This window comes from Cannabis sativa, chromosome 1 (genome assembly GCF_029168945.1).
Source record: "Cannabis sativa cultivar Pink pepper isolate KNU-18-1 chromosome 1, ASM2916894v1, whole genome shotgun sequence".
Classification (NCBI taxonomy): Eukaryota; Viridiplantae; Streptophyta; class Magnoliopsida; order Rosales; family Cannabaceae; genus Cannabis; species Cannabis sativa.
The window spans coordinates 58,427,428-58,499,516 of record NC_083601.1 but is presented as its reverse complement, the minus strand read 5'-3'; the positions used below and the strand labels follow the sequence as shown (position 1 = coordinate 58,499,516).

Sequence of the window (72,089 nt, the reverse complement as noted above, 5' to 3'; positions counted from 1 at the left end):
AGTATAACAGTATGCATATATATTACATGTTTAGCGTGCATGTAAGAAGCCTGTTAGATAACATTAGATATGTATGTTGGCTTCGAACCATCCGACTGTGTCACACCGGTACAGGTTAGAGTATGACTAGCAGCTGGAGTATGACCAATGTACCGAGTATAGGCTGACACTGTATCACATCGGTACCTGCTAGAGTAGGACTAGCAACTGGAGTATGACCAGTGTACCGAGTATAGGCTAATACTAGGGTTGGTGGTTTTGTACTATTTGACGTATCACATCGGCACAGGCTAGAGTATGACTAGCAGCTGGAGTATGACCAGTGTGCCGAGTATAGGCTGATACTGTAACACATCGGTACAGGCTAGAGTAAGACTAGCAGCTAGAGTATGACCAGTGTACCGAGTATAGGCTGTTACTTGTCAATAGTACCGTCTTATGAACGTTCAGGACTCAGTATCGTGTGGGACACGACAGTTAGGGTTATGGTCAGGGGTATGGGCGTCTGATCATAACTCGGAATTTATATATGATATTTGATTATGCTTTTCTTACTGAGTCTGTCGACTCACAGTGCTATGTTTATGTGTAGGTAAGGGCAAGGCTAAGGCTGAAGGACCGTGAGAGCGAGCCGGTGAAGATTGTACATGTCGGGGCGGTTAGGCCTGGAGCGTACGATCCTCGGGACAGCAGTGCTATTTTGTAATTAGTCGCTAGGCGACAAGTATTTTGATTAGTCAGTAAACTTTTGTAAAGTGTTTTGTAATCGGGATCCCGAGTATTTTTGTATAAATATTTTATAAGTTTAATTAAAAAGTAAAAAATTTAATTAGTCACGATTTCTATAAACCTCGTTGATTAGCAACGAGCTGCACAGCATGTTTAAAAATCACGTAATATGCCTATGCTAGTTAGGTTGTTACATTAGGAGGTTGCCAAAGTGAAAATTTTATCAGATTTATTTTGGATTTCATAAATTTGGTTCTGATTTAGTAATGGTTCTAATAATCTTCACATTTTTTCTCTTCATTTTGAGATTTGTTTATCTCTGATTATATAGCAATATTGTAACTTTTTCTAGTGTTAATGTATATGATGATGTATATGTTACTAAACTAATAATTTATCTCGAATTTGATTATAGTGTTTGTATGGTGTTATGGAAGAATTTGTCTATCTCTATTGCACTTAACTTGTAAATTAATTTAGGTTTTTATTTTAATAAAATACATTTTTGTCTATCTTTATGGTGTAATTTCTATATTTTACATTATTCAATTAAAATTATTATTGTTATATTTAATTATATTTGTATATAATTAATATAAATTATTATTTATAATATATAAAATTTGAATTAAATCAAAATAAATATTATTTTTTTTAGAAAAATATTTAATATAGTGACACTTTTTGTGTGTCACTATATCTTTAACAATATTAATAAAAAATAAAAAAAAGATATAGTGACACTTTATGTGTGTGGTTGTTACCTTTTTAATCTGACAAAATTTGACTCTATACGCCTATAGTGACACGTAGAAAATGAATGCAAAAGGTTGCAGTGACACGTGCGAGGTGTCACTAAAAATTGTCTTCCCAGTCACCCTCATTAGTGACGGGCGTTGAAATGTCACTATACACTTTTAGAGTTACTCAATGTGTCTCACTGAAACCCAATTTTCTAGTAGTGAATAAAAGCTATAGAAAAATAAAATATGAACACCAGGTATGTTACGTGGTTTTGCAGTTAAAATTCTTCATAGTCCACGAGTCAATCTTATTCAGATTACTGAGTATTTTTCAAGGCCTCTTGCGTAAGAGTTTTTTCGTCCCATTTTTTAGATTGTTTAGCACTATTTATAATTGCATAATTGTAGTTAATTACAACGCTGACCAAAATATAATTACAGTCATTATCCCTTAAATCGTGGGATCTGATTACATATTATGAAATGTAAATGTTGTGTATGATTTTGAAAATCATTTAGCTGTGATTTTACCGCTTTTACTGGGTCAAAAATATCGTTTATTAAACACGTCTTTAATTGTTGAATCTAGAGATGTCTCGACAGAAACTTGATTGTAGTGATCTCAATGGTGAGCTGGAACCATCCTTCTTTTCGAGGTCGACTTGATATGTTTTACGTCGATTGTAGGTATATGGAAATCTTCTGACTTGCCAGGATTATGAGCCTCACTCCTGTTAGTTGGATGGAACACACTGAAGTAGGGGCATCGAGTACCCTCTTCTATATAGTTTTCCTTCAATTATTGTGTAGCGAGGCACCAAATATAATAATTTTTGTGCCTCGTTTTTGTCATTTGGAAGTTATCCATCGAGTAAGTAATTGATAATAGGAGACATCCATGTAGGAGAGCCGCCTATCATCTCGACGTCTTCCATTTCACATATACTTGGCTCGCTCATCATCTCCACCGGAACTAAGTTCAATTCATCCAAGTCATTCTGCGAGGCCAGTTTTTCTAAGGCATCGACATTGGAGTTTTGTTCTCTCGAAATTTGTTCGATTTTAAAGCAATCGAACCTTTCCGTGTTCTTCCGAACTTTCTCTAAATACTTCGCCATTATTAAGCCTCTGGCCTGGTATTCCCTGACGTCCTGGTTCACAATCACTATGGCAGATGACGTTTTTGACTTTCAATGCCTCAACTATCTTTAAGTCGGCGATCAAGGCTTCATACTCAGCCTCATTTTTTGATGCGTCAAATTGGAACCTCAGAGCATAGTGAAACTTAAAGCCTTCTGGCGATATTAATATTACCCCTGCACTCGAACCCTATTCGCTGGATGCACCATCCACGTATAACTTCCAGGTTTGCGCGTCTCGCTGAACATGTGGAATTTTTTCTAGAGTTATACATTCTATCAAGAAGTCAGCTGAAGCTTGGCCCTTGATGGATGTTCGAGGATTTTATGCTATGTCAAACGGCCCGAGTTCAATCGACCCTTTTATCAATCTTCCAGAAGCATCTGTTTTTTATCAAACTTGTTTAAAGGGCTTACCGGTTAACACTTTCATGGGGTGGGCCTGAAAGTATGGTCGTACTTTACGAGACGCATTGATTAGGCACAACGTGACTTTTTCTAGAGGGGATATCTAGATTCTGCCCCTAGTAACCTTTTACTTACATAGTAAATAGGTTGTTGGTGCTTGCCCTCTTCTCACACTATAGCTGCACTAAACGCATCTTTTGAGATGGCTAAATAGAGAAACAGCGTTTCTCCAGTTATTGGTTTCGCCAAAACTGGAGGCATTGCCAGATGCCATTTATGTTCTGAAAGGCCTCTTCGCACTCTTTTATCCACTCGAACTTTTTGGTGCTTAGTAATACATTGAAGAACGGCACACACTTATCAGTTGACTTTGAAATTAATCAGTTAAGTGAAGCCATTCTTCCTGTCAAGGTTTGTACTTCCTTAGGCTTTGTCGGTGATGGCATGTCTATTAATGCCTTAATTTCTTGGGATTTGCTTTAATACCCCTCACTTTAACTATGAATCCCAAAAATTTTCTAGAGGAAACTCTGAAGGAACTTTTTTTTGGTTTAGCTTCATGTTATACTTTTTTAATATTAAAGCATTCCGCGAGGTCTAAGGTATGATCCCTGACGTAAACTTCCATGTTCTGCCCTATTTGGTTTGTGAACATTTTGTTTACCAATCGCTGATACGTTGCTCGAGCGTTCTTCAATCCAATCGGCATGGCTTATAATAATAGAGTGCCATGTTGGTTACAAAGCTTGTATGTTTTTGATCTGGGACATACATTTTTATCTGTTTATATCCAGAATATGCATTCATAAATGACATAAGTTCGTGCCCAGCAGTTACATTCACTAATTGGTCAATCCTAGGTAGTGGAAAGCAATCTTTTGGGCACGCCTTATTTAGATCAGAGAAATCAATTAAAGTTCTCCAAGTTCTATTAGGCTTCCGGACGAGAACAGGATTAGCTATCCACGAGGGATAAAACAGCTCGCGTATGAAGTCGTTAACCAACAACTTATCCACTTCTTGTTTTAGTGGCCCTTGTCTCTTGGAATCCAAAGGTCTCCTTTTCTGTCTCTTCCCTGGGTAGCTTGGATCAACATTTAAATGATGGCAAGTAATATTGGGGTCGATGCCTATCATATCTCCATGGCTCTTGGCGAATTGATCCTGGTTCGCCTTCAAAAAACTTATAAGCTACTATTTGAGTTTCTCATCCAGGTTCTTCCCAATGTATACACACTTTGTGGGATTTCCTGGTTCGAGAATAACCTCTTTCGATTCCTCAATTGGTTTCAATAGGTTTCTCTCATCTTGAACTCGGGGGTCAAGATCTTCGTCCTTCTTTACATTTTCTTCTGCCAAGATCGTCATCAACTGATGACCAACTTTCCTATGTTGTAGCTCAATGGATAGAAATTGCGAGCCAGCATCTCGTCGCCACGCACCATTCCCACGCCTTTTGGTGTTTGGAATTTCAAGGATAGGTGGTTGATCAAACTGACTGCCCCTAGTCCGATCAATGCTGGTCGACCCAACAATATGTTATAAGCTGATGGTAGGTCGACAACTAAAAAGTCTTTCATAACAGTGGCCGATAGAGGCGCCTCGCCTAAGGTTAATGAGAGCTCGATTATGCCAAGAGTGGCAATGGTGTCTCCAGTGAATCCACAATGATTCGCCATACAAGGCCTTAATTTGGCTTTTTTAAGCCCCATCTTCCATAGAGTCTCCTTATATATGATATTTATCGAACTCCCTAAGTCTATTAACACTCTCTTGATCCTTTTATTGGCGAGTTGAATGGTAATCACCAATGGATTGACGTGAGGATACCACACATTTTTGTCGTCTTCCTCCGTGAATATAATGGGAGGTTCCTCAGTTTTCACCTTCTTGGAAGATTCTGAGGCAAATGCCGACTGCTCATTCTTTATCTCTTTCACATATCTTTTCATGGCATTATTGCTTTCCCCTGAGATATGTAGCCCTCCTGAAATAACAAGGATGTCCTCTCCTTCAACAGGAAATGGTTGTAAGCCCTGGTTGTTTGGGTTATTGGGCAGACTGGGCTGGTTTTTGTTGGGTTTTATGCCCTAAATAAAACTCTTTACAATCTGATTAGTTATCAATATAAGAAATTTGAAGTGATTGATGTTTGCATGAATTTTACATGCTAATGGTCTAATATGTTTGATATGTTTATTACATTCATACACACAAAATCAGTTAAATCCAGATCATATGTTTATCCACAATTACAGTATCGTCAACACAGTGGAATGTGATTGTGATCATATGAATCAAAAGACTTGGTCCCTGTTTCATCAGTGTTATTGGATTTACACTAATGTGATAATCAGCGATGATGTATACTTACACTTGGAGTAAGTGTTATGTTCTTTCCAGGACATTAGTAAAGTATACTAGTTTCGAATGTATGGAGTATACATTAGACTGGACCGATATTGCAACTGAGTTAAGATATTACAAACTTACCGTTATACATATCTTTCCAAGTCAATATCAGTAGTTGATCTTAAGATTAAAAGAATCAAAATCCTGATATGCTTAGGCTCAACTCAGGAGTGCTATTCATGTTGTTTGATTTATTAGTTAAGCCTACTTTTGGGTCAGGGTGATACGTATATTTTGGGAACATGATAGTATGATTGAGTGGGAGTGCTGAACATAAATATGGAATCTATAGCTTCTACTGGTGTATAGAAGTCAAGTGATGATTCCCTTCGAGCTTAGCAAATAGAAGTAAATGGATGAGCTCTTGTTTAACTGACTAATTATTAGATCACTAAACACCATTTACAGGTAGCTAAGTGTTTTAAGGGGCAAAATACATTGAGGGGTGAGAACGGTAAAGAAATCCCATCTCGATGTAGATCATCTATATAGAGGATCTTTAAATCACAATAAGATTATAACAATGGTTAAATGAGATAGCATATTGATATCGTGGAACATACAATATGCTCTATATAAGTCTGAGAGTGCAATTCTAAGTTCTAAGAGTGGATTCAACGAAGAATTAATAAGTAGGAATTTACTTGGTAAATTTGGTTCACTTATTGGAAGCTCAGCATATAGATCCATGGTCCCCATTCTAGTTGAGAACATTCTGCTTGTAAGACTCATTAATTGATTCGTGATTGATCAATTATAATTCTAAAGTTAGACTATGTCTAATTTTATGAATTTTCACTAAGCAGGGGTGAAATTGTAAAGAAAAGAGTTTCTAGGTTTATTTATTTATTAATGGACTTTATATGTCTAATTAATAATTAAATTAAATGACAATATTATTTAATAATGTATTTTAGTTATTAAATAATTAGTTTTGGCATTTAAAAGGTTAGAATTGAAAAATTGGCGTTTTTGAGAAAATAGAGATAAAATTTGATAAAACTGCAAAATCAAGTGAGGCCCAATATAACACCATGGCCGGCCACTTATTGTGGGATTTTAAATTAATATTTTCATTATTTTAATGCCAAATAATTCCTAACCTAAACCTAGTAGTTACCTATAAATAGAAAGTGATGGCTCAGTCACAATACATGCTTTCATTAGTAATCTGACAGAAATTTCTCTCTTCAAAAAAACTGAGCCTTCCCCACTTTCTATACCTGGTCGAAACCCTCTCTCTTCTTTTCTCCTTGATCAATTTCAACCCTAGTGAAAGAGTAAGTGCCCACACACTGCAAGCAGTAACTCAATCATAGATTGGAAGACTGTGAAGGATCAAACTTGAAGAAGAAGGACATTCGGGCTCAGATCTTGACTATACTCTGCTACAGAAAGGATAAAAGGGTTAGAGATCTGAGTGGAAGGAGACATTAATTCCGCTGCATCAATGTAAGGTTTTCTTAACTTTATATGTGTTTAATTTATCGTTTTAGAAAGTTCATATTTAGGGTATTTAAACAACATACTTGTGAGTAGATCTAAGATCCTGGTAAAATAATATTCCAACAACTGGTATCAGAGTCATGGTAATTGATTTACTTACAAGAAATTTGGACTTTAAAACGATTGTTTGTTTGTTTTTGGATGGTGGCATGTTGTATTGAGTGTTATTTGATGATTGATTGATGTTTGTAAATTTTCGTGAAAAATAATTGCGATTCTGCTTCTGGAATTATTTTTATTGGATAGTATGGAAAAAATTAAGCAAGTTACTGTTGGGTTTTATGCCCTAAATAAAATTCATTTCAATATAATCAGATTTACTTATTAATATAGATCACAAATAACATTTAATGTTGCATGGTTCACATGATTTATTTCATGATTATATGTACACAATGTATGAATTCATCTGAAACCCTTTTCACATACTTGATCCTGTTTATTGTGCCGTCAACACATTGGAAAGTAAACATGACTATGTGAATAAAGTTTCCTAGATTTATCAGACATAGGGTTTTACTGATATGATAATCTACAACAAAGTTTACTTGCATTTGGAGAAGTGCTATGTTCTTTCCAGAGCATTGGTTAAAGTAATGCTCAGGTTGGATGCATGGAGTATGCATCGGAAGGGACCGATATTGAACTTTGACTTAGATTAATTAAACTTACCGTAATATCTATTCAAGTCAATATCGCCTAGTTGATCCTAGATCAAATGTTCTTAATCCTGTTATGATTAGGCTCAATCTCGAGAGGCTATTCGTGTTCTTTGATTTGTTAGTTAAGCCTACTTTTAGGTCAAGGTGATACGTACATTTTGGGAACACGGTAGTGCAATTGAGTGGGAGCGCTAGCATAAACATGGAATCTATAGCTTCTATTTGGCGAATAGTAAGCAAAGGATGATCTCTTTCGAGCTTGACCAAATGAACATAAATGGTGGAGTACTCATTTCACATAAGCTGAAATATCATTTATACGGGGTCAAGTGTTTTAAGGAATAAATACATTGTAGGGTGTAACGGTAATTTAATCCCTTTATAGTGTAGATCATTCATATAGAGGATCATTGATCACATTAGGATTATAACAATGGATAACTAATGATGTGTCTATATGGTGGAACATATAGAGCATTCTATATACTGAGAGTGCAATTCTAAGTTCTATGCGTGGATTCAACGAAGAATTAATAAGTTAGTGATTTTTAGTGCTAAATTCTTGATCTACTTATTGGAAGCTCGGTTATATAGACCCATGGTCCCCCCCACTAGTTGAGATAATATTGCTTGTAAGACTCATATAATTGGTTTTGATTAATCAATTATAATTCTCAATTTAGACTATGTCTATTTGTGAATTTCTCACTAAGTAAGGGCGAAATTGTGAAGAAAGAGTTTTAAGGGCATATTTGTTAATTATGATACTTTGTATGGTTCAATTAATAAATATGATAAATGACAATATTATTTAATAATTATTTATAGTTATTAAATAGTTAGAATTGGCATTTAAATGGTTGAATTTGAAAATTGCCGTTTTTTAGAAAATCAGATGCAGAAAAGATAAAACTGCAAAATTGCAAAAAGTAAGGCCCAAATCTACTTGTATAGGGCTGGCCACTTTTGTAGGAAATTTAAACTGATATTTTCATTATTTTAATGCCAAATAATTCAAACCTTACCCTAGTGGAATGCTATAAATAGATAGTGAAGGCTTCAGAAAATTTACACTTAAATTTCTACACTTCTGATTCAGAAAAAACTGAGTCTTCTCTCTCCCTATCTTTGGCTGACCCTTCTCTTTCTCCTTCCCTCTTCAATTTTGAAAATCTTAGTGTGAGAGTAGTGCCCACACACAGCAAGTGATACCTCAATCATAGTGAGGAAGATCGTGAAGAAAGACTTTCAACAAGAAGGAGTTTCAGCATAAAAGATTCAGAGAAAGAGATCCAGGTTCAAATATTGATAATGCTCTGCTAAAGAAAGGAATCAAGGGCTAGATATCTGAATCGAAGGAGTCATTTAGTTCCGCTGCAGCCAATGTAAGGTTTCCTAAACTTTATATGTGTTTATTTCATCGTTTTAGAAAGTTCATATTTAGGGTGTTAATAAACATACCTGTGGGTAGATCTAAGATCCTGGTAAAATAATTTCCAACAACTGGCCTCAGAGCCATGGTAATTGATTTACTTGCATGAAATTTGGACTTTAAAACGATTGTTTGTATGTTTTTTGGATGGTATCATGTTGTATTGAGTGTTATTTGATGATTGATTGATGTTTGTAAATTTTCGTGAAAAATAATTGCGATTCTGTTTCTGGTATTATTTTTATTGGATAGTATGGAAAAAATTAAGCAAGTTAGCCTTTTACAGAACTCAATTTCGATTTTATTTGAATTAGTTATGAATTTTTGAAGATTTGAAAAAATCGGAGCTGTGCTGAAATTTTCCTACGATCGCGAAAACTGTCCGTACAGCTCACAATTTTTTCATTTTTCTTCGATTTTTCATGCTTTTTCATGGAATTAACTTCCGATTTTTTGTGTAGTTCTATATATATACTATTACTATTCCTAATTCAATTCTAATTATACTTTTGAATTAATTTAATATTTTTTAATTTAATTCAAGATATTAGTGGAATTTGAATTTGAATAGAATTAGTATCTATCTTCTTGCTTAAAAATCTATGTTATTTTAAAATTTGATTATATCTTATCTTATTTTAAATTTAAAATAAGATAATTATAATCATGTAATTTTTAAATGATATAAGATATTTTGCTAATTTTTTAAATTTTTTTATTTTATTTATTGAAATTACATTTAAAATTTGAAAAAGATATTCATTTATCTTTTCTAATTTTTATTTATAAAATAACATTTAAAAATTTAAAAGTAGTTAGCAAATTTTGAAATGATATTTAGGTTGGTTGAAACCTAATTTTTCAAAATTGTAGGTTTAATTTTAAATTTAATTTTTTTTTTAATTTTCGAATTTTTTTTTTAAAAAATTTTGAAAAATAAATATTTTATTTATTTAATTAATTATTTCAAAATTAATAATTTAATTTAAAATTAAATAAATCCTACATCCAACTATCCAGCTAACCTTGTTGCAGGAGTATGTGTTTTAGCTTGTTTGTAAGTTTTCAAAACCTATTATTACTTGATTGCAAATAGCCATGGTTACTTTTTGCCAGATCTAATGATCTGATGGCTCCCTTGGTCAAGTTAATAATTTGTAACAGGTATATTTACAATCTTCTTTCATCTGTGTATGACCTAGCAACATGATAGGACCCATCCAAAGTGTGCCTGTGTGAGCCTATGTGTTTAATTTCATTATAGATGCATATAGGTTCTTGTTGCTAAAATAAATTATCATAATTCATGATAGAATTTATTTAGGCCCATTTATTTTTTGGGCCTATTCAATTAATAATAGTTGTTCTTATTAAGGTTAAATTCCTCTCTTTTGGGCCTTGTGTGAGAGTTGGGAGCCATAGTAGTGGGTACGACATACTGAACCCAGCACCCCCTCACATGAACCACCCCAATTGTGAAGGCCCATTTGCCTGATTTGAATAACTGTACTAGGTTAATTAAACTAGTTTAACCTAATAAAATTGATTAGCAACATAATTAATTTCATTTATTTTGAAATTAATTTAAGAAAATTATAGTTTAAAGAATTTTTTATTCTAAGCTAAACTATATGTATTTTCTTGTATTTAATTAAATATAGAATTATAACCATCTAGATTCTTTTTGGAGCTTAATTTAAATTTTTCATTAAATATTCCTATTTAAGTTGATATTTAGTTATCTACAACTAACCAACTTAAATCTGAATATCTTTTGAATTTCAAATTTTAAAATTAAGTTGAGGAATTTTAGGCATTGGTTATTAAGATTCTTTAGATATTTTTTAACTTAATATCTTTTCGAATATTAACTTAAAACGGAATATTTTTAAATTAAGTGGTTACAACTTAATTTTTGATATTTAATTAAATTTAAATTTGAAAATATTTAAGTTTTAGATTTTTTCTAATACAACTTAAATTAGATATTTTTTCAAATTTTGTGGAAAAGATACTTAGTCAAATAAGATATTTTCTAGATATTTATTTCTAGACTACTTATTATTTCTAATATTAAATAGGAAAATATTATACATTGTGAAATTAATTATTTATATAATTAATTTTGGTACAATTATTTTAAGTATATTTTTCCTAGTATTAAACTAGAGACTAATAATTAAGCCTTCTCTACACTTAATTATTTATTTCTTGAATTTAATACATTTAATTAATTTGAAAATTAAATATCTAAGTTGATTTTCATCATCATACTTATATATTTCTTTTTCATGACACTTAATTAAATAGAAAATTATTTTTTAGTTGAAATTTATTTTTTCAACTAAATTTAAATAATTTTCAAAATATATTTTTTCTTTATTTTATTAATCAATTTTCGAAATTGCATTTCTTAAATGCTAGAATTTCGAATTTTATCTTGAAAAATAGATTAAGTTGTAAATTAATTATTTATTTTAATTAATTCTTGGATCAACTTAAATCAATGATTTTTTCATTTATAGATTAATTTAAAAATAAATTGAATTAAAATATATTATTAGAAATTGAATTAATTAATCAAAGGAAAATCTAGATAGGTGATATTTTTGCTTGAAGTATTTTTCTAGTGTATTTAATTAAATGGAAAATTAATATTTAAGTTGATTTTCATCATCATACTTAAATATTTGAAATTTTTCTTATATATTTAATTAAATAGGAAAATTATATTTTATGTTGTAAATTAATTTTATTAATTAATTTTGGGTCAACACTAAATTAGAATAATTTTTCCAAGATTAATTTTTTATTTTAACATGCATTTTCGAAAATTGTATCCTTGAATACTTTAATTTTTCGAAATGCAATATATATATATTTATAGAAAATTAAATTTGAGTTGTAAATTAATTTAAATTAATTTTGTAACAACTTAAATTGAATATTTTTCTAAATATTTATTGGAAATCATTACTAAGATGGAAATAATTCATTTTATTTTCATATCCATCTAAGTAAAATTTATATTTAGAATTTTTCATTCTAAATTTGAAATTTTAATGAATAAATATATATATTTAAAATAAATAGATTAAATAAAGAGAATCAAAGAAAATACAACTCTTTTTAAATAATGAGCTTTATTATTAAGATATTCGATCTCCATTGTGGGTTTTACACCGCGTTTGTTTTAGTGAGTAATCCTCCCTAATGGAGGAACGTTCATTAGCAATTTCGCACCGTTTAACCTCGCATGATAAGTAGTTTGTAAGTGTTTTGTATGGTATGGATCACCCTAATTGTGGCGACCATACTTGACTTGCAAATTGCAAAACAATGGTGGAAGCTCATAAGATAGAATTGCCTTGACTCTCGCCTAAACGGGACAACGCTGAATTCCAATCTTGATCGAATAAAAGGTTGCTAGAATGTTTAACATTTTAGAAGAGCTGACAACTCTATTCAATGAATGGTAGCTTTGACTCTCGCCTAAACGGGACACTGATATCAGTTTGTTGAAAACCTTGGAAATTATTTAGGATTATAAGTTTCAGTATTTTCACTTGTCATTCCTACTTGCTATATGTTTATAATTTCTGAATTATGTATGAATTTATATTGAACCATGTTATTTTCTGTTATTAAGTTGTAGTTTAATTTCGAATCTTCATTGTTGGTCTAACTTGGCTTGTTTATCTAATGAGATAAATCCCTAGTGGATTTTCACCATTAGACATACATAATAGTGTTAGATCTCGAAAGATAAATGTTGTATATGCGACATCTAGCAGTTCATCAATTGATGACACCTTAGACTAGTATTTTTACGATATGAAACAAGAAGATTGTATAAATAAGATTACTTTGACATTCGCTAATCGAAGCATCGTTGGATTCTTATTTATAAACGAAATTATCCTAATTCCTCTTAGCTTATTCATTTCGAATTAGCTTCAAAACATATCATTGGATGAATGGTCTATAAATCATTTCATGTCATTCTATATTTTCTCTTAAGAAATTAAATGACGCATATGATTATAATCCCGAATTTCTATTCCCAATTGATATAAAACCTCAATCTTAGAAATCTCCTACTTGTATGGGCAAATCAGACTTAGAGTTATATTAGTAGTGGTGGTCCAAGATAGAATTACTCATTATATTTGGTATAAATTTAAGTCTTTGACTTTAATTTTAGATTCCAAATAGAAATTTTCTTATATTTCTAATTCCAGAATAAAATACAGTTACACTTTCTCAAGTGTTTAATATCCATCTTCTATTAATGGATTAAAACTGTATGGAATATGAGTTAGGTATTCTGTGACCAGGATCTACTTGCAGTATTCTAAGAACTCTTTGATGTAACTAAACCTATGTCATCAATAGACACTACCACATTTTTTTTTAATCTATGGCATTTGTATCTTGTTCATAGTGGATTTGACAAGATGAATCTCTGCAAAGAGTTAATATGCCTATATCCACTGAAAGTAGTTCATCTCATTCGCAGATGGATGTACATTCAGGGGTGGATATGAGTTTTTCGTTGTATTCTTAAAACGATTACTCTAGATTATACCTTTTAGCAAAAAAATTTGAAATGTTTGAAAAATTTCATTAATTTCTAGCAATGGTTAAAACCATTAAGGTAAGTGGTTAAAGATCTTGCGAACTGATAGGGGTGGAGAAATAGTTAGTAGATATGCAGTTCAAAGATCATTAATTTGATTTTTGAATTATATCCAAACTTACCTTCCCAGAAATTTCGAGTTGCATGTTGATGATTAGTTACTAGTCGTTGCCTAATTCCTTCTATGGTAATACAATTTCAAAATGATGTAATGGTTGTATACTTAATGTAAATCATTACTAGATTCATGGATGACCTAATCAAAATCTTAAGAAAAGCTAGAACTGTTAACCATGGTTTGTTAGCTATTCTAAGTGATTAGGGGTGGACTATCCCATTGTCAATAGATAAGAAAGTGTTTGATCAAACAAATACTACTTTTCTAAGAAAATGACTAAGTCTGAAAAACAAGTAGCAAATAAAGGAGATATTTAAATCTTGATTCCAAAAGTGTTCTATCATCTTATTTGACATATGATGATCCCACTGCCTCTGTTGTCTTGTCAAAACCAAAGAGGTTAATACCATTTAGTTTTCTTAGACATAATTCACGGTACCTTGTCGTAGTGGGAGAGTTTCTAGGAACTCACCTTCTTATGACTTGGGAGACACTAGTGTTTAAAAATCCATTGTGAGTTTAAACAAGTAATGGATTGTCAAGATAAGAAACTAAGAAGAAAAGCCAATAGAATTATTGTTTAATCCATTCACATGGAGTAACCTAAAGTTTTCTATTACAAGGACATAAAAGGAAATTTTCGTTTATAAGTCTATTCAATGGACTTAACAAACTTCCTGTTCCTAGTATTATAGGTTTGAGTTTATCTAAACCTTTGGCTTGTGGTATACTTGGTAATTACTTACTCTAATGCAAGCAACTTACTTTAGTAAGATGTTGAAGCATTTTCTTTCTAATGGCAATCTATAGAAGCTTCACAACTTCTTAGGCATAGATTTTATTTATCTAAGGAAAAGTCTCAACTATTCCAGAAAAGATAAAGCCATGAAAGAATTTCTTAAATCAACAGTGAGAGGTCTTAGATATGCTTTTGTATGCCTTAGACCAGACACCTGCTGTTGAGTGGGAGTAATGAGTAGGTATCAGATTAATCCAGGGGAAGAACATTGGAAGACAATCAAGTAAATCTTAAGATAAAGAAGAGGAACTATATGTTAGTCTATAAGAGTGTGTTTAAAACTCTTAGACTACACCACATCAGATTTCGAAATTTGCCTTTGTGCTAGAAAATCTTTCTGATAAGATGGTGGTTACTCTGGGGGTGGAATAGTGATTTTGGAGAAGTGTAAAAACCTATCTGAAGTCTCTAGGTCTACCAGAGAGGGACTGAATGTTAAGGTTGCAGGAAAGGTACTTATTCAGTCTAAGGAAAGTTCTATACATCTTTGGCACCATTCCAAATTGCCTAAACTACTAGTGTTAATTTCCTGATTAACCAAAAGTAGTTGCCAAAGGTATAGAATCCAGTATCCCAAGAGAGTAGACATATAGAGAGGAATTTCACATTATCAATGATTTTGTGATTAAGGAAGAGTAATGGTGGAGAAAAGGTTGTGGTTAATTCAATCTTTCAGATCCTATTACGATGAGTTTACTACTACTACACTTGATTTGTATATCAAGGTGTTGAGATTATTTGAAACACACTTTTTGTTTTATATTAGTGCAAGTGGGAGATTGTTGGGTTTTATGCCCTAAATAAAATTCATTTCAATATAATCAGATTTACTTATTAATATAGATCAGAAATAACATTTAATGTTTCATGGTTCACATGATTTATTTCATGATTATATGTACACAATGTATGAATTCATCTGAAACCCTTTTCACATACTTGATCCTGTTTATTGTGCCGTCAACACATTGGAAAGTAAACATGACTATGTGAATAAAGTTTCCTAGATTTATCAGACATAGGGTTTTACTGATATGATAATCTACAACAGAGTTTACTTGCATTTGGAGAAGTGCTATGTTCTTTCCAGAGCATTGGTTAAAGTAAAGCTGAGGTTGGATGCATGGAGTATGCATCGGAAGGGACCGATATTGAACTTTGACTTAGATTTATAAACTTACCGTAATATCTATTCAAGTCAATATCGCCTAGTTGATCCTAGATTAAATGTTCTTAATCCTGTTATGATTAGGCTCAATCTCGAGAGGCTATTCGTGTTCTTTGATTTGTTAGTTAAGCCTACTTTTAGGTCAGGGTGATACGTACATTTTGGGAACATGGTAGTGCAATTGAGTGGGAGCGCTAGCATAAACATGGAATCTATAGCTTCTATCTGGCGAATAGTAAGCAAAGGATGATCTCCTTCGAGCTTGACCAAACGAACATAAATGGTGGAGTACTCATTTCACATAAGCTGAAATATCATTTATACGTGGTCAAGTGTTTTAAGAAATAAATACATTGTAGGGTGTAACGGTAATTTAATCCCTTTATAGTGTAGATCATTCATATAGAGGATCATTGATAGGATTATAACAATGGATAAATAATTATGTGTCTATATGGTGGAACATATAGAGCATTCTATATACTGAGAGTGCAATTCTAAGTTCTATGCGTGGATTCAACGAAGAATTAATAAGTTAGTGAATTTTAGTGCTAAATTCTTGATCTACTTATTGGAAGCTCGGTTATATAGACCCATAGTCCCCCCACTAGTTGAGATAATATTGCTTGTAAGACTCATATAATTGGTTTTGATTAATCAATTATAATTCTCAATTTAGACTATGTCTATTTGTGAATTTCTCACTAAGTAAGGGCGAAATTGTGAAGAAAGAGTTTTAGGGGCATATTTGTTAATTATGATACTTTGTATGGTTCAATTAATAAATATGATAAATGACAATATTATTTAATAATTATTTATAGTTATTAAATAGTTAGAATTGGTATTTAAATGGTTGAATTTGAAAATTGGCGTTTTTGAGAAAATCAGTTGCAGAAAAGATAAAACTGCAAAATTGCAAAAAGTAAGGCCCAAATCCACTTGTATAGGGCTGGCCACTTTTGTAGGAAATTTAAACTGATATTTTGATTATTTTAATGCCAAATAATTCAAACCTTACCCTAGTGGAATGCTATAAATAGATAGTGAAGGCTTCAGAAAATTTACACTTAAATTTCTACACTTCTGATTCAGAAAAAACTGAGCCTTCTCTCTCCCTATCTTTGGCTGACCCTTCTCTTTCTCCTTCCCTCTTCAATTTCGAAAATCTTAGTGTGAGAGTAGTGCCCACACACAGCAAGTGATACCTCAATCATAGTGAGGAAGATCGTGAAGAAAGACTTTCAGCAAGAAGGAGTTTCAGCATAAAAGATTCAGAGAAAGAGATCCAGGTTCAAATATTGATAATGCTCTGCTACAGAAAGGAATCAAGGGCTAGATATCTGAACGGAAGGAGTCATTTAATTCCGCTGCACCCAATGTAAGGTTTCCTAAACTTTATATGTGTTTATTTCATCGTTTTAGAAAGTTCATATTTAGGGTGTTAATAAACATACTTGTGAGTAGATCTAAGATCCTGGTAAATAATTTCCAACAGTTACTTTTTTACCGAACTCAATTTCGATTTAATTTGAATTAGTTATGATTTTTTGAAGATTCGACAAAATCGGAGTTGTGCTGAAATTTTCCTGCGATCGCGAAAACTGTCCGTACAACTCACAATTTTTTCGTTTTTCTTCGATTTTTCATGCTTTTTCATGGAATTAACTTCCGATTTTTTGTGTAGTTTTGTATTAATAGATTTACTATTCCTAATTCAATTCTAATTATCATTATGAATTAATTTAATATTTTTTAAATTTAATTCAAGATATTAGTGTAATTTGAATTTTGAAATTAGTAAATATCTATCTTATTGCTTAATTATCTATCTTATTTTTAAATTTGATTATATCTTATCTTATTTTTAAATTTAAGGTCAGATTTTAATTATTTTTAAATTAAATTTTTTTAAAATAATTTGACCTTATTTAAATTTAAAATAAGATAACTATAATCATGTAATTTTAAATAGATGTAAGATATTTTGCTAACTTTTAAATTTTGTTATTTTATTTATTCAAATTAAATTTAAAATCTGAAAAAGATATTTAATTTATCTTTTCCAATTTTTATTTATAAAATAACATTTAATTTTTAAAAGTAGTTAGCAAATTTTGAAATGATATTTAGGTTGGTTGAAACCTAATTTTTCAAAATTGTAGGTTTAATTTTTAATATTTTCTTAAATAATTTCGAAATTTATATTAATATTTTTTATTTTTGAAAATAAATATTTTTTTTTATTTTATATATTTTCGAAAAAAAAATTAATTTTTTTTTAAATTAATTTTTTTTTATTTAATTATTAATTTTGAAATTTATTAATTTAAAATTAAATAAATCCTACTTCCAACTATCCAGCTAACCTTGTTGCAGGAGTATGTGGGTTTAGCTTGTGTGTAAATTTTTCAAAACCTATTATTACTTGATTGCAAATAGCCATGGTTACTTTTTGCCAGATCTAATGATCTGATGGCTCTCTTGGTCAAGTTAATAATTTGTAACAGGTAAATTTTACAATCTTCTTTCATCTGTGTATGACCTAGCAACATGATAGGATCCATCCAAAGTGTGCCTGTGTGATCCTATATGTTTATTTTGTTTTAATATAGATGCATATAGGTTGTTGCTAAATAAAATGTCACACCATGATAGATTTTATTTAGGTCCATCTAGTTATTGGACCTATTCAATTAATAACAGTTATTTATTTTAAGGTTAAATTCCTCTCTTTTGGGCCTTGTGTGAGAGTTGGGAGCCATAGAAGTGGGTACGACATACTGAACCCAGCACCCCCTCACATGAACTACCCCAATTGTGAAGGCCCATTTGCCTGATTTAAATAACTGTACTAGGTTAATTATATTAGTTTGACCTAATAAAATTGAATTAGCAACATAATTAACTTTTAAAATATATGAAAATTTATTTTTCATTTTAATATTAAAGTTAATTTTAAGAAAAACACTTTTAGTTTAGATATTATTTCTAGACAAACTATTTGTATTTTTCTTGTATTTAATTAAATATAGAATTTTAACTAACTAGATTCTTTCTGGAGCTTATTTAATTAAATATTCCTATTTAAGTTATAAATTAGTTGTAACAACTGATTTTTCTTATCTAACTTAAATTTGAATATTTGATTTAAATTTTAAATCAAGTTGAGGAATCCTAGGCATTAGTTATTAAAGATTCTTAAGATATTTTTTAAGTTAATATCTTTTCGAATATTAACTTAAAATTGAATGTTTTAGATATTTTTTTGGTTAATATCTTTTCAAATATTAACTTAAAAAGATATCTTCAAATTAAGTGGTTATAACTTAATTTTTGGTATTTAATTAAATCCAAATTTGAAATTATTTAAGTTTTAGATGTTTTCTATATAACTTAAATTAGATATTTTTTCAAATTTTTTGTTGAAAAGATACTTAGTCAAATAAGATATTTTCTAGATAGTAATTTCTAGACTACTTATTATTTCTAATTTTTAAATAGGAAAATATTATACTTTGTGAAATTAATTATTTAAATAATTAATTTTGGTACAATTTTATTAAGTATATATTTCCTAGTATTAAACTAGAAATTAATAATTAAGCCTTCCCTACACTTAATTATTATTTCTTGAATTTAAAACATTTAATTAACTTGAAAAATCTAAATATCTAAGTTGATTTTCATCATGATACTTGAATATTTATTGATTTTTCATGACACTTAATTAAATAGAAAATTATTTTTAGGTTGAAGTTTAATTTTTCAACTTAAATTTAAATAATTTTCAATATATATTTTTCCTTTATTTTATTAATCAATTTCGAAAAATGGCATTTTATTTATGCAATATTTTCGAATTTTTTTTATTTTGAAAAATAGATTGAGTTTTAAATTAATTATTTAGTTTAATTAATTCTTGGACCAACTCAAATCAATGATTTTTTCATTTAATTGATTAATTTAAAATAAATGAATTTAAAATATAAATATATATAATATTAGAAATTGAATTAATTAGTCAAAAGAAAATCTAGATAGGTGATATTTTAGCTTGAAGTATTTCTTTTCTATTTTTATTATTTTCGAAAATTGTATTTTTATATACTTTAAATTTTCGAACTCAATAAATATATTCTCAAAGGAAATTTTTAAGTTGATAATTATTTAATTTAATTCAACTTAAATTAATTTCCTTAATATTTATATTTAAGATTATTACTAAGATGGAAATAATTAATTTTATTTCAATCACCATCTAAGTATAATTTTATAAATATTATAATTTTATTTCAATCACCCGTTTGTACTAAAGCAATAGTGGTTCAATTCTACGGCAACAAAACTTACATCAAACTTTGTGGTAATTACACTAAGGTAAAATTCAAATCGAAAGATATTTTACCTAATACACATAAGCAAGACTTTTTTAAAATTGTGTATTTAGTCAATCAAAGTGGGGGAATGTTATATTTTGATATAATATTTTTGATTGATTAAATAAATGTTACAAAAGTTACAAATTTGTTACTAAAGAGATAATATTTAATCTAGTGGGGGATTGTTATATTATTTATAATAATACAGTATATAGATTAAATATATGGAATAAACTATAATAATATGTAATATATATTAGTTGTCATTTTTTTTGTAATATTTGGGGGAGTTACTTGTTTCTATAAGTAACCTCCACTATTATCACCAACATTAAGAGTGTAAAAGGTGTTACACATCTTAATTTGGAATTTTTAATGCTATAGGAGTTATCGTGTGTGCATAAGTTACATCCGTATAGGAGTTATGGTGTACATGAGTGTGTGCATGAGTTACATTTCTTTGCTAGAAAACTTTAAGGTTTGATAATACTCAAAGTTATTTCCTAGAGAGTTCTTTTATTAGGGATAGGGGAAATAAGCTTTTGGATAAATGTGTAATGTCTTATTTCATGGTGATCCTCACTAATCTACACTCAAAGTTGTGAGTGAGTGTATATCTATATTATATATGTATTATATTACATATGTTGTAATTTTTTTTTTCTACCTTTCATATATATGTATGTAATATATATATATATATATTATATATGTGTTATTGTAACATATATTTAATCTCTTTATTTCTTTATTGATCTTTGTATTGTATTATAATGTCTGATCTCTAAGATATATACGATAAACGAGAATCATTTTGACGACAATGAAGGTGTGTCTTTATATAATATGGCATGTATATAATCCAAATGATAAATGGTTTTGTATATTTGTTAAAAAAGAAGAGTTTTGTATTTAGTTTCCAGATCGATATGTTACCGACAGGAAAATACTGTGTGTCTCCCAGGTTAATAATACATGGTTTTATTGCAAAATACAGATTTGATGCATTAATTAATTATATGAACTCCAACTTAATTGTATGTTGTATACATTAATTATAATTACCAATTACAGTACCAACTGTTCATATATAATAATTTGATTATATTTTATTTATATATAAATTAATGTAGTACATTTGCGATTCGCTTCATTATAATTCCATGTTTTCTGGAGTTGTTCCCTTCTAAAAGGTCATTATCAGACTAATTGAAATTACATATAAATCTTATCTTACCAATGCTTCGTAATTAGTTCACATAAGTTAAAATGATCTTCATTATTATATAAGATTCTCAAATTGGGGCCTGGTCGCCAGATTTTAACGCGTACTCATATGAAAAGCAATTAATTTTAGACTGAAAGAAAAAAGCTTTGGCTCTATCTATAACTCGATATATAGCAAGTTTAGCTAGGAAACAAATCAAAGTAGTGTATCACCCGTGGCATTATTTTCACATGCAACGTGGTACTATATATATATATATATATCAACCATATCTTAATGACTTGGTTTAATAAAATGCCAAAAATTTATTTTCACTTTCAAAAAGTGTTAAAGAAACATTTGGTGCTTGTAATTTTTTTTGAAACAAAGATTGTAACTTTATTAATGCAAATCAGCTAATAAAATAGCTTCTAAGCCAATAGGGATAGACCCCATGCAGGAAAGACGGTCACGACATGAACCAGAAGAACGAGCTAACCAATTAACCGCTTGATTCCAAGACCGTTTAACAAACTGAACTAAAATATCAAACATCGAAAGAGATCATATAAGACTAATACAATCTGAAACAAATTAAACCAAGAGGAGAAAGAATTTGCCTATTATTATTAATAGCATTCACCAACACTAGACAATCAGTCTCCAAACACACCCTAGCAGGAATCCAACCTTCAAACGAACCACCATCTCCCCAAGTTTGCTTAAGCCAACTTAAAGCTTCCTTCATTGACATTGCTTCAGCCACCACAGGGTCAACATCACCAATCCTCTTCTCGGTAGTAGCAGTAAGAAGCACACCAGCCGGGACACGAGCAATCCACCCAAAACCATGACTTTTTTCTCTTGAAAAATAGCTGCATCGCAATTAACCTTCAACTTACCCAATGATGGTTTACTCCAAAGCTCAGAACCAGCCGAGGCATGGCTAGTAGATGTCGAAGCATCTCCATTTTTCAACTGAGCAACTTTCCAAAGTTTAAGGTACGTAACTGCAGCAGATACAACTCTTTCAACAGAAGCAAGCTTTTTGTTCCAAAGCAAGTCATTTCTAGCTCCCCAAACACCCCATAAAATTATAGACAGTTTTTCAATACCATCTCCTGGGTGAGCATTACAGAAGCTCACAAACAAGTAACCAAATTCAACATCTCCAATCATGAGAGTAAAACCCAACCCCCTCTCCAAACAAGCCATAGTAAAAGGACAAGTAACCATAAGATGAAAAGTAGTCTCGGCATCACCACTGCAAAGAGGACAAATACTAGTCACATTAACTCGCTTAATTTGAAGTAAAACAAGAGTGGGAAGGCAATTAGAGAGGGCCCTCCAAAGAAAATTCTTAACTTTTGGAGGAAGTTTTAAATACCAAAACTTCTTCCAAAAACCAGAGTTGTCTTGTGAATTCCATCTCTCGTTAAGCACTTGCAACGCACGGTAGGCACTTTTAACTGAATAGTTTCCATAATCTTCAAACGCCCAATACCATGAGTCCATATTCAGAGTTAAAGGCAAAGGTATGTTGCGAATGAGATCAATATCTCTTGGTTCAAACAGATCTTCCAATACTTCTTCATCCCAACACATATTTCCATCTTGTAAAAGGTTGAAAACAGAATAACGACGAAGAGACTCATGAGAAGAAATCACATACGGATTGTCCTTTGAAGGAATCCACGGTTGATTAAGGACATAAGTGGAAGTGCCCGTTCCTATCCTCCATCTAGCTCCCATTTTTACATCTTACTGAGCCTCAAAAACACTTCGCCAGGCATAGCTCGGATTTGAACCCAACTCAGCATCAAAAAACAACCCTTGAGGATAATATCTTGCTTGAAACACACGAGCGACAAGAGACGATAGATTTTTTAATAACCTCCAACCTTGCTTCCCAAGCATTGCCAAATTGAAATCCCTCAAGTTTCGGAAGCCCATGCCACCTTTATGCTTTTGGAGGCATAACTTATCCCAACTTTTCCAATGAATACCACCACCTTGGGAAGATTTAGAATGCCACCAGAATCTACCCATAAGACGATCAATATCCTTACAAATCTCAACCGGGATTAAAAAAACACTCATAGTGTACGATGGTAAAGATTGAATAACCGACTTTAGTAGGACCTCCTTACCCGCTCTCAAAAGTAACTTGCTATCCCAACTCTGAATCCGCTTTCTAACTTTTTCCTTTAAAAAACCAAAAGCCACATTCTTATTCCTACCAATCACGCTTGGCATACCAAGATAAAAGCTTTTCTCATCAGCAGCACGCATGTGAAGAGTGGAAAGAAGTCTAAGACGGGTCCCATCACCCGTGTTGGAGCTAAAGAAAACAGAAGACTTGCTTAGATTAATCTTTTGACCCGAAGCCTGCTCAAACTTGTTAAGTTGCTCCAAGACACGTTGAGCCTCCTCCAAAGTAGCAGAATAATAGAGAAAACTATCATCTGCAAATAACATATGAGTCACATAAGGAGCTCGCCGAGCCAGTCGACACCCATGGATCCATTTTCTTTCTTCATAAAGCCGGATAAGAGCCGAAAATCCTTTAGCATAAATGATAGAGAGATAAGGAGAAATTGGATCTCCCTGTCGGATTCCTCTCGTAGGAATAATTGGCCCAAGAACCTCCCCTCGATTTATAATATATTAAGAAATAGTCCGCAGACATTCCATTATCATCATAACCCAATCAAGAGAAAAACCCATTCGAAGCATAATTGATTGTAGAAAAGGCCACTCCATTCTGTCATACGCCTTACTCATATCCAATTTGAGAGCCATGCAACCATTTCTTCCTTGTTGTTTACGCTTTAGGTAATGAAGAATTTCAAAAGAAACAAGCACATTGTCGGTTATAAGCCGCCCCGGAATGAATGCATGTAACACCCTAACTATCTTAGGCGTATTACGTGATTTTTAAACGTACTGTGCAGCTCGTTGCTAATCAACGAGGTTTATGGAAAAACGTGATTAATTAAAATTTTGCTTTTTAATTAAACTTATAAACCATATTATAAAAGTCTCGGGATCCCGATTTATAAAATCATTTACAAACGTTTTAACTGTTTAACTTTTACATCAAAATAAAGTCGTCTAACGACAGTTACAAAAATCTCAGCCTTGTCGTCCCGAGGATCGTACGCTCCGGTAGCCTAACCGCCTCGACATGTACAATCTCATAAGCTCGCTCACGGTCCATCGCCCACGCCTTGCCTTTACCTACACATGAACATAAACTGTGAGTCGACAGACTCAGTAAGAAAAGCATAATAATATCATACATAAAACTGACTGCCGTGTCCAACACGATACTGAGTCCCGCTACTGCCATGTCCAACATGGTACTGAGCTACTACTGCCATGTCCAACATGGTACTGAGTTTTGAACGTTCAGGGGATGGTACTATTGACAAGTATCCTCCTGATCGGTCGAACCGGTCATACTCCGGCTGCTGGTCATACTCCAGCCTGTACCGACGGGATAGGTCAATAGCACTGAACCACCAACCAAATGTCAGCCTGATCGGTCGAACCGGCCATACTCCGGCTTGGTCATACTCCACTCGTACCGACGTGACAGGGTTGGATGGTTCGAAGCCTAAATACATATCTAATGTAATCTAGCAGGCTTCCTACATGCACGCTAAACATGTAATCTACATATGCATACTGTTATACTAATCTTACCTGGATTCCGATTTCAGGTGTGCCGGTCAACCTGACTGGAACTGAAGCTGAGCGGCGGATTACTGGCTCCTAACCATAAAAATCACAACGCTCTAAGTGACACGCTAAATCACTTCCCGGGGACTAAAACTTGGAACTAAAAGTTTCCCTATCGATAAAAAGCATGGCAATACCCCTAAAAACCTAAAAACGAGGAAAACTAGGGTTCTGAAAAATCCCCCAACCGGTAGACCGGTTGCCCAACCGGAATTCCGGTTCTGGGAAATTCAGGACCCCCATCCGGAATTCCGGATGCACAACCGGAATTCTGGTTCCTCGCAGGCAGCAACATCAAATAATCATAACTCGACCAATTCAACCCCAATTGGTCCCAAACTTTCCAGACCTGTTCTAAACTATCCCTAGAACAAATCCAAAGCATCAAAACCACCCAGAAACCACATACACAAAAATCACCATTGGAGCTCAAGCTTTGAGTTCCAAACTCAAGCTTGAGCAAATCCACCTAACATGCATCCAAACCTAGTTAATTCTACTCAAATAAGCATAATATCACCTCTGCAAACTAATAGAAACAACAACAACATCACAGAACAGATTCACAACATTTTCCTTCCAAAAACCATATTTTTACATAGAAAACTCAAAGCTTGAACAACCTAGCTAATCATGCCTCAAACAACTCAATTAACATCAATTAATCATGCTTTGAACCTCAGAAAATAACAACCAAACACAGCAACAAGAACAGCCACAAAAGCATGCATTTTACTCAACTTTTTCATCATTTTTTTCAAAATTTAAAGGAAGAAATCAAGAGAGCTAACCTAGCTTGGAAAATGCTTAGATTTGGGATGAAAATTCACTTGAAAGATTGAACAAAATCCAGCTCTTTGAATCCCATGCACCAGCCGAAAATGAGAGGAAAAGAGAGAGAGTTTTCTATTTTTGAAATTTCTAATTTTTTTTTTCTAAGTGTTGAAATTTTGTGGAAAAAGGAATATAAATCACATTACTCATTTTATTTCAGCCATGTAATAATAAAATAAACATTTATTTTTCCATTTAATAAATCACATAAGACAAAACACTAATGGGGCAAAAAGACCATTTTGCCCCTCCACCATAAAACCACATAAATCATACTAAAGGGGTATTCTTGGGACATTCTAAATTCCCGGCCATTCCCGACATTCCCAATGTCTAAACCCGTCCCCAAAATACCAACATACTAAGCTGTGATTTCTACTGAGCCAAACGCCGAGTTCCAAAATACCGGACACCGGAAATGCGAAATATAAAAGCTACTGATGACATAATCATGCATTTCTGAATTCCATAAATAACAGTAATAAATTATTTAAATAGCTATAAATAATTTCATAATTTAAACATAAACAACTGCTAATTTCCAAATTAACTAAGCGGGCTTTACAATGCACTTTGAAACCTCAGAAATAACCTTAGACAATAAACCTTTCAGACGTTTAGCCAGAACTTTTGAAATGACCTTATAGAGCACATGCAAAGACCGCTTAGTTTAATTTAAAAATTAGCAGTTAATCATGTTTAATTATGAAAATTATTTATAGCTATTTAAATAATTATTTATATTGTTATTATTGAATTCTAAAATGCATTTTATGTCATTTAGTGATTTTCATAAGTTTGCATTTCCGGTGCCCGGTAACATGGAACTCGGTGTTTGGCTCAGTAAAATCACAACTTAGTATGTTAGTATTGTGGGACGGTTTATTAGACATTGGGAATGTCGGGATTGGCCGGGAATTTCGAATTTCCCAAAATACCCCTTTAGTGTTATTTATGTTATTTTAGCATGGAGGGGCAAATTGGTCATTTTTCCCCATTGTTGTTTTGTCCTTTTGTGGACTTAGTATGTGGAAATTAAGGGTTTATTTTATTAAGTGTTGGCTGAAATATAAGGGAAATAGATATTAATTCTTTTTGTTTATTCAAAATTCCAAAGTTAGAAAAAAATCAAAGCCTTTTTCTCTCAAACCTCTCTCTCTTTTTCGGCCCCTTTGAAGAAGCAAGAAATTGGAATTTTCTTTGGGTTTTCAAGCTAATTTGTGTGCAACTCAAGCTTTAGGTATTGTTCTTACTTTTGTCTTCTTGGTTTTCTTGAATTTTTGATATAATGGAGTAATGCATGCTTGATTTGGTTGTCTAGTTGCTGCTGTGTTTTGATGTTGATTTCAGAGGTTTAATTTTGTTATTTTAAGTAGATTAGAGCTTGTTAATGCATGGTTTTTGCATTGATTCAAGATTGGAAGTTTTTAGCTCAAAAATATGGTTTCAAAGAAATATGTTGAATCTGTTGCTCTGCTTGCTGTAGTTGTTTGCTACTATTTTCAGAGGTTAAATTATGCATGATTAAGTAGATTTGGGCTGAATTGAATGCATGTTAGTTGTGTTTGATCAAGTTTGAGTTTAGAACTCAAAGCTTGATGCTTTAATGGTGGTTTTGGTTTGGTTGCATGAAGCTTGGTTTTTATGGTTTAGAATTGTTCCTTAGGGTCTAAATAGCAGGTGTGGAAGTTTTGGTATTGTTTGGATTGGATTTGAGCAATGTGTGAATTTTTTTGAGTTCTGCTTGCGAGGAACCGGAATTCCGGTTGTGCATCCGTAATTCCGGATGGGGTTCAGGAATTTCCAGAACCGGAATTCCGGTTGTGCAACCAGTCTGCCGGTTGGGGAATTTTATGGAACCCTAGATTTCCTTGTTTTTATGTTATTTGGGGTATTGCCATGCTTTTTATCGATAGGGAAACTTTTAGTTCCTAGTTTAAGTCCCCGGGAAGTGATTTAGCGTATCACTTATAGTGTTGTGATTGTTATGGTTTAGGAGCATGTAATCCGCCGCGCAGTTCGTTCCAGTCAGATTGACCGGCACACCTGAATTCGGAATTGAGGTAAGATTAGTATAACAGTATGCATATATAGATTACATGTTTAGCGTGCTTGTAGGAAGCCTGTTAGATTACATTAGATATGTATGTTGGCTTCGAACCATCCGACTGTGTCACATCGGTACAGGCTAGAGTATGACTAGCAACTGGAGTATGACCAGTGTACCGAGTATAGGGTGACACTCTATCACATCGGCACAGGCTAGAGTATGACTAGCAGCTAGAGTATGACCAGTGTGCCGAGTATAGGCTGATACTTGGGTTGGTTGTTCCGTACTATTTGACGTATCACATCAGTACAGGCTAGAGTATGACTAGCAGCTAGAGTATGACCAGTGTACTGAGTATAGGCTGATACTGTAACACATTGGTACAGGCTAGAGTATGACTAGCAGCTGGACTATGACCAGTGTACCGAGTATAGGCTGTTACTTGTCAATAGTACCGTCTTTTGAACGTTCAGGACTCAGTATCGTGTGGGACACGGCAGTTAGGGTTATGGTCAGGGGTATGGGCGTCTGATCATGACTCGTGATTTATGTATGTTTATTATTATGCTTTTCTTACTGAGTCTGTCCACTCACAGTGCTATGTTTATGTGTAGCTAAGCGCAAGGCCAAGGCTGATGGACTGTGAGAGCGAGCCGGTGAAGATTGTACATGTCGGGGCGGTTAGGCCTGGAGTGTACGATCCTCGGAACAGCAAGGCTATTTTTGTAATTAGTCGCCAGGCGACAAGTATTTTATATAGACAGTAAACTTTTGTAAATGGTTTTGTAATCGGGATCCCTAGTATTTTGTATAAATATTTTATAAGTTTAATTAAAAAGCAAAAAAATTTTAATTAATCACGATTTCCATAAACCTTGTTGATTAGCAACGAGCTGCACAGTATGTTTAAAAATAACGTAATACGCCTATGCTAGTTAGGGTGTTACAATTTGGTATCAGAGCCGCCAGGTTGTCTTTCGAAGATCGTCACGACATGTACAATCATCATCAGCAGTTAGCTCGTTCTACGGTTCAGTAAGCTTTTATTGCTTTAGTAGTTTATTTATTTATTATGAAATAAGAAAAGCCTGATAAGAAGCATGTTAGTAGCCTGATAGTAGAATAGGCGCATGTTTTGTCTTTAATTTCCAAATTAAGCGGCATTAGTAAGCTCTCCTTGAACATGACCTGATGTGCCAACTCTTGGTTTCGCAGGCGGTTCTGACTAGATGGACGCCAGGCTGAATACCAGGAGCCAGGGCAATTCAGTAGGGTCGAATCAGGGACAGGGAGCTCAGTTTCCCCCGCAAGCTAGGGGTCGAGGTAGAGCTCCCAGGGGCAGGGCTCGTGGTCGCGGTGATGAGAACCCGCCACAGGCTGCCCAGACTGCCCAAGCCGAGCAAGAAGCCCAGAATTGGGAGACTAGGTTTGCTGAAATGCAGGCTAGGATAGGGGAACAAGATTTAGAGATTCAGAGATTGAGGCAGCAGGGTGCTCCTGCAGTGCCTGTGCCAGAATTTCCAGTAGCACCTGCCCCTGCTGCTCAGATCGAAATAGTAGTAGCGGCTAACAGAATGGAACCCTTCTATGAAAGGTTCCGGAAGCAAGCACCTCCGGTTTTTCTGGGAGGTCCAGATGTTATGAAGGCCGAACAGTGGCTAACGGTGATCACCAGAATTTTGAACTTTATGGGTGTCACCGGGAATGACAGAGTGGTGTGTGCCACCTTCCAGTTCCAAGAAGACGCTCTAGTCTGGTGGGACATGGTGTCTCAGATTCACGACGTCACCACCATGACCTGGGAAAGGTTCCAGGAACTCTTCAATGCCAAGTATTATAAGGAGGCGGTCAGAAGTGCCAAGAGGAAAGAGTTCACCCACCTGACCCAGCGGGAGAATATGAGTGTGACAGAGTATACCACCCAGTTCGACCGGTTGGCAAGGTTAGCCTCGGGAATAGTGCCAACCGATTTCAGCAAGAAGGAAAAGTATCTGTATGGGTTAAATGTGAAGATCAAACACGACCTGATGATCACCACCGATGACAAGACCACCTATGCTGAGATGGTGGAGAAGGCACTGCGAGCTGAGGGCGCAGTTGGATGTATGTCAGAGTCAGCTAGTACTCCAGTGATTGGCGGGGCTCCTACCCCTCATGCATCAGGCTTTAGTAGGGGGAGTAGTGGTTCGGCCATGGACCAGAAGAGGAGAACATCCATTGCATCCGGTGGCTCGAGTCAGAACAAGAGGTTCTGGGTGAACCAGAGTAGAGGTAGTCGTCAGAGTGGTGCAGATACCCGGTTTTCTTATCCTGAGTGCCCCAGTTGCAAAAGGCACCATCACGCTGAGTGCAAAGGTCAGGGATGCTTTCAGAGTGGCATGCCCGGACACAACAAGAGGGATTGTCCCCAGCTCCAATCAGAGGCACCGAGGGCTCCGGCGAGACCCACTCCAGCTAGGGTATTCGCCATCACTCAGGCTGATGCAGATGCCAGCCCCTCAGTTGTAACAAGTCAGCTTTCAGTTAATAACTCGTATTACTCAGTGCTGTTTGATTGTGGGGCTACACATTCTTATTGTTGGAAGTTATTTTACCAGGAACTTAGATCTACTCACAAGTATGTTGATTTAACAACCTAAATATGAACTTCTAAAACGATATGAAATTAAACACATAAGAGTATTAGAAATCTTACAGTGATTGCAGCGGAATATATATGTCTCCTCCCACTCAGATCTCTAACCCTTGATTCCTTTCTGTAGCAGAGTATAATCAAGATCTGAGCCCGAAAGTCCTTCTTTGTTGTCTCTGAAATCTACACAGCCTTCCTCACTATGATTGAGGTATTACTTGATGTGTGTGGGCACTACTCTAGCACTCATACATTTCGAAACAGTGAAGGAATAGAGAGAGAGAGGGTGGCGGCTCAGAGAGAATTTTCTGAGAGAAAATTCTTTCAGAATAATGCTGTGAAAAGCTTTTTCAGTTGTACAGGTGTGTGTAACTCTGAAGCCTTTGCCTTCTATTTATAGAAGACCACCAAGGGCTATGATTGACATTTTGAATTGGAAATGAAAGGGAAAAGGAAGCTAAGTGGCCGGCCTAGGCAATGTGGAAACAAGGCTTGCCACTTTTCCAACTTTCCTTTTCCTACACTTGATAGTTTCCTTTTTGTGAAAAATTGCCAATTCTATTGTTCAACCATATTAATGATAAATCTAATTATTTAATAATTAAAAATAATTATCAAATAATATATTATCATTTATTTTATTAATAATGAAACTAATTAAAGTTTCCTAATTAATAAATATGCCCTTCAAAATCTCTATTTACTGTTTTGCCCTTAATAAGTGCTAAATTCTCAAACTGACAAGTCCATCTTGAGAATTTTTAATTGATTAATTAAAATCAATTAAATGAGTCTTACAAGTATTATCATCTCAACTAGTGAGGGGACCATGGGTCTATATATCCGAGCTTCCAATAAGCAGATCTAGAATTTACCACTTAAATTCACTAACTTATTAATTCTTCGTTGAATCCACACATAGAACTCAGAATTGCACTCTCAGTATATAGAATGTTCTATATGTTCCACCATATAGACACATTATTAGTTATCCATTGTTATAATCCTAATGTGATCAATGATCCTCTATATGGATGATCTACACTGTAAAGGGACTTAAATTACCGTAACACCCTACAATGTATTTTATCCTTAAAACACTTAACCCTGTATAAATGATACTTCAACTAAGTGAAATGAGTACTCAATCATTTATCTCGTTTGGTTAAGCTCGAAGGAAATCACCCTTTGCTTACTATTCGCCAGATAGAAGCTATAGATTCCATATTTATGTTAGCGCTCCCACTCAATCGCACTACCGTGTTCCCAAAATGTATGTATTGCCCAGACTAAAGATTTAGGCTTAACTAACAAATCAAAGAACACGAATAATACTCTTGAAATTAAGCCTAACCATATCAGGATTTAGATCATGTGATCTAGGATCAACTTATGATATTGAATTGAATAGATGTTTACGGTAAGTTTCAAAATCTAATTCAAAGTTCAATATCGGTCCATTCCAATGCATACTCCATGCATCCAACCTGAGCTTTACTTTAACCTATGTTCTGGAAAGAACATAACATTTCTCCAAATGTAAGTAAACTCTGTTGTAGATTGTCATATCAGTGAAACCCAGTGTTCTGATAAATCTAGGAATACTTTATTCACATAGTCATGTTTATTTTCCACTGTGTCGACAACACAATAAACATGTTCAAGTATGTGAAAGGGGTTTGGATGAATTTATAAATCAAATAGACAAGCAATTGATTAAGTGAACCAAAACATACTCAAGTGAATCAAAAATTACGTCTGTTACTTTATTGATATAGAATAATCTGGATTACATTGAAACAGAGTTTTATTTAGGGCATAAAACCCAACAAACTCCCACTTGCACTAATATAAAACAAATCAGTACATTTCAATTAATCCTAAATTCTGACGGTGCTTTTCGAATGAAGTTACTGCCAAGACTTTGGTGAATGGATCAGCCAAGTTATCCTGCGTATCCACTTTCTCCACCAGTACATCCCCTCTTGCCACATATTCTCTGATAATATGATATTTTCTTTCTATGTGCTTACTTCTCTTGTGGCTCCGAGGTTCCTTATGGTTGGCTATAGCTCCAGTGTTATCACAAAGCAGGACTAGGGGCCTTTCCATTCCAGGAATTACACCAAGACTGGTGAAGAACTTCCTTAGCCAGACAACCTCTTTAGCTGCTTCAGCCGCAGCTATGTATTCTGCCTCCATGGTAGAATCCGAAATCGCAGTTTGTTTAGCACTTCTCCAAACCACTGCTCCACCCCCAAGAGTAAACACCATCCCAGATGTAGATTTCCTATCTTCAAGACATCCCTGGAAATCTGAGTCTGTATAGCCTAAGGGATTCAAAGCACCACCCTTGTAGACTAATACATAATCTCTTGTACTCTTTAAGTATTTCAAAATATACTTAACAGCGTTCCAATGTACCCTTCCTGGATTTGACTGACACGTGCTCACGATTCCAACTGCATAGCAGATGTCAGGTCTAGTGCATAGCATAGCATACATTAGACTCCCAACTGCAGAAGCATAAGGAATTTTTGCCATGTCTTCTATCTCTGGAGGATCAGTAGGACACTGTTCCTTAGATAGACGGATACCATGTCTAGAGGGCATGTTTGCCCCTTTGGTATTGGTCATGGAAAATTCTCTAGAACTTTGTCAATGTAAGCTGTTTGAGAGAGAGCAAGGGATCTGTTCTTCCGGTTTCTGACAATCTGAATACCAAGAACATAGGCTGCCTCACCCAAGTCTTTCATGTCGAATTGAGTGTCAAGCCATTCCTTGATGTGATTCATTTTCTTGACATTGTTTCCAATGATCAAAATGTCATCAACATAAAGGACCAGGAATACTACTATTTGGTTTTCCTTGAGTTGGTAAACACAAGGTTCATCTTCATTCTGATGAAAGCCGTAGGTCTTGATGATCTCATCAAACCTTTTGTTCCATGAGCGAGAAGCTTGCTTAAGCCCATATATGGACCTATTTAATTTGCAAACTTTATTCTCCTGCCCAGGAAGAACATAACCTTCTGGTTGCTCCATATAGATGGTTTCTTCAAGAAGTCCATTAAGAAAGGCTGTCTTGACATCCATTTGCCAAATTTCATAATCTAAAGCGGCAGCTATGGAGAGAAGAATTCGGATGGATTTGAGCATGGTAACAGGACTAAAAGTTTCCTCATAGTCCACACCTTCTCTTTGGGTATAACCCTTGGCGACCAGTCTAGCTTTGAAAGTTTCGACTTCGCCTCCAACACCTCTTTTCTTCTTGTAGACCCATTTACATCCAATTGGACGAAAATCTTCAGGTGGTTCTACATATTCCCAGACTTTGTTCTTTTTCATGGAATCCATTTCAGAATCCATACCGGCTGACCATCGCTTCCGTTGCGGACTTGCCATTGCCTGTTTATAGGTCAATGGGCCGTCATCAATACCATCACCAACGACCATATTGATTTCACCATCCAAGCCATAACGAGATGGTTTTGTGGAAACCCTCCCACTACGACGAGGAGCGGTGACCTTCTGAACAGAAGCTTTAGTAGTAGTTTTCTCAGTTGCTACAACTGAGGCAGTGGGATGTTCCTCTTCTTGAGTAGAAGAAGATGGTACATTTGAAGGAACAGTATCTGTGAGCATTTCCTCTAATACAATTTCACTTTTCGGTTTGTTATCTTTCATATAGTTGTCTTCAAGGAAAGTAGCATTTGTAGAAACAAATACTTTGTTATCCTTGTAACTATAGAATAGTCCACCCCTAGTCTCTTTAGAATTTCCGACAAACATGCAAACCTCAGTTCGCGATTCCAGTTTGCCTTCTTTCTTTCTTAAGACGTGAGCAGGGCACCCCCAAATCCTATAATGGCGCAAACTAGGTGTGCGACCATTCCATAGTTCGACGGGTGTCTTAGGGACTGCTTTAGATGGAACAACATTTAAAATCTCGTTTGCCATTTGAATAGCATATCCCCAGAAGGACGTAGACAGAGTTGAGTAACTCAGCATAGACCTAACCATTTCTAAGAGAGTGCGATTTCTTCTTTCTGCAACTCCATTCTGCTGTGGAGTGCTAGGGGCAGTATATTGGGATTCAATTCCAAGTTCAATTAAATGATCTTTGAACTGCATATCCATATATTCTCCACCCCTATCAGTTCACAAGATCTTTAATGTTTTACCTAATTGGTTTTGAGCCAAAGCATGAAATTCCTGAAACTTTTCAAACGTTTCAGATTTCTTTTGCATTAAGTAAAGAAAACTATATCTAGAGAAATCGTCAAAGAAAGTGACGAAATACTCATAACCTCCTCTGGCTTTTACATTCAGCGGTCCGCAAACATCTGAATGTACTAACCCTAGGGGTTCTTTGGCACGCTCTCCCTTTGCAGAGAAAGAACGTTTGGTCATTTTTTTCTTCTAGGCAAGACTCGCAGTACCGGCAAAATTTCTCCTAAGACGACATTTTTCAATGGACCGTCTTTGGTTAGCCTATTGAGTCTATCAAAGCCTATATGACCTAAACGTAAATGCCATAGATAAGTTTGATCATCATTATCAATCTCTTTTCTCTTAAGGCTTCTAGGTTTAGCTACATTGAAAAGTTCAGTATTTAGTGAGATTTGAGTATAAGGTCTTAAAACATAAAGCCCTCTTTCCATGTTTGCAACACATATATGAAATCCATTACGAGAAATTGAACAATTTGAACTCAAAAAATTCAATATATAAAATTGTGTCTGTAAACATGAAACACTAATCAAGTTTCTACTAAAATTAGGAATATACAAAACATTCTCTAAAAGTAAAAACTTCTTAGAATTAAACTTGATTCGGGCTGTTCCTCTTGCTTTAACTGATACCAACTCGCCATTTCCAACTTTAAGCTTTAACTCATCTGGGTGAAGATTCTCCCAAGTTTCAAGCAGCTGTAATGAAGAACATACATGGTTAGTAGATCCATAATCAACAATCCAGGAGGATTTGTCGTTCTCTAAAACACATGATTCAAATACAAAAGCATCACCTTCGTTTGAATTGTCTAGAAGCCTGGGACATTGTTCTTCTTGATGCCCCTTTCCATTGCAATTCGCACATAAAATATGATGTCTGAAATTTGTACTTGAAGAAGCAGCTTTGTTAGAGCCCTCATGCTTAATCTTCTTCCTCTGATTAAAGCTTGCAATGCTAGGAGGTCTCATTGCAATCAGATCCCGCTCATGGGCCCTTAACTCAGACTCGAGTTTGTCCATGTCGGAGGAGTTAGGATTGTTCAATAAATAATATAGAACAAAACTGTTATACTCCTGAGGAAGACTATAAAGTATGAGTTTTACCCATTGTTCCTTTGATAAATCAATTCCTAGTAGATTTGCCTTTTGGAATTTCAGATTCATCAACAATAGGTGCGAGTTAATGCAACTACCAGGATGCATTTTCACACTATTGAGTTCTTTTGCAAAGATACTAACTAGGAGTGGATCGGGATGAGGGTTATTCATATTGGCACTACAACATATCAATAAACAGAAGTAAGGTTTTGGTTCTATAAATTCATACACAGGTTCAGAAAATAAACAATCAGTTATGTTATAAAAATACTAAATCTAACATAGTTTATTTTCCAAGGTTTCCAACGAACTGATACAGTGTCCCGTTTAGGCGAGAGTCAAAGCATCATCCATTGAATAGAGTTGTCAATTCATCTAAAATGTCAAAAATTCTAACAACCTTTTATTCGATCAAGATTGGAATTCAGCGTTGTCCCGTTTAGGCGAGAGTTAAGGCAATTCTATCTTATGAGCTTCTACCATTGTTTCGTATTCTTATAAGTCTTACCTAGTCGCCACCATTAGGGTGGTCATGAACCATATAAATAAACCTATAAGAATACTTATCTTTCGAGATTAAACGGCGCTAACTTGCTAATGAACGTTCCTCCATTAGGGAGGATACTAAAACAATAGCTATGTAAAACCAACAATGGAGATCGAATTTCTCTTGATTAAAGCTCATTATTTAAACATGTATTTTGTTTAATCATTTATATTCCATATCTCAATAATGAAATATTACAAATTAAAGTAAAAACTTTAATTAAATTTCAAAAAATGGAATAATTTCGAAAAATATCTTATTTAAGTTGTTTAGAAAATCTAAATACCCAACTTAAAATATTCTTCAAACAATAACTTAATTAAATATTACCAATTAAGTAGTAACCACTTAATTTAGAAGATATTCCATTTTAAGTTCCCATATTTAGAAAATATCAACTTAAAAAATATCTAAAGAATCTTAATAACCAATTTCCAAAATTCCTCAACTTAATTTATAATAGGAAATTCAAAAATATTCATATCTAAGTTGATTTGATAGATTTAACTAAATCTCAACTTAAATAGGAATATTTAATGAAATTATAAAATTAAGATTCAGAAAGAATTTATATGGTTATAATTCCATATTTAATTAAAAAAACAAGAAAAATACATATAGCTTTTCAGAATATGACTATTCAAACTATGTTTTTCTTAAATTAATTTCAAGGAAGAATGAAATTAATTATGTTGCTAATCAATCTTTTATTAGGTCAAACTAATATAATTAACCTATCACAGTTATCCGAATCAGGCAAATGGGCCTTTACAATTGGGGTTGTTCATGTGAGGGGGGGCTGGGTGCAGTATGTCGTACCCACTTCTAAGGCTCCCAACTCTCACACAAGGCCCAAAAGAGAGGAATTTAACCTTAAAATGAATAACTGTTATTAATTGAATAGGCTCACAACTAAATGAGCCTAAATAAAATCTATCAGTTATGATATTTTATTTAGCAACAACCACCTATATGTATCTATAATAGAAATTAAACATATAGGCTCACACAGGCATACACATTTGGATGGATCCTATCATGTTGCTAGGTCATACACAGATGAAAGAAGTTTGTAAAAATTACCTGTTACAAATTATTTACTTGATCTATCGTCAATTGAACCTTTGGTTAAAATTAGATCATCTGATCTATCATCAAGTTAACCAAGGCAATTTAGATCAAGCAATAATAGGTTTTAGAAAACTTACAAACAATCTAAAACACATACTCCTGCAACAAGGTTAGATTTGGATAGTTGGATGTAGGATTTATTTAATTTTAATCATTTATTTCGAAAAATAAAAATAAAATTAAACCTACCATTTTGAAAAATTAGGTTTTGGGTAACCTAAATGTCATTTCAAAATAAATTGCTAACTTTCCTTTTAAATTTCATGTTATTTAATAAATTAAATAATAAAATAGAAAATGGTAAATACATACCCTTTTCTTGTTTTACAATTTAATTTAATTAAAAAATAACAAAATTTAAAAGTTAACAAAAATACCTTATTTCCTCTTTTAAAATTATCATGATTATTATGATCTTATTTTAATTAAGGTCAAGTTACCAAAAAAAATTAATATCTGACCTTAAAAAAAATAAAATAATCAAATTTTAAAGGAAATAAGAAAAAGGTAAGCAAAACTTGATTTTTTCCTATTTTCAAAATCAAATTACACTAATATCTAAAATTAATTTTAAAAATTAAAATTAATTTATTTCTGATAATTAGATTTGAAATTTGAAAAACAAAAATCAACATACAAAACTACACAAAAAATCGGAATTTAATTCCATGAAATAGCATGAAAAATCGAAAAAATTGGAAAATTGGATGAACTGTACGGATGGCATGCTGTGCATGGCCATCCGCGCGCGGATCCAAGGTGCATGACCGAGAGATCACGGCGCAGGGAGGCTGCAAGCAGCCATTCCGCGCGCGTGATGAGTTGCTCGTCACCCCGATTTTTCCAATTTTCAAAAAATCATAACTAATTCAAATTAAATCGAAATCGAGTTCTGTAAAAAAGTAAATTGCTTAGAATTTTCCAAACTATCCAACAAAAATAATTACAGAATAAAAACAGTAACCATTTTTCCCAGAATTCACAAACAACATTCAAACATCAATATGACACTCAAAGCAACATGATACCATCCAAAAAACAAGCAAATCGTTTTAAGTCCAAATTTCTTGCAAGCAAATCAATTACCATGGCTCTGGTGCCAGTTGTTGGAAGTTATTTTACCAGGAACTTAGATCTACTCACAAGTATGTTGATTTAACAACCTAAATATGAACTTCTAAAACGATATGAAATTAAACACATAAGAGTATCAGAAATCTTACAGTGATTGCAGCGGAATATATATGTCTCCTCCCACTCAGATCTCTAACCCTTGATTCCTTTCTGTAGCAGAGTATAATCAAGATCTGAGCCCGAAAGTCCTTCTTTGTTGTCTCTGAAATCTACACAGCCTTCCTCACTATGATTGAGGTATTACTTGATGTGTGTGGGCACTACTCTAGCACTCATACATTTCGAAACAGTGAAGGAATAGAGAGAGAGAGGGTGGCGGCTCAGAGAGAATTTTCTGAGAGAAAATTCTTTCAGAATAATGCTGTGAAAAGCTTTTTCAGTTGTACAGATGTGTGTAACTCTGAAGCCTTTGCCTTCTATTTATAGAAGACCACCAAGGGCTATGATTGACATTTTGAATTGAAAAATCAAAGGGAAAAGGAAGCTAAGTGGCCGGCCTAGGCAATGTGGAAACAAGGCTTGCCACTTTTCCAACTTTCCTTTTCCTACACTTGATAGTTTCCTTTTTGTGAAAAATTGCCAATTCCATTGTTCAACCATATTAATGATAAATCTAATTATTTAATAATTAAAAATAATTATCAAATAATATATTATCATTTATTTTATTAATAATGAAACTAATTAAAGTTTCCTAATTAATAAATATGCCCTTCAAAATCTCTATTTACTGTTTTGCCCTTAATAAGTGCTAAATTCTCAAACTGACAAGTCCATCTTGAGAATTTTTAATTGATTAATTAAAATCAATTAAATGAGTCTTACAAGTAATATCATCTCAACTAGTGAGGGGACCATGGGTCTATATATCCGAGCTTCCAATAAGCAGATCTAGAATTTACCACTTAAATTCACTGACTTATTAATTCTTCGTTGAATCCACACATAGAACTCAGAATTGCACTCTCAGTATATAGAATGTTCTATATGTTCCACCATATAGACACATTATTAGTTATCCATTGTTATAATCCTAATGTGATCAATGATCCTCTATATGGATGATCTACACTGTAAAGGGACTTAAATTACCGTAACACCCTACAATGTATTTTATCCTTAAAACACTTAACCCTGTATAAATGATACTTCAACTAAGTGAAATGAGTACTCAATCATTTATCTCGTTTGGTTAAGCTCGAAGGAAATCACCCTTTGCTTACTATTCGCCAGATAGAAGCTATAGATTCCATATTTATGTTAGCGCTCCCACTCAATCGCACTACCGTGTTCCCAAAATGTATGTATTGCCCAGACTAAAGATTTAGGCTTAACTAACAAATCAAAGAACACGAATAATACTCTTGAAATTAAGCCTAACCATATCAGGATTTAGATCATGTGATCTAGGATCAACTTATGATATTGAATTGAATAGATGTTTACGGTAAGTTTCAAAATCTAATTCAAAGTTCAATATCGGTCCATTCCAATGCATACTCCATGCATCCAACCTGAGCTTTACTTTAACCTATGTTCTGGAAAGAACATAACATTTCTCCAAATGTAAGTAAACTCTGTTGTAGATTGTCATATCAGTGAAACCCAGTGTTCTGATAAATCTAGGAATACTTTATTCACATAGTCATGTTTATTTTCCACTGTGTTGACAACACAGTAAACATGTTCAAGTATGTGAAAGGGGTTTGGATGAATTTATAAATCAAATAGACAAGCAATTGATTAAGTGAACCAAAACATACTCAAGTGAATGAAAAATTACTTCTGTTACTTTATTGATATAGAATAATCTGGATTACATTGAAACAGAGTTTTATTTAGGGCATAAAACCCAACACTTATGTGGCAGCCATAATCTTTAGTAAATTGGATAGACCGTATGATAGATATGAATCAGGGTTTGGAACCCTATTACCTGGCGGAGAGTTAGTTATCTCCAAAAGGTTGATTAGGTCTATGCCGATCAGAATAGATGGTAGAGAGTTAAGTGCTGACTTGATAGAGATGAGCCTAGTAGAGTTCGATATTATTTTAGGAATGGATTTCCTATTGAAATACTCAGCCAGTATTGATTGCAAGAGGAAGATGGTGATCTTCCAGCTGGAAAGTGAAGAACCTTTTGTGTTTGTTGGTTCGGTTTTGGGATCTCGGATTCCGGTGATTTCGGCCATGTCAGCTAAGGAGTTGTTACATGGAGGTTGTTTAGGGTTTTTGGCCGTGGTGATGGACACCACTCGGCCAGATACCATTCGGCCAGAGGATATCAGAGTTGTTCGGGAATTTCTAGATGTTTTTCCCGAAGAACTTCCAGGGTTACCACCTCAGGGAGAGATTGACTTCGTTATAGATTTGGCACCAGGGGTGGAACCGGTTTCCAAGGCTCCATATAGAACGGCTCCAGCTGAACTTAAGGAATTAAAGATTCAGCTCCAGGGGTTGCTTGACATCGGGTTTATTCGGCCTAGTGTGTCACCCTGGGGAGCCCCGGTTTTATTCGTCAAGAAGAAAGATGGATCTATGAGGATGTGTATTGATTACAGAGAATTGAACAAGCTAACAGTTAAGAATAAATATCCACTACCTAGAATCGATGATCTGTTTGATCAACTTCAGGGGAAGACGGTCTTTTCCAAGATTGATCTCCGCTCGGGTTATCATCAGTTGAAAATCCGAGAGGAGGACATTCCGAAGACCACTTTTCGTACAAGGTATGGACATTATGAATTTCTGGTTATGTCGTTTGGACTAACCAATGCTTCTGCAGCATTCATGGATTTGATGAATAGAGTATTCAAGGATTTCATCGATATTTATGTGATTGTGTTTATCGACAACATCCTTGTGTACTCTCAGTCAGAAGAGGAGCATGAGTTACATCTTCAGATGGTACTGCAAAGGCTTCGGGAACACAAGCTTTATGCCAAATTCAAGAAATCTGAATTCTGGCTATCTCAGATGTCCTTCTTAGGGCACATCGTTAGCAAAGATGGGATCAAGGTGGATCCCGGGAAGATAGAATCCGTCGAGGATTGGCCAAGATCGAAGACAGTGACAGAAATTAGAAGCTTCTTGGGTTTAGCCGGATATTATCGTAGGTTCTTGGAAGGGTTTTCTAAAATTTCAACGCCCTTAACCGAACTTACAAAGAAGAATCAGCCGTTTGTCTGGTCAGACAAGTGCGAAGCCAGTTTTCAGGAGCTGAAACAGAGATTGATTACCGCTCCAGTGCTAGCTTTTCCTTCAGACAACAAGAAATTTGTAGTCTATTGCGATGCATCCAGACAGGGTCAGGGATGTGTGCTGATGCAAGTCGATCGAGTTATCGCTTATGCCTCCCGTCAGTTAAAGGATTACGAACAGCGATACCTGACTCATGATCTAGAGTTGGCCGCGGTGGTTTTTGCATTAAAGATCTGGCGGCATTACCTTTACGGAGTAAGGTGTGAAATCTATACCAACCATAAAAGTCTCAAGTATTTCTTTACTCAGAAAGATTTGAATATGAGACAGAGGCATTGGTTGGAATTAGTCAAAGATTACGACTGTGAGATTCTCTATCACCCTGGGAAGGCCAATGTAGTGGCCGATGCCCTGAGCAGGAAGGGACCCGGGCAGGTAGCTAGCATGATTCAGATCTCACCTCAGTTAGCAGAGGACATGGTTAGATCTAGCATCGAGTTTGTGGTAGGTCAGCTTCACAACTTGACGCTGCAATCTGATCTGTTAGAAAGAATTAAAGCCGCTCAGATGACTGATCCAGAGTTAGTGAAGATTAGAGATGAAGTTTTGGCTGGTCAAGCCAGGGATTTCTCAGTGTCAGATAACAGGATGCTTCTGTATAAAGCTAGGGTTTGTGTTCCGAGTAGTGTGGAACTCAGGAATGAGATCTTTGAGGAGGCTCATTCTACCCCTTATTCTCTGCATCCTGGCACCACTAAGATGTACCAAGATCTTAAACCGTACTTCTGGTAGAGCGGTATGAAGAAGAATTTGGTAGAATTCGTATCGAGATGCCTCACTTGTCAGCAAATTAAGGCTGAACATCAAAGACCAGCAGGGTTGTTGCAACCTTTAACCCTACTTGAATGGAAGTGGGAAGATATCACGATGGATTTCGTGGTTGGGTTACCTAGAACCACGGGCTTATTTGATTCCATCTGGGTAGTGGTGGATCGATTCACGAAATCTGCTCATTTTCTGCCTGTTAGAACAACATTTACAGTGGATCAGTTGGCAGAATTGTATGTTAGAGAGATTGTAAGACTTCACGGGGTACCGAAGTCTATAGTTTCTGATAGGGATCTGAAGTTCACCTCCAAGTTTTGGCAGAGTTTGCAACGAGCAATGGGTACAAAACTAAAATTCAGTACAGCATTCCATCCTCAGACAGATGGTCAGTCTGAAAGGACAATTCAGATATTGGAGGACATGTTACGAGCATGTGTTATGGATTTCGAAGGCTCTTGGAATAAATACCTACCGTTGATAAAATTTTCTTACAACAACAATTATCAGAGTACGTAGGGATGGCTCCCTATGAACTGTTATACGGTAGGAAGTGTAGATCTCCTATCCCCTGGGATGAGAAAGGGGAGAGGAAATACCTAGGTCCAGAGTCAGTGCAGCGGACCAATGAGGGAATTGAGAAAATAAAAGCTAGAATGCTTGCCTCACAGAGTAGACAGAAAAGTTACGCAGATCCGAAATGCAGAGATGTTGAGTTCCGAGTAAGGGACCATGTGTTTTTACGAGTGTCTCCGATGAAGGGGATCAAATGTTTCGAGAAAAGAGGCAAGTTATGCCCTAGATTTACAGGACCTTTCGAGATTCTCGAGAAGATAGGTCAAGTGGCATACCGGTTAGCATTGCCTCCAGCTTTATCAGCAGTTCACAACGTATTCCATGTCTCGATGTTGAGAAAGTACGTTTCAGATCCCTCTCATATACTCAATTATGAGAGCCTTGAACTGCAGCCAGATATGTCTGACGAATAACAACCAGTGTAGATCCTGGATAGAAAAGATAAAGTCCTTCGGAATAAGACCATAGCATTGGTCAAAGTTGTCTAGAGAAACAGCAAGGTGGAGGAAGCCACCTGGGAGCTAGAGTCAGATATGAGAGCTCAATATCCAGAGTTATTCAGGTTAGATTTCGAGGACGAAATCCTTTTAAGGGGGGCATAGTTGTAAAGACCGCTTAGTTTAATTTGGAAATTAGCAGTTAATACTGTTTAATTATGAAAATTATTTATAGCTATTTAAATAATTATTTATACTGTTTTTATTGAATTCTGAAATGCATTTTATGTCATTTAGTGATTTTCAGAAGTTTGCATTTATGGTGCCCGGTAACATGGAACTCGGTGTTTGGCTCAGTAAAATCAGAACTTAGTATGTTAGTATTGTGGGACAGTTTATTAGACATTGGGAATGTCGGTATTGGCCGGGAATTTAGAATTTCCCAAAATACCCTTTTAGTGTTATTTATGTTATTTTAGCATGGAGGGGCAAATTGGTCATTTTGCCCCATTGTTGTTTTGTCCTTTTGTGGACTTAGTATGTGGAAATTAAGGGTTTATTTTATTAAGTGTTGGCTGAAATATAAGGGAAATAAATATTAATTCTTTTTGTATATTCAAAATTCCAAAGTTAGAAAAAAATCAAAGCCTTTTTCTCTCAAACCTCTCTCTCTTTTTCGGCACCTTTGAACCAGCAAGAACTTGGAATTTTCATTGGGTTTTCAAGCTAATTTGTGTGCAACTCAAGCTTTAGGTATTGTTCTTACTTTTTTCTTCTTAGTTTTCTTGAATTTTTGATGAAATGGAGTAATACATGCTTGATTTGGTTGTCTAGTTGCTGCTGTGTTTTGATGTTGATTTCAGAGGTTTAATTTTGTTATTTTAAGTAGATTAGAGCTTGTTAATGCATGGTTTTTGCTTTGATTCAAGATTGGAAGTTTTTAGCTAAAAAATATGGTTTTCGAAGAAATATGTTGAATCTGTTGCTCTGCTTGCTGTAGTTGTTTGCTGCTATTTTCAGATGTTAAATTATGCATGATTAAGTAGATTTGGGCTGAATTGAATGCATGTTAGTGGTGTTTGATCAAGTTTGAGTTTAGAACTCAAAGCTTGATGCTTTAATGGTGGTTTTGGTTTGGTTGTATGAAGATTGGTTTTTATGCTTTAGAATTGTTTCATAGGGTCTCAATAGCAGGTCTGGAAGTTTTGGTATTATTTGGATTGGATTTGAGCAATGTGTGAATTTTTTTGAGTTCTGCCTGCGAGGAACCAGAATTCCGGTTGTGCATCCGGATTTCCGGATAGGGTTCAGGAATTTCCAGAACCGGAATTCCGGTTGTGCAACCTGTCTGCCGGTTGGGGAATTTTCTGGAACCCTAGATTTCCTTGTTTTTATGTTATTTGGGGTATTGCCATGCTTTTTATTGATAGGGAAACTTTTAGTTCCTAGTTTAAGTCCCCGGGAAGTGATTTAGCGTATCACTTATAGTGTTGTGATTGTTATGGTTTAGGAGCCTGTAATCCGCCGCACAGTTCGTTCCAGTCAGGTTGACCGGCACACCTGAATTCGGAAGCCTGTTTAGCGTGCATATAGGAAGCCTGTTAGCGTGCATATAGGAAGCCTGTTAGATTACATTAGATATGTATGTTGGCTTCCAACCATCCGACTGTGTCACATCGGTATAGGCTAGAGTATGACTAGCAACTGGAGTATGACCAGTGTACCGAGTATTGGCTGACACTGTATCACATCGGCACAGGCTAGAGTATGACTAGCACCTAGAGTATGACCAGTGTGCCGAGTATAGGCTGATACTTGGGTTGGTTGTTCCGTACTATTTGACGTATCACATCAGTACAGGCTAGAGTATGACTAGCAGCTGGAGTATGACCAGTGTACTGAGTATAGGCTGATACTGTAACACATCGGTACAGGCTAAAGTATGACTAGCAGCTGGACTATGACCAGTGTACCGAGTATAGGCTGTTACATGTCAATAGTACCGTCTTTTGAATGTTCAGGACTCCGTATCGTGTGGGACACGGCAGTTAGGGTTATGGTCAGGGGTATGGGCGTCTGATCATGACTCGGGATTTTTGTATGTTTATTATTATGCTTTTCTTACTGAGTCTGTCGACTCACAGTGCTATGTTTATGTGTAGGTAAGGGCAAGGCCAAGGCTGATGGACCGTGAGAGCGAGCCGGTAAGGATTGTACATGTCTGGGCGGTTAGGTCTGGAGCGTACGACCCTCGGAATAGCAAGGCTATTTTTGAAATTAGTCGCTAGGCGACAAGTATTTTATATAGACTAAAAACTTTTGTAAATGGTTTTGTAATCAGGATCCCGAGTATTTTGTACAAATATTTTATAAGTTTAATTAAAAAGCAAAAAATTTTTAATTAATCACGATTTCCATAAACCTCGTTGATTAGCAACGAGCTGCACAGGATGTTTCAAAATCACGTAATATGCCTATGCTAGTTAGGGTGTTACAACACATTACATAGAGCTATGGGTCTCAAATCCCCCATAACAGAAGGAGACTTCTTTTTCGGAATAAGCACCAGATTAGTAGCATTAAGATCATTTGGCATCACTTTATTTCGAAAAAAATCTTGGACAAGATTAATCACATCACGACCAACTATATGCCAGCACTTCTGGAAAAACGCAAGAGTCATACCATCAGAGCCAGGAGACTTATCTAGATGCATCTGGAAAACAGCCGCTCAAACTTCTTCCTCACCCACTAGTTTAGGTAACCCAATATTGTCCTCATGAGAAATAGATGGCTGAATTTTATCAAGAATATTATCACCATGAGACCCCAAGGAATGACAAATATCAATAAAGTAATTAACCATTACCTGAGGTAAGCTAGAATCCCAATTGACCCAATCACCCTCTTCATTCTTCAATTGATGAATGAAATTGTTTTTTCGACGAGAACTAGCAGCAGCATGGAAATATTTTGTGTTTCGATCCCCCTCTCTTAGCCAAAGTTGCTTAGACCGTTGCCTCTAAAATATTTCTTTTTGGTGGTAGATCTCAGCCAGTAATTTCTTCGCTTCATGATATTGGGTAAACGAATCAGCATCAGTGTTACCTTTGAGCATCCCAATACGTCTTTTACACCGTTGAATTCTCTCCTTGAAATTTCCTGTTAGATCATTTCCCCACAACTGAAGAGGCTCCTGTAAAGCCCTCAATTTTGTAGAAATGTTGCTAGACCCGTAACCTTCCCACTGATCTTAGATAATAGAAAAACAAGCCTCTTCACGGAGCGAAGCATTCTCTAAACAAAAAGCTTTCACAGAACCAGACTGAACCCGAAAACTAAGGTCTAAAAGTAAAGGACAATGGTTAGAAGTGGTAAACATAAGATTACTCAATCTGAAATTAAGAAATAAATCCACCCACCCCGAGTTAGCAAGAGCCCTATCCAACCGTACTTCAATCAAATTACCAGAATCTCTTCCTTTTTCCCAAGTAAACTGATGCCCAATGAGATCCAAATCAATTAAGTCACACTCAGAAACCACGTGTTGAAAGCCTTCTATCAACTAGGTAGGATAAGGATTACCTCCTCCTTCATCAACCTGACTCATAACATTGTTTAAATCTCCAATGATACACCACAGTAGAGGCATTTCTTCCTTCAAAACTCTCAAAAGAGCCCAAGTGTTTCTCTAAAGAGCCCGATTTGGCTCACCATACATGCCCGTTAGATGCCAATCTTGATCCTCATTCTGATGAAGCACTAAATCAATATGATTTTGGGAAAATCCTCTAACTTCTGCATCATTTTTATCCTTCCACAACATAGCTAGGCCTCCTCCCCGTCCTTGTGCATCAAAAGAAAACATACCTTCATAACCAAGCTGGGACGAGAGAAGCTCCAATCTTGGTTTAGAACAAAAAGTTTCACACAAAAAGATAAAAGTGGGCTTCTTTTGATAAACAATATCTTTAAGGAATTGAATCGTCCCTGGTTTCCCAAGCCCATGGCAATTCCAACTTAAAGTACTCATAATGATTGCGAGCCCGATCCGTCGAGACTGCCATTAAATTTTTTTTTGAGTGAGCACTTGTATCAATCCCCATATCCATAACCAACCCCTCCATAGGCCCACTCGACCTATGATCTATGCCCAAACCCTCCATAGGCCCATTCGGCCCATTAACCACCTCCTTAACCAACCTCTTTCTTTTATTATCCAAAAAAAGTAATCCCTCCTCATCCTCATTTAAATTAGCCGCCACCTGTCTACTCTCCAAATTGCCTAAAATAACTCCCTCATTACTCCCAGCCATCACGCCAACATTGTCCCCCATATTCCTCCCATTAATATCAATTACACCTATCTGTTGGTGCTTGTAATTAATTCTTCTCATTTTAGAAGTTTTGATATGAATTGTTATTTTGAATGGAATATGTACCAAACGTTATAATTCACATATGTAAAATAATATATAAGCTAAAAAAAACTAAATTTTTAGATAAATTAGTTTAATTAATTGTTGTTACCTTGGATTTTCCCAAAATACGTGGCAGCAGCCGAGAGTGACACGTGGACTTAAAAGAGCATCCACTCACGAAAATCAATTAAGTCTTGGGCAAGAAAGTACATCTCATGGAGTGAGCCTCCCGGAGGAGAGCATAAGACACGCCTTTACTCTCCAGGAGGCTAGAATTGTAACAAGGCATCTCCGGGAAGGAAAGAGATTGTTCGAACAGTCACTTCGCATTTAATGCCGCATGGGGGAAACGTATAAAAGGATTTGACAGATGGCGTAAGCCCCTTTTTACGGAGATTACACAACAATTGACGAGTCTAGTGACGGCTACATTATGAGGACTCACATCAATCAAGGCAGGATAAAAGATTATATCCACCTAATCGCTAAGATACCTACGGTATAGGTCATGCATTTCTTATTTTGTATCTGATAGGAATTTGTGCCACTAAGAGGCTAACACAAAAAGACAAGTGCTCCCTTTGTAGGGATCCCCCCGAAAAACAGTGTAAACCCCATAGGCAGAATGGAAAAGGGGGATCGATTAATAATGAATCAAGGGGAGTAAAGAAGAGAGAGAGAGAAATCTACCAAGAACATTCTCTGTAAAAAATACTCTCATAAATAACAAAGACTCGTGGAGTAAGGCTCATTAATGCCCCAACCACGTAAAAATCACCTGCATTAAACTTTCTACAGCTCTTCTCATTCTACTACTTAATTAGTTGCTGAAAACCTCAGTCAACATTTTTCGTGCTTTCATTGAGAGCTGAAGGAAGCGTCGTCAGATAGACAATAGTCAAAGGAAAAGTCAGATTAACAATGGTGGAAACTCGTAACAATAAACGTCAGCCCTGTCCTCCTCAGAATTCTCAAAACCTAGAAGGCGAAGTAGTAGCCTCAAGAGTGAATGTAGGCTCTGAGGAGCGAGATGTGGCAAACGACAAAGAATACGAAGAAAACTTCAAAGGGTACAACACTTACGACTAAGGTAGCTATACGAAATACTGGTGTTGAGGCAAAAGGCGGCTGATCATGAAGCCGAGCTGGTAGCTCAAAAAGAACAGAATAGAAGAATGAAAAAGGTGATGGTTGCCATGCAAAAAGCCATGGAAACTACAGGGATACACATATATCCCAAGGCCATCCCAACAGGACCTGAGGAAACACCGAAAGAATCCTCACCGAGTACTTAGAAACCCAAGACCAGGGCACCAAGCCTTATACAGTACCCTTCCGAGGAAAACCCTCTGAAAAATCCAACTACAATCCCCGACAAAAAGAAAAAGGTACAAAATCCGAGAAAAGTCCGCTCGGATTTCTTGAAAGGGAAAGGTCCGTAGAGGAGCAAGCTCCCTCGAGCGAGTCTTGGCCCTCAGATCCGAGAGGACCAAAAAAGCGTATCTTTGCACCAGGAACCAGGGAAGAGAGGGAGGAAAAATCGGAGGTACCCTCCAGTTGACCTAAGACAAAAAATCAACGAAAAACATGGTGACTTATGAGACCATGTACACAAAAAGAAACATGCACCAGCGGCTTCCGCGGGCATGCTAAATGAAGGAATTCTGGCTGAGTTAGCAATACTACGCAAAGACATTGCTAGGGTCTCCCTGAGGAAAAAAGGGGACGACTCGGATTCTGATTGCCAGGACCGGGAACCGTGCACCCGGCACATACTTGATGCAGAGCTCCCCAAGAATTTTAAGATGCCCGAGATGGTGGCATACACCGAAGACTCGGACCCCAGTGACCATTTTTCCCGTTTCAACCGGGTGATGACTCTCATGAGGGTCAACAATGATGTAAAGTGTTTATGCTTTCTGCTAACGCTGAGCGGTTCCACTGAAGAATGGTTGAAAAATTTGGAACCCTGATCAGTAGACTGCTGGAACAAACTACAAGTGAGCTTCTAGAGACAATTTGTGCAGCGAGAAAGATTAACCTTGAAGTCAGCGCCCTACTAACATAAAACAATTGCCTGCAGAAACTCTAAAGAACTTTATAAAAAGATTCAAAGAAGAGGCTTGAAAGACCAAGAAGGTGGATGACGGAAAACAGCTAACCCTCCTCCAAGCTGGGATCCGTACGGGGACTCTTTCTGGAACAACCTACAACAGGAGGGAGCAGCCAATCTTCAGGATTGCCAAAAGAGAGTCCAAAAGTACATCAATTTGGAAGAAGCCCAAATAGTGGCTTACAGAGGATACTACCCGACCGGAGTGTCAGGATATACACCTTGAGTTCAACTCCCGCGAGCCATGCCTCCGGCCACTCCTCAAATGAGCGGCATACAGTTCTCCGCTACCCCAAGATATAATCAGAGCCTAGCCTTGGCTCCCGCATCATCACACTTTGGGACACCCATTGGCAACCCCTCGGGATGAATGATCAAGCTCCATCTGAGTCCGCGCCTGCCACCAGCCTAACAAGATCTCCTCAGGGCTCCCAGAGCAAGAGGTCCTCAAAGGGTAGCAACTGGACTAAGGATAGCGACAACGAACGGGATACACCCCTCAGTATACTCAATAAACGAAGCTTACAGACACGCAAGACCAGTTATACTTTGCCAACTGGCAAAATACACATTACCGGAAGCCTCCTCCCTTGTATAGGGATAGTTCTCGAAGGGATCCCAACAAGAGGTGGGAATATCACAACAACATTGGCCATAGTACCAATGAATGCAGGAACCTGAAAGATTAAATTGAGAGCCTAATCTGACTAGGTCATTTATATGAATGGATTAAGAACCGACTACCCCAATTAACCTAGCTCTAGTAGGAAGCCCTTTACCTCAAGGAGCACCAGGGGTTATAGCCGGAGAGCCAGCACCCGGTGTACCCCCAGAGGAGCACCCCCTCAACAAGTCCCTGGATTTCCACTGAGACCAAATGGGAGAGTGGCCATGATCTCCGGTGGACGCCATATTGCAGGAACCACCAGAAACGAGCTAAAGTGTTATGTTAGGGCCATAAAAGATGATGAAGTGTGGGAAGTCACCCAACTCCCAGTGCAAAGGCCCCGACTCATGGACCAACCCATTACCTTCACAGAAGAAGACACTTAACTGGTGCGTTTCCCTAACCATGACCCATTGGTCATAGAAACTCCCATCGCTAATAAAATTGTGGTAAGAATATTTATTGATAATGGGAGTTCCGTGAACTTATTGTTCAAAGAAGCCTTCACAGCCATAGGCCTCACGGGCAGGGATCTATCGCCCAACGGCGCCCAGCTCATAGGATTTAATGGGACAACACTTATCCCAATGGGGAAAGTAAGACTCCCTGTCACCCTGTGCCCGGATACCCCCACAGAGCACTTTCAAATACTGCACCTTCATGGTGGTGGATTTCCCAACAACATACAGCACCATCCTTGGTCGGTCGGCCTTTGTCGATTTCGGAGCAATCACCTCCATCCGGCACTTATGCTTTAAATTCCCTAGTCAGGAAGATGGAGTGGGGACAGTGAGGGGAAAGAGGCTTGAAAAATCTAACAGATAAGAACTCACTTCAGTAAGGGCCACGCTTACATCCTCGACGAGATTGGTAGAGGCACAAGCCACATATCTCTTCATTGGGAGTTAAGTCAGGCCGATAGTGAAGTGGCTCATTAACTCTGAAGCAAAGGGAGCCAGGGTAGGTCCGATGAAGCGATTAAACCAGTTAGTCAAGGGATCCAAATTCAAGTCCCAGACGTTCCCAGCATATTCAGTACGAGTAAACCTATCCTGGGCATCTTTAAAAATCTTCTTTAGGGCCTCCACCTCTGCCTCCCCTTGGTGTACTCCCCCATGGCATAATTGTGCTTTAAATTCTGGAGCTAAATCCTTTCCTCATCGACTGGAATGGGGGTTAAGACGATACCAGGAGGCATAGTATACTTGTCCATCTGGGACAAAATCTCTGAGTCAGAACTGGGAGGAGGAGTATCCACGCGCCTCAATAATTTAATAATCTCTGCCTCCACCATTTTACCTTTACGCTTCCAATCCAGGGGAGGGAGGATCTCGCCTTCTTCTTCCTCCTCGTCCATTAAGACGACTTGGTCTTGGGGGATGCTAGTAGAAGATCTCCTGGGAGTCACCACCGGGTTGCCTGATTGAGGCATGCCAGACTCAGGACTGTAGGTTTTGGCAAGAACATCCAAGAGGTCATCCATTGGCTTCGTTGCTTAAAGAAATAAACAAATAAAGATGTTAGAACATTATCAAAAAATCATGCATGCAAGAGTAATGTAATGAAACTAATCCTACCCTGGTGATCTAATTCTGCCCTAGCAAAAGTATGTACTAAAAGGCTGGTGTCGTTGTCCACTAGAAAGATGTTTAAGGGGAGGAACCAACTGGAGGATATACAGGTGGAGTGATCCAAGGGGATGGGTACAGGAGGGCCGAAACCCATCCGGGACCGACCTAAGAAATGACTAAGGTTGGAAAAATAAAAACTCTTGGCGTGATCACCCCATCGAAGAGGGGGCATTCTAAACTTAAGAAGATGGTAATCAAATTCGACAGGCCTACAATTAGAGTAATCCTGAACAGAAGGAACGTGATGAATAATCAGTGGGGACTTACTAGCTCTTGAGGTGCTGGCATCGGGAGCCCCAATGTTAGGAACTGGGAACGGAAACTTGGGCCAGGAGGTCGCATGTTCTTTTCCATCTTTTATTTGAAGAACCCTCCCTGAGGCAGCTTGGGCCTTGATATAGGTTGACTCTTGTTCCCTCTTGAAGAGGTACTTCTTGTACCTGTCCTCCGCGGAAGCAATGATATCTTCCTCAAGCGCTTTCTCAGACTCAGGGTTGCGAATGTTGGGGCAGAGAACCTTGGATAAATTGAAGTCATCGACTGATTGGCCCTCTGAAATTAACTTCTCGCTCCGGCAATTTGCAGTCGTGACCAAGTCCCCTACGTTCAACCTGTCTTTATTGTAGGTGGAGAAGACTTTGGCGTGTTGAAGAAAAAGTTTAGTAGAGGCGGTGCAATGCATTGGAGGGATTCTAACCTACTCAATGAGCAGCTTTGGGCGCTCAAGGGCTTTGAAGCCAGAGGAGAAGAAAAATTGATGACAATACTCGTTCACATTGTTCTGAAAATTATAAGGTATCGGGCCCTCATTGGCAGGATGGGCCTGGAGTTTAAAAAAATCGTCTTTGAGTTTGTCCCCTTTCTTATGGACGGATAAAAGTTCGTAAAAAAAAAAGAATTTCAGCCAGACTTGGTGGGGCCCAACTCTTGGCAACGTAAAAAATGTACAAGCCTGAGAGCAGGCGATAAGCTTGAGGAATGAGTTTGTAAGGCGCAAGGCCAACAAAAACTAAAATATCAATGAAATAGTCCTGGAGTGGTAGCATGGCCCCAGACATGACGTGGGTTTGACTTCTGGCCCCAAAGCTGTCGTAGTTACGGTTGGGTATTTCCTCATCTCTGGGAAGACGGTGAAAGACTCTGGATGCAGAAGGCTTGATCACAGCAACCGTAACTATCTTCTCCAGTTGGTGGGCACAAGTCAAAGTTGAGTGCAATTCGTCTACCTCCGAGCCAGTGGATCGGTAGGTGTATTTCTCCTGGATCACGGGTCCTTTCATCACCTCTTCCAGGGTGACTAAGGTCTTTGTCCCTTTGCTTGAAGATTTTTGATACAAACCACACCAACAATTGTGATAAAACCCGACAACAAATATGACAGACTCTAAGAATTCTTGAAATTTGGATGTGAAACCGCAACCCAATGCTTAGTTAAGCATGAACCTTGGTATGAAAGAAGACGCCACAAATGGTGGTGGAAATCTGTTTGATAAGTTAGGCTGAACGCCACAAGGAATACTCCTTGATAAGTTCGAATAGTTCTCTCAAGAACTCAAGAAGAAAACCTCTCAAAATTTTATTCCAAAATATTCTTATTTTTCAAAGTGTTTACAAGGCTTTATATAGCAAACTTACAACCAAGAAAAAAGGAAACTAAAAGAAAGACAACTTTCCAAATAAAATAAAGACAAAATAAAGGAAACAAAATTAAAAAATGAAAGCTGCCAATTGCCTTGGAAAACATGATAAGCTCAACTTGGGTCTAAATTGAGCCCACTTTGATGAGAAACACAAATTTTTGCTCTCCTTCAATGTTGACTGCGGTCTCCTCTTGTTTTAAAATTTTGTTGACTAAGTTGTTGAGTTCTTCTTTGAATCTCTTGGCTTGCACCCTTGTCACCGGGCCAACTGGAACTTTACTTGTATCTTTAGCCTTAGTGTTGTCATCATTCTCCCCCCTCTTGAAAAGGATTTGTCCTCAAATCTTCACTTGCATCAAAAGGGCTCAAATCAGAAACATTAAAAGTAGCACTAACATTATATTCTCCAGGTAAATGGAGTCGGTAGGCATTGTCATTGATCCTTTCAAGCACTTGAAACGGACCATCTCCTCGAGGTAGCAATTTTGAACGTCTTTGGGCTGGGAATCGTTCTTTCCACATGTCTAACCATACCCAATCATTGGGCTTAAAAACCTGCTTGTGACGACCCTTGTTAGCTTGCTTTATGTATTCCTCGGTCCTTCTTTCTATGTTGAGTCGTACCCTCTCATGGATTTGCTTCATAAATTCTGCTTTCTTTTTGCCATCTAAATTCAAATGCTCAGAAACAAGTAAAGGTGATAGATCTAAAGGAGTTAAAGGATTAAAACCATAAACAATTTCAAATGGTGAAAATTTAGTAGCAGAATGCATAGAACGATTATAAGCAAATTCAACATGTGGTAAACAATCGTCCTAAGTCTTAATATTTTTACTTATGATAGCCCTCATCAAAGTGGATAAAGTTTTATTAACTACTTCTATTTGACCATCGGTTTGAGGATGACAAGTAGTTGAAAACAAAAGTTTTGTCCCAAGTTTTCCCCACAATGTTTTCCAAAAGTAACTTATGAACTTAGCATCCCTATCAGATACAATGGTTTTAGGCATACCATGTAATCTCACAATCTCCCTGAAAAACAAATCTGCAACATTAGAAGCATCATCAGTTTTATGACATGGGATAAAATGAGCCCTCTTAGAAAATCTGTCTACAACCACAAAAATTGAGTCCCTCCCACGTTTACTCCTAGGTAAAGCCAACACAAAATCCATTGAGATATCAACCCATGGCGAAATAGGAATAGGTAGGGGTGTGTAAAGACCATTTGGCTGAACCCTCGATTTAGCTTGCTTACAAGTTACACATCTACCACAAATTCGCTCAACATCTCTTTTCATGTGGGGCCAAAAGAAGTGTTCTTGTAATTTAACTAAGGTTATAGCAACTCCAAAATGTCCCATAAGCCCTCCTCCATGGGATTCCCAAAGTAACAAAGCTCGTAAAGAACAATTAGGCACACACAACCTATGCTCCCTAAACAAGAAACCCTCATGCCTATAAAACTTACCTTCACCAGATTTTTCACATGCACCATAAATCTCCCCAAAATCATGGTCATAAGGATAAAGTTCCTTAATATGTTCAAAACCATGTAATTTGGCATCAAGAGTAGAGATTAAGGCATACCTGCGAGAAAGGGCGTCGTCAACCACATTCTCCTTACCTTGTTTATACCGAATGACACATGGAAATGTTTCAATGTACTCAGCCCATCGTGCATGTCTCCTGTTGAGCTTCTGTTGCCCCTTCAAATGTTTAAGGGATTCATGATTTGTGTGAATCATAAGTTCTTTGGGCCACAAATAGTGTTGCCATGTTTCTAAAGCTCGCATAAGGGCATACAACTCTTTATCATAGGTGGGGTAATTAAGTGCAGCCCCACCTAGCTTTTCACTAAAGTATGCAAGGGGTCTCCCTTCCTGCATAAGAACAACGCCAATACATATACCAGATGTAAAGACCGCTTAGTTTAATTTGGAAATTAGCAGTTAATCATGTTTAATTATGGAAAATTATTTATAGATATTTAAATAATTATTTATACTGTTATTGTTGAATTCTGAAATGCATTTTATGTCATTTAGTGATTTTCATAATTTTGCATTTCCGGTGCCCGGTAACATGGAACTCAGTGTTTGGCTCAGTAAAATCACAACTTAGTATGTTAGTAGATTGGGACGGTTATTTAGACATTGGGAATGTCGGGATTGGCCGAGAATTTAGAATTTCCCAAAATACCCCCTTTAGTGCTCTTTATTTTATTTTAGTGAGGAGGGGCAAAATGCTCATTTTTCCCCATTTATGTTTTGTCCTTTAGTGGACTTAGTAAGTGGAAATTTAAGGTTTATTAGGGTTATGTTGGCTGAATTTATGTGACTCATTGCATTTATTCTTTATTTTACAAAATTTGAAAAGTTAGAAGAAAAACCAAAAATTCTCAAGCTCTTTTCCTCTCTCTCTCTCTCTCTCTCGGCTGGTATGGTGTGCTAGGGCTGAGAGTTCCTCTTGATTTTTCAAGTTTAATTCATCCAATTTTAGTGTTCTTCAAGTGTTTGGTAAGACCCTTGTATCATGCTCTTTTAGTCTCTTGGATTTTAGAAAGAAAATGGAGTATTGCATGCTAGTTTTGATGTTGTTGCTGTTGTTAGTTGTTGTTGTTGTTTTTGTGTTTAAAATGCTTGAATTGAATGGTTTAGAGGGGTTGTAATGCATGCTTGTTACCCTTGTTTAAGTTTGTGAATTTCTAGTACAAAAGCTTTGGTTTTTCAAAGAGAAAAGTTTAGAATAGTTGCTGTTAAGTTTGGTTGAGTTTGTGTATGTTTTCTGCAGTTTCTAAATGCATGATTATGTAGTTGGATTCAAGTTTTGATGCTTGTAGGTGAGCTTTAGCCAAGTTTGAGTTTGAAACTCAAATCTTGGAGCTCACATGGCATTTTTATTATCTGTGTGTTCTGTGCTGTTTTAGTGCTTTGGATTTGTTCTTTAGGGTATTTAGAACAGGTCTGGAAGGTTTGGGGTGAATTAGATTTGATTTGAGCAATGTGTGAATTTTTGAAATGTTTCATGAGAGGAACCGGAATTCCGGTTGTGCATCTGCAATTCTGAATGGGGTTCAGGAATTTCCAGAACCGGAATTCTGGTTGTACAACCAGTCTGCCGGTTGGGAAAATTTCAGGAACCCTAGATTTTCTCGTTTTTGTGTTATTTGGGGTATTCCCATGCTTTTTATCGATAGGGAAACTTTTAGTTCCTAGGTTAAGTCCCAGGGAAGTGATTTAGCGTATCAGTTATAGTGTTGTGATTGTTATGGTTTAGGAGCCTGTAAACCGTCGCGCAGTTCGTTCCAGTTAGGTTGACCGGCACACCTAAATTCGGAATTGAGGTAAGATTAGTATAACAGTATGCATATATATTACATGTTTAGCGTGCATGTTAGGAAGCCTGGTAGATTACATTAGATATGTATGTTGGCTTCGTACCATCCGACCATATCACACCGGGTAGGCTAGAGTATGACTAGCAACTGGAGTATGACCAGTATACCGAGTATAGGCTGATACTAGGGTTGGTGGTACAGTGCTATGTGACCGTATCACATCGGTTAGGCTAGAGTATGACTAGCAGCTGGAGTATGACCAGTGAACCGAGTATAGGTTGATACTGTAACACATCGGTACAGGCTAGAGTATGACTAGCAGCTGGAGTATGAATAGTGTACCGAGTATAGGCTGTTACTTGTCAATAGTACCGTCTTATGAACGATCGGGACTCAGTATCGTGTGGGACCCGGCAATTAGGGTTATGGTCAGGGGTATGGGCGTCTGATCATAACCCTGGATTTTTGTATGTTTATGATTTATGCTTTTCTTACTGAGTCTGTCGACTCACAATGCTATGTTTATGTGTAGGTAAGGACAAGGCTAAGGCTAAAGGACCGTGAGAGCGAGCCGGTGAAGATTGTACATGTCGGGCGGTTAGGCCTGGAGCGTAGGATCCTCGGGATGGCAAGGCTTTTTGTAATTAGTCGCTAGGCGACAAGTATTTTGTTTAGTCAGTAAACTTTTGTAAAATGTTTTGTAATCGGGATCCCGAGTATTTTTGTATAAATATTTCATGAGTTTAATTAAAAAGCAAAAATTCTAATTAATCACGATTTCCATAAACCTCGTTGATTAGCAACGAGCTGCACAGTATGTTTAAAAATCACATAATATGCCTATGCTAGTTAGGGTGTTATAATTTGGTATTTGAGCCCCCAGGTTGTCTTCCGAAGATCGTCACGACATGTACAATCATCATCAGCAGTTAGCTCGTTCTACGGTTCAGTAAGCTTTTATTACTTTAGTAGCTTATTATTTATTATGAAATAAGAAAAGCCTGATAGGAAGCATGTTAGTAGCCTAATAGTAGAATAGGCGCATGTTTTGTTTTTAATTTCCAAATTAAGCGGCGTTAGTAAGCTCTCTTTGATCATGACCTGATGTGCCAACTCTTGGTTTCGCAGGCGGTTCAGACTAGATGGACGCCAGGCAGAATACCAGGAGCCAGGGAAACTCAGTAGGGTCGAATCAGGGTCAGGGAGCCCAGTTTCCCCCACATGGTAGGGGCCGTGGTAGAGGTCCTAGGGGCAGGGCTCGTGGTCGGGGTGACGATAACCCGCCACAGGCTGCCCAGGCTGCCCAAGCCGATCAGGAAGCCCAGAATTGGGAAACTAGGTTTGCTGAAATGCAAGCCAAGATAGAGAAACAAGATCTTGAGATACAGAGATTGAGGCAGTAGGGGGCTCCTACAGTGCATGTGCCAAAAGTTCCTGTGGCACCCGCCCCTGCTGCTCAGGCCTAGATAGTAGTAGCGGCAAACAGAATGGAACCCCTGTATGAAAGGTTCCGGAAGCAAGCACCTCCAGTTTTTCTGGGAGGTCCAAATGTCATGAAAGCCGAGAAATGGCTAACGGTGATAACCAAGATACTAAACTTTATGGGTGTCACCGGAAATGACAGAGTGGTGTGTGCCACCTTCCAGTTCCAAGAAGACGCTCTAGTTTGGTGGGACATGGTGTCTCAGATTCATGATGTCACCACCATGACCTGGGCAAGGTTCCAGGAACTCTTCAACGCCAAGTATTATAACGAGGCAGTTAGAAGTGCCAAGAGGAAAGAGTTCACCCACCTGACCCAGCGTGAAAATATGAGCGTGACTGAGTATACCACCCTATTCGATCAGTTGGCGAGGTTGGCCTCGGGAATTGTGCCAACCGATTTCAGCAAGAAGGAGAAGTATCTGGACGAATTAAATGTGAAGATTAAACATGACCTTATGATCACCACCGACGACCAGACCACCTATGCTGAGATGGTGGAGAAGGCGCTGCGAGCTGAGGGCGCAGTTGGATGTATGTCGGAGTCGGCTAGTACTCCAGCGAGTAGCGGGGCTCCTACCCCTCCTGCATCAGGCTTTAGCATGGGAAGTAGTGGTTTGGCCATGGACCAGAAGAGGAGAACATCCACTGCATCCGGTGGCTCGGGGCAGAACAAGAGGTTCCGAGGGAACCACAGTAGAGGCAGCCGTCAGGGTGGTGCTGAGACCCGGTTTTCTTATCCTGAGTGCCCAGTTGTAAAAGGCACCATTAGGGTGAGTGCAGAGGTCAGGGATGCTTTTAGTGTGGCATGCTCAGACACTAAAAGAGGGATTGTCCCCAGCTCAGATCAGAAGCACCAAGGGCTCCGACGAGCCCCACTCTAGCTCGAGTGTTTGCCATCACGCAGGCCGATGCAGATGCCAGCCCCTCAGTTGTAACAGGTCAGCTTTCGGTTAATAACTCGTATTACTCTGTACTGTTTGATTCTGGGGCCACACATTCTTATGTGGCAGCCAAAATCTTTAGTAAGTTGGGTAGACCGTTTGATAGTTATGAATCAGGGTTTGGAACCCTATTACCTGGCGGAGAGTTAGTTATATCCAAAATGTGGATTAGGTCTATGCCGATCAGAATAGATGGTAGAGAGTTAAGTGCTGACTTGATAGAGATGAGCCTAGTAGAGTTCGATATTATTTTAGGAATGGATTTCCTATCTAAATATTCGGCTAGTATTGATTGCAAGAGGAAGATGGTGATCTTCCAACAGGAAAGTGATGAACAATTTGTGTTTGTTGGTTCAGTTCGGGGATCTCGGATCCCGGTAATTTCGGCCATGTCAGCTAAGGAGTTATTACATGGCAGTTGTTTAGGGTTTCTGGCCGTGGTGATGGACACCACTCGGCCAGATACCATTCGGCCAGAGGACATCAAGGTCGTTCGGGAAGTTCTAGATGTTTTTCCAGAAGAACTTCCAAGGTTACCATCTCAGCGGGAGATTGACTTCGTTATAGATTTGGCACCTGGAGTGGAACCGGTTTCTAAGGCTCCGTATAGAATGGCTCCCGCTGAACTTAAGGAATTAAAGATTCAGCTTCAGGGGTTGCTTGACATCGGGTTTATTCAGCCTAGTGTGTGACCCTGGGGAACTCTGGTTCTGTTCGTCAAGAAGAAAGATGGACATATGAGGATGTGCATCGATTATCGGGAGTTAAACAAGCTAACAGTGAAGAATAAATATCCACTACCTAGGACCGATGATCTGTTCGATCAACTTAAGGGGAAGACAGTCTTTTCCAAGATTGATCTCCGCTCGGGTTATGATTAGTTGAAAATCCGAGAGGAGGACATTCTGAAGACGTCTTTCCGTACTAGGTATGGACATTATGAATTTCTGGTTATGTCATTTGGAATAACCAATGCTCCTGCAGCATTTATGGATTTAATGAATAGAGTATTCAAGGATTTCCTCGATATCTGTGTGATTGTGTTTATCGACGACATCCTTGTGTACTCTCAGTCAGAAGAGGAGCATGGGTTACATCTTCAGATGGTTTTGCAACGGCTTCAGGAGCACAAGCTTTATGCCAAATTCAAGAAATGTGAATTCTGGCTATCTCAGGTGTCCTTCTTAGGGCACATCGTTAGCAAAGATGGGATCAAGGTGGATCCCGAGAAGATAGAATCCGTCAGGGATTGGCTGAGACTGAAGACAGTGACAGAAATTAGAAGCTTCTTGGGTTTAGCTGGGTATTATCGTAGGTTCGTGGAAGGGTTTTCTAAAATTTCAACACCCTTAACCGAACTTACAAAGAAGAATCAGCGGTTTGTCTGGTCAGATAAGTGCGAAGCTAGTTTCCAGGAGTTGAAACAGAGATTGATTACCGCTCCAGTGCTAGCTTTGCCTTCAGGCAACGAGAAATCTGTAGTTTATTACGATGCATCCAGACAGGGTCTGGGGTGTCTGCTGATGCAAGCCGATCGGGTTATGCTTATGCCTCCCGTCAGTTAAAGGATTATGAACAGCGATACCCGACTCATGATCTAGAGTTGGCCGCAGTTGTTTTTGCATTGAAGATCTGGCAGAATTACCTTTACGGAGAAAGGTGTGAAATCTATACCGACCATAAAAGTCTCAAATATTTCTTTACTCAGAAAGATTTGAATATAAGACAGAGGCGTTGGTTGGAATTAGTGAAAGATTACGACTGTGAGATTCTCTATAGCCCTGGGAAGGCCAATGTAGTGGCCGATGCCTTGAGCTGGAAGGGACCCGGGCAAGTGGCTAGCATGGTTCAGATCTCACCTCAGTTAGCAGAGGACATGGTTAGATCCAGCATTGAGTTTGTGGTAGGTCAGCTTCACAACTTAACTCTGCAATCTGATCTGTTAGAAAGAATTAAAGCCGCTCAGATGACTGATCCAGAGTTAGTGAAAAAAAGAGATGAGGTTTTGGCTGGTCAAGCCAGGGATTTAGAATTTCCCAAAAATACCCCCTTTAGTGTTATTTATGTGATTTTGGTGTGAAGGGGCAAATGGTCATTTTGCCCCATTATTAGTTTGTCCTTTAGTGGACTTAGTAAGTGGAATATTATGTGTTTTAGTAGGTTTTAGTTGGCTGAAATAAAAAGAGTTAAGTTGCATTTAGTCATTTATTCAAAATTTCCAAAGTTAGAAAAATTAGAAAATTCAAAGGCTCTCTTTCTTTCTCTCCTTTTCGGTTTTGAGCAGCTGCATTTGGGGGGGAATTCTCTTGGATTTCAAGCTTGTTTTAGCATAGATTTTGACCTCAAGTTGTTGGTAAGATCCTTATAGCTCTCCCTTTTAGTTTCTTGAAGAATTTTGATGAAATGATGATGTTTGCATGCATAGTTTAAGTTGTTATTGGTGCTGTGATTTTGTAGTTGTTTGCAGAGGTTTAAGCATGACTAATTGATGTTAATTAAGCTGCTTGTGATGAAAGATAGTTAGGTTGTTAGAGTTGTGGAATTTTTAGTGCAAAAGCTTAAGTTTTCAAGTGAAAATTGTGAAATTGGTGGCTTTAGTTATTGCATGAGTTAGGTTTTGGTTTCTGCAGTTTTAATATGCTTGATTATGAGATTTTAGTCTGGGTTTGATGTTTGATATGTTGCTTAGGCAAGTTTTGAGTTTTAGAACTCAATCTTAAAGCTTTAATGGTGAATTGAGTTTCTGTGTGTGAAGCTCGGTTTTGTTGCTTTAGAAATGTTCTAGGGGTTATATAGAACAGGTCTGAAAGGTTTGAGCTTAATTGGATTTGATTTGGTTGAGTTATGAATTTTTGAGTTTGGTCTGCGAGGAACCGGAATTCCGGTTGTGCATCCGGAATTCTGGATGAGGGTTCAGGAATTCCCAAAACCGGAATTCCGGTTGCAGAACTGGTCTACCGTTTGGGGAATTTTCAGGAACCCTAGATTTCCTCGTTTTTAGGTTATTTGGGGTATTGCCAAGCTTTTTATCGATAGGGAAACTTTTAGTTCCTAGTTTAAGTCCCTGGGAAGTGATTTAGCGTATGACTTATAATGTTGTGATTTTTATGGTTTAGGAGCCTGTAATCCACCGCGCAGATAGTTCCAGTCAGGTTGACCAGCACATCTGAATTCGGAATCCAGGTAAGATTAGTATAACAGTATGCATATGTAGATTACATGTTTAGCGTGCATGTTAGGAAGCCTGTTAGATTACATTAGATATGTATGTTGGCTTCGAACCATCCGACTGTGTCACATCAGTATAGGCTGGAGTATGACCAGCAGCTGGAGTATGACCTGTATGAACAAGTATAGGCTGACACTGTATCACATCGGTAGAGGCTGGAGTATGACCCGCAGCAAGAGTATGACCAGTATGACCGAGTATAGGTTGATACTTAGGTTGGTGGTTCCGTACTATTTGACGTATCACATCGGTACAGGCTAGAGTATGACTAGCAGCTGGAGTATGACCAGTTCGACCGAGTATAGGCTGATACTATAACACATCGGTACAGGCTGGAGTATGACCAGCAACTGGAGTACGACCAGTTCGACCGAGTATAGGCTGTTACTTGTCTATAGTACCGTCCCTATGAACGTTCAGGACCCAGTATCGTGTTGGACACGGCAGTTAAGGTTATGCAGGGGTATTGGCGTCTGATCATGACCGGGATTTATGTATGAGTATTATTATGCTTTTCTTACTGGGTCTGTCGACTCACAGTGCTATGTTCATGTGTAGGTAAAGGCAAGATCAAAGCTGTGGAACCATGAGGACGAGCCTATGAAGATTGTACATGTCGGGGCAGTTAGGCCTGGAGCGTACGATCATCGGGACAGCGAGGCTATTTTTGTAATTAGTCGCTAGGCGGCAAGTATTTTATATAGACAGTAAACTTTTGTAAATGGTTTTGTAATCGGGATCTCGAGTATTTTGTATAAATATTTTACAAGTTTAATTAAAAAGTAAAAATTTTAATTAATCACGTTTTCCATAAACCTCGTTTATTAGCAACGAGCTGCACAGTATGTTTATAAAATCACGTAATACGCCTATGCTAGTTAGGGTGTTACAATTTGGTATCAGAGCCGCGAGGTTGTCTTTCGAAGATCGTCACGACATGTACAATCATCATCAGCAGTTAGCTCGTTCTACAGTTCAGTAAGATTTTATTGCTTTAGTAGTTTATTTATTTTGATGAAATAAGAAAAGCCTGATAGGAAGCATGTTAGTAGCCTGATAATAGAATAGGCGCATGTTTCGTTTTTAATTTCCAAATTAAGCGGCATTAGTAAGCTCTCGATGATTGTGACCTGAAGTGCCAACTCGGGGTTTCGAGGCTGTTCAGACTAGATGGACGCCAGACGAAATATTAGGAGTCAGGGCATCTCAGTCGGGTCAGATCAAGGTCGAGGAGCTAAGTTTTTTCCCCAAGTATTACGGGCCGAGGTAGAGGTCCCAGGGGCAAGGCTCGTGGTCGGGGTGATGTTAACTCGCCACAGTCTGCCCAAGTCAATCAGGAAGCCCAGAATTGAGAAGTTAGGTTTGCTGAAATGCAAGCCAGAATAGAGGAGCAAGATAATGAGATTTAGGGATTCAGGCAGCAGGGTGCTCCTGCAGTGCCGGTACCAGAAGTTCCAGTGGCACCCGCCCCTGCTGCTCAGGCCAAGATAGTGGTAGCTACAAACTGAATGGAACCCTTGTGTGAAAGGTTCCGGAAGCAAGCACCTTCGGTTTTTTGGGAGGTCAGCAATGGCTAACAGTGATTACGAAAAATATTTAATTTTATGAGTGTGATGGAATACACTATGCAGTTGATCGGTCGGCGAGGTCGGCCTCGGGATTTATGCCAACCGATTTCAGTAAGAAAGAAAAAAATATCTTGATGGACTTAATGTGAAGATCAAGTATGACCTTATGATTACTACCGACGACAAGACCACCTATGCTGAGATGGTGGAGAAGGCAGTGCGAGCTGAGGGCCCAGTTGGATGTATGTCGGAGTCAGCTAGGACTCCAGTATGTGACGGGGCTCCTACCCCTCCTGCATCAGGTTTCAGCTAAGGAAGGTAGTGGTTCGGCCATGGACCAGAGGAGGAAATCATCCACTGCATCCGGTGGCTCGGGGCAGAACAAGAGGTTCCGCGGGAACCAGAATCGAGGCGGTCGTCAGGGTAGTGTTGAGACCCGTTATTTCTACCCAAAGTGTCTCATTAGTAAGGGGCACCCTCCGGGTGAGTGCTAAGGTTAGGGATGCTTTCACTGTGGCATGCCTGGACATTTCAAGCGGGATTGTCCCCAGCTCCGATTAGAGGCACCGAGGGCTCTGGCGAGACCCACTCCAGCTAGGGTGTTCGCCATCACTCAGGCTGATGCAGATGCCAGCCCTTCAGTCGTAACAGGTCAGCTTTCAGTTAATAACTCGTTTTACTCAGTGCTGTTTGATTCAGGGGTTACACATTCTTATGTGGCAGCCAGAATCTTTAGTAAATTGGATAGACCCTATGATGGATATGAATCAGGGTTTGGAACCCTATTACCTGGCAGGGAGTTAGTTATCTCCAAAAGGTTGATTAGGTCTATGCCGATCAGAATAGATGGTAGAGAGTTAAGTGCTGACTTGATAGAGATGAGCTTAGTAGAATTCGATATTATTTTAGGAATGGATTTCCTATCGAAATATTCGGCTAGTATTGATTGCAAAAGGAAGACGGTGATCTTCCAACCGGAAAGTGAAGAACCTTTTGTATTGGTTGGTTCGGTTCGGGGATCTCGGATCCCAGTGATTTCGGCCATGTCAGCTAAAGAATTATTGCATGGTCGATGCTTAGGGTTTCTGGCCGTGGTGGTGGACACCACTCGGCCAGATACCATTCGGCCAGAAGACATCAAGATGGTTCGGGAATTTTTAAATGTTTTTCCCAAAGAACTAGCAGGGTTACCACCTCAACGAGAGATAGACTTCGTAATAGATTTGGCACCAGGGGTGGAACCGGTTTCCAAGGCCCCGTATAGAATGGCTCCAGCTGAACTTAAGGAGTTAAAGATTCAGCTCCACGGGTTGCATGACATAAGGTTTATCCGGCCTAGTGTGTCAATCTGGGGAGCCCTGGTTTTATTCGTCAAGAAGAAAGATGGAACTATGAGGATGTGCATCGATTATAGAGAATTGAATAAGCTGACAGTAAAGAATAAATATCCATTACCTAGGATCGATGATTTGTTCGATCAGCTTCAGGGGAAGACGGTCTTTTCTAAGATTGATCTCCGTTCGGGTTATCATCAGTTGAAAATCCGAGAGGAGGACATTCCGAAGACGGCTTTCCGTACTAAGTATGGACATTATGAATTTCTGGTTCTGTCGTTTGGACTAACCAATGCTCCTGCAGCATTCATGGATTTGATGAATAGAGTATTCAAGGATTTCCTCGATATCTGTGTGATTGTGTTTATCGACGACATCCTTGTGTACTCTCAGTCAGAAGAGGAGCATGAGTTACATCGTTAGATGGTATTGCAACGGCTTCGGGAACACAAGCTTTATGCCAAATTCAAGAAATGTGAATTTTGGCTATCTCAGGTGTCCTTCTTAGGGCACATCGTCAGCAAGGATGGGATCAAGGTGGATCCCGGGAAGATAGAATCCGCCAGGGATTGGCAGAGACCGAAGACAGTGACAGAGATTAGAAGCTTCTTGGGATTAGCTGGATATTATCGTAGGTTCGTGGAAGGGTTTTCTAAAATTTCAACACCCTTAACCGAACTTACAAGGAAAAATAAGCGGTTTGTCTGGTCAGACAAGTGCGAAGCTAGTTTTCAGGAGCTGAAACAGAGGTTGATTACCGCTCCAGTACTAGCTTTGCCTTCAGGCAACGAGAAGTTCGTAGTTTATTGCGATGCATCCAGACAGGGTCTAGCGTGTGTGCTGATGCAGGCCGATCGTGTCATCGCTTATGCTTCCCGTCAGTTAAAGGATTATGAACAGCGATACCCGACTCATGATCTAGAGTTAGCCGGGGTGGTTTTTGCGTTGAAGATTTGGCGGCATTACCTTTACGGAGAAAGGTGTGAAATCTATACCGACCATAAAAGTCTCAAGTATTTCTACTCAGAAAGATTTGAATATGAGACTGAGGCATTGGTTGGAATAAGTGAAAGATTACGACTGTGAGATTCTCTATCACCCTGGGAAGGCCAATGTAGTGGTCGATGCCTTGAGCAGGAAGGGTCACTACTACAAAAATGGATTTTCCCGACGCTTTTAAACAGTCGTTTAAAGTATTGTCGTCGGTTTCTATAACCGTCGCCTATTCGGCCGTCGTAAATTGGGCAAAATAGGCGACGGTTCAAAACCGTCGCTAATCTGGGATTCCCGACGGTTTAAAACCGTCGCCTATAACTGGGTATAGGCGACGGTTTTAAACCGTGCCTAATACTATAGGCGACGGTTTTAAAACGTGCCTTATATGCTGGTTTCGTTTTTGAATTTTTTTAGCGACGGTTTCTTTCGGTCGGTACATTTGAAAAATAGGAAAAAAAAACAAATTTTCTGCAATTTTTTTCCCTGCATTAATTTTTAAATTTTGTAAAAATCTGCATAGTGACAACAATTAAACTAACGTCTAAATATATTTAAAATTTTGTATAGTCACAATAATTGAACTAACGCTAATTACTATCATCTAAATATGTATATGTATACACACTGTCTAACACGGTAACTGTTGTCGCTCCGCTTCCGCTTTCACATAATGAATCCACCGATCACGCATAATATTTATCTCATCATTAGTGTACGGAGTGGAGAACCTATCTTGTCGGGTCAACAATTGTATTGGATCTTCTACGACCATGAAACTTTCAATGAATTTCATGACGTAGTATCCACACTGTTTGTCATCGGGTTGTTGAGGACAAATAGGAGTCATCCACTGGGTAGGTCGATCAGGTCGTCGTACCATTCGGTTATACATTGTGAACGATCTACACAAAAAGTAAATTTAATTAGCATATATAAATTTATAAATAAAGAACACGCTAACATATTGGGATGTTTGATATAGAACTTACGTGGATATAATAAAGTTCGAATCATCCGGGATGTCATCGTTGCCTGAATCCAAGTACGCCACCGTCGGCGTACTTGGCTGGATGACTACAAGCATCCAGTGAAACATCTTCCTGCTCGGACAAATAAGTGTAAAACTGTTAACATATACATAATAATAAATTTTATGAAGAGTTAAAAATACTGAAATTATTTAGTTTACATCTACATATACCTATTATTATATGGGGCAATAAGCCATTTTTCTGAATTAGTCATCCTAGTCATTCGAGCGACTAGTGCTTGGCAACGATTACTCTCATCCCCTGCATCGGTGGCAATCGCACCCGGATTCAAAAATTCATAGACTCGATTGAACCCACCCATGTCCAACAGTCTTTCTTTAAGGTACCTGATAAAATGTCATAATTAATAACTGTTGCTATCAAAAGAACATTAGCGAGTTTATTATTAAGAGTTATAAATCATACTTGCACCAAACTCCTATTTGTTGGGCTCCCAAGTATTGCATGGTGCACAATTCTTGAATGTCACTCTTAGCAAGCCAAATAGAGTCATCTGCGACTCCAAATAGCTCATTCTGGACTTGGAATTGAAGCATGGATGACTTGGGCCACCTTTTGACGAAGTTCCAAAATGCAATAATGGAAGAAGTTTGGCGTGGTTGGGCATACTTTGCATTAACTTTTGCCTTACTCGGCCTCCCAGGGTGTTTTAGAGGCTGTGTTGGAGGACCGAGTAAATCTTCAGAGCTTTTCTTCACGGGTTGCTTCTGAAGTTTCTTGGTGGGTGGTTGTGTCTATATATATGCAAAAAAAACAATAAGTTAGCAATGCCATTAACTAATAAACACAATAAGTTAAGTAAACAAATTGAAACATACCAAATATTTCCCAACAGGTGTAAGATAGTCTTTTGGCCATGCCACATGACCATTTACAGCTTGACCTACTGTCATCAATGAATCGTCGACTAAGGGACACGGGAGCAGTGCATTCTCCATATTGGCTTCTTCGATATATACCCGACGATAATCTTTGTGTAGGTATTCTTCCATGTTAATGGAAAACTTTCCATCTTTCAAATATTTCTCCTTCACAATGTGGCCTGAAGCAACCTTCAGTACCATCCCACTAGGCTCCAACAGACAGTGCATCCAACATGGTAAGGTCTATAAATCCAAAACAAACAAGCAACAACTCAATTTGTAAGTTCACCATATTTATAATTTTGCATTTGAATAATTCGTAAACTAACATTAAGATTACCTCTTCCGAACTACCACCAGTAGGTGGCGGTGCTGCTTCTGGAGCAATTTCCTCTCGAAAACGTGGGGGTGATGGAGAGTAGACATTAGCAGTACCCGACGGTTGTGCTATGGGATCTGGTGCAGAGTAGACATTGGCATCACCTGACGGTTGTGCTATGGGATCTGGTGCAGAGTAGACATTGGCAGCGGGATTTGATTCCATCTTTGCTACGCCCAGGAATATTGAACAAGGTATTAAGCAAGCTGTCTGACACATTTTTCTCGATGTGCATCACATCTAGATTATGACGTATCAACAAATGCTTCCAATACTCGAGCTCAAAAAATATTGACTTCTTCTTCCATGGCCCTTGAGGTTCATTTGCAACAACGTCACTTTTCTCACGACGACCTTTTCTTTTCTTTGGATTTGCTTTTCGCTTTCCAAGGTGGAATTGAACTTTATTCAACTTTTCTAACACTTGTTCCCCTAGCAAAGGTGGCGGTGGCAATCCAAATTCTTGCTTACCGTCAAATGCTTTCTTCCAAGTGCGAAACACATGTTCTTTTGGCAAAAACCTTCGGTGTCCCATGTAACACATCTTCTTCGAGTGTTTTAAATACATAGAACATGTTCTCTCCTCACAAATAGGACATGCTTTGTACCCTTTCACAGTGTATCCAGAAAGATTTCCGAAAGCTGGAAAATCATTAATGGTCCACAGTAATATGGCTTTAAGATTGAACTCTTCTTTCCTAAAGGCATCGTAAGCAGAAACACCCTCATGCCACAATCGACTCAAGTCATCAACTAGAGGGGCTAAGTACACATCAATGTCATTACCAGGCTGTGAAGGGCCTGATATCAACAGTGTAAGCATAGTGAACTTCCTCTTCATTACCAACCAAGGCGGCAAGTTATACATCACAAGCAAAACTGGCCAGCAACTATACTTACTGCTAAGGCTGGTATGTGGATTGATTCCGTCGGCAGAAAGACCAAGACGGATATTCCTAGGTTCATTGCCAAATTCAGGCCACCTAGCATCGATTGATTTCCAAGCGGGTGAGTCAGCTGGATGTCTCATCTTACCATCTACCTTTCTATCGCTGGCATGCCAAATTAAATTTTTTGCATGATTGGCATTTTGAAAAAACCAAACCAAACAAGGTATTGGGGGTAAGTACCATAATACTTTTGCAGGGACACCAACCTTTACCTCGTCAGAATTCTTTTTTTTTTGCCACCTAGACTCACCACAAGTGGGACACCATATTGCATCCACAAACATCTTACGGTATAGGATGCAATCGTTAGGACATGCATGTATTTTTTCATATTGCATGCCTAACGAAGAAAGTGTCTTCTTCGCCTCAGAAAAAGATGAAGGCACCACATTACCTTCCGGTAATAACTCTACTAGGAAAGCTAGTAAATCCGAAAAGCTCTTATCACTCCACCCGTGTTTGGCTTTTATGTTGTATAATCTAATAAGTGTCGACAACTTAGTAAACCTATTACAATTAGGGTAAATAGGCTTCTCGGCATCCTCTACAAAACTTTGAAATTTCAAAGGATCGACATTTAATTCATATTGTGCATCTCCAATCATTTCTGGAATGTGATCATCCTCATACTCCAAATTAACACCCTTAACCTTGTTAGACTTAGACGTTCCCTCGCCCGGAACTCTATTCTTTTCCCCGTGGTAAACCCAAACCTTATAACTCTTGTCTATTCCGTTCCTAAATAAATGCTCCTTTATACTAGCAATGTCCACACGCTCCATGTTACCACATTTAAGACAAGGACAAAGAACCAATTTAGTATTTTTAGCATTCTTCTGACAAAAATAACCAAATGACAGCCATAACATACCCAAACTCCGAACTGAGGAAGAGAAGAGAAGAGAGGGCTGGTGCCGTCGTCGACCACCTCAGACCACGCGTGGGACAGAGAACGGAGAATCGACGAAGAGAAGATGGGGCAGTGCCGTCGTCGACGGAGAATTGACGAAGAGAGATGGGGTTACGAGAGAGAGTGGGCGGCAAATGAAATGGGGTTGTATATGACTAGGTTATTTTGGCTGAAAAATTGGGGGGAATAATATTAATATGTATTAAAATTAAAAAAAAAATAATGGGGTATACCCGACGGTTTTAAACCGTATACCACCGTCGGCTATACTATACCCGACGGTTTTAAACCGTCGGGTATACCCCATTATTTTTTTCGTATATTTATTATTTTAATAATAACCGTCGCCTATTATTGTTGCTACTGTTCAAAACCGTCGGGAATGCTTATTTTTCCCGACAGTTTTGAACAGTTACTTAATTTTTTTAGCGACGGTCCCAAAAAAAACTCGTTTTTAAAACCGTCGCGAAAACGAATATTTGTAGTAGTGGGTCCCGGGCAAGTAGCTAGCTTGATTCAGATCTCTCCTCAGCTAGCAGAGGACATGGTTAGATCCAGCATTGAGTTTGTGGTAGGTCAGCTTCACAACTTAACGGTGCAATCTGATCTATTGGATAGAATTAAAGCCGCTCAGAATGACTGATCCAGAGTTAGTGAAGATCAGAGATGAGGTTTTGGCTGGTCAAGCCAGGGATTTTTCAGTGTCAGACAACGGAATGCTTCTGTATAAAGCTAGGGTTTGCATTCCGAATAGTGTGGAACTCAGAAATGAGATCTTTGAG

The 72,089-nt window shown here is 37.4% G+C and overlaps 1 protein-coding gene across 1 annotated transcript; it reads right to left on the bottom strand.

The window, feature by feature from the left end:
* Positions 1–21,746: 21,746 nt before the first annotated feature.
* On the bottom strand, positions 21,747–23,096 carry LOC133035353 (uncharacterized). Its single transcript, XM_061111152.1, has 3 exons — positions 22,247–23,096; positions 22,035–22,205; positions 21,747–21,883 (listed from the first exon to the last, which is right to left on the bottom strand). The coding sequence occupies exons 1-3, from the start codon at positions 23,094–23,096 to the stop codon at positions 21,747–21,749; spliced, it is 1,158 nt and encodes a 385-aa protein (XP_060967135.1).
* Between the last annotated feature and the right edge of the window lie 48,993 nt (positions 23,097–72,089).

What these genes read in the sequence shown, in the direction of transcription:
- LOC133035353 (XM_061111152.1), bottom strand. Translation starts at nt 23,096, where the DNA reads ATGGGAGCTAGATGGAGGATAGGAACGGGCACTTCCACTTATGTCCTT. An exon ending in TTGGAGTAAACCATCATTGG is followed by an intron (nt 22,206 to 22,246) that starts GTAAGTTGAAGG and finishes ATTTTTCAAGAG; the next exon opens with AAAAAAGTCATGGTTTTGGG. An exon ending in AGATGGTGGTTCGTTTGAAG is followed by an intron (nt 21,884 to 22,034) that starts GTTGGATTCCTG and finishes TTGATATTTTAG; the next exon opens with TTCAGTTTGTTAAACGGTCT.